At 37.0% G+C, this 71,589-nt stretch overlaps 4 protein-coding genes, 1 long non-coding RNA gene and 1 pseudogene across 10 annotated transcripts in view; 4 read left to right on the top strand and 2 right to left on the bottom strand.

The window, feature by feature from the left end:
• LOC148842812 (myb family transcription factor EFM-like) overlaps positions 1 to 1,090 on the bottom strand; it is a 2,458-nt gene extending 1,368 nt beyond the window's left edge. The window contains exons 1-2 of the mRNA XM_088958852.1: positions 608 to 1,090; positions 1 to 321 (exon numbers count right to left, since the gene is read on the bottom strand). The exon at positions 1 to 321 is cut by the window's left edge and continues 306 nt beyond it. Of these exons, the coding sequence (XP_088814978.1) occupies positions 1 to 321; positions 608 to 788 (502 nt within the window). The 5' untranslated portion in view covers positions 789 to 1,090. The remainder of the gene's footprint in view (positions 322 to 607) is intronic.
• An 8,057-nt stretch (positions 1,091 to 9,147) lies between these two features.
• LOC148842811 (PII, uridylyltransferase (DUF2921)) lies at positions 9,148 to 13,607 on the top strand. Of its 4 annotated transcripts, none has more exons than XM_088960052.1 (2): positions 9,148 to 12,895; positions 13,413 to 13,607. In XM_088960052.1, exon 1 carries the CDS (start codon positions 9,654 to 9,656, stop codon positions 12,882 to 12,884), a length of 3,231 nt encoding a protein of 1,076 aa, XP_088816178.1. In that variant the 5' UTR covers positions 9,148 to 9,653; the 3' UTR covers positions 12,885 to 12,895; positions 13,413 to 13,607. The 4 variants fall into 4 exon arrangements, with proteins under 4 accessions (XP_088816178.1, XP_088816176.1, XP_088816177.1 ...); XM_088960050.1 differs by having other exon boundaries at positions 13,325 to 13,607; XM_088960051.1 differs by having other exon boundaries at positions 13,290 to 13,607.
• A 7,115-nt stretch (positions 13,608 to 20,722) lies between these two features.
• Positions 20,723 to 28,122, top strand: LOC148842810 (pleiotropic drug resistance protein 1-like). The gene is made up of 24 exons (XM_088958774.1): positions 20,723 to 21,330; positions 21,465 to 21,585; positions 21,694 to 21,782; positions 21,892 to 21,976; positions 22,098 to 22,257; positions 22,355 to 22,431; positions 22,715 to 22,768; positions 22,868 to 22,958; positions 23,143 to 23,444; positions 23,537 to 23,818; positions 23,896 to 24,212; positions 24,314 to 24,474; positions 24,603 to 24,706; positions 24,784 to 24,940; positions 25,018 to 25,128; positions 25,211 to 25,362; positions 25,469 to 25,801; positions 25,884 to 26,174; positions 26,262 to 26,345; positions 26,453 to 26,586; positions 26,675 to 26,902; positions 26,999 to 27,170; positions 27,289 to 27,543; positions 27,633 to 28,122. The coding sequence occupies exons 1-24, from the start codon at positions 21,011 to 21,013 to the stop codon at positions 27,888 to 27,890; spliced, it is 4,338 nt and encodes a 1,445-aa protein (XP_088814900.1). The 5' UTR covers positions 20,723 to 21,010; the 3' UTR covers positions 27,891 to 28,122.
• A 727-nt stretch (positions 28,123 to 28,849) lies between these two features.
• Positions 28,850 to 40,522, top strand: LOC148842809 (pleiotropic drug resistance protein 1-like; annotated as a pseudogene). Its single transcript, XR_016103287.1, has 20 exons — positions 28,850 to 28,853; positions 31,599 to 31,660; positions 35,131 to 35,184; positions 35,287 to 35,377; positions 35,562 to 35,863; positions 35,956 to 36,238; positions 36,316 to 36,632; positions 36,734 to 36,894; positions 37,023 to 37,126; positions 37,204 to 37,360; positions 37,438 to 37,545; positions 37,628 to 37,779; positions 37,886 to 38,216; positions 38,298 to 38,588; positions 38,677 to 38,760; positions 38,868 to 39,001; positions 39,091 to 39,305; positions 39,401 to 39,585; positions 39,700 to 39,954; positions 40,042 to 40,522. The product of XR_016103287.1 is annotated as a pleiotropic drug resistance protein 1-like (transcript).
• A 7,357-nt stretch (positions 40,523 to 47,879) lies between these two features.
• On the bottom strand, positions 47,880 to 52,044 carry LOC148842808 (uncharacterized). 2 transcript variants are annotated; one of them, XR_016103794.1, is made up of 4 exons: positions 51,974 to 52,044; positions 48,617 to 50,322; positions 48,452 to 48,562; positions 47,880 to 48,321 (listed from the first exon to the last, which is right to left on the bottom strand). It is a non-coding gene; the product is annotated as an uncharacterized LOC148842808 (long non-coding RNA). The 2 variants fall into 2 exon arrangements; XR_016103795.1 differs by having other exon boundaries at positions 48,452 to 48,543.
• Positions 52,045 to 59,738: 7,694 nt separating this feature from the next.
• Positions 59,739 to 67,075, top strand: LOC148842807 (pleiotropic drug resistance protein 1-like). Its single transcript, XM_088959051.1, has 24 exons — positions 59,739 to 60,274; positions 60,410 to 60,530; positions 60,637 to 60,725; positions 60,835 to 60,919; positions 61,051 to 61,210; positions 61,308 to 61,384; positions 61,668 to 61,721; positions 61,821 to 61,911; positions 62,096 to 62,397; positions 62,490 to 62,771; positions 62,849 to 63,165; positions 63,267 to 63,427; positions 63,556 to 63,659; positions 63,737 to 63,893; positions 63,971 to 64,081; positions 64,164 to 64,315; positions 64,422 to 64,754; positions 64,837 to 65,127; positions 65,215 to 65,298; positions 65,406 to 65,539; positions 65,628 to 65,855; positions 65,952 to 66,123; positions 66,242 to 66,496; positions 66,586 to 67,075. Exons 1-24 carry the CDS (start codon positions 59,955 to 59,957, stop codon positions 66,841 to 66,843), a joined length of 4,338 nt encoding a protein of 1,445 aa, XP_088815177.1. The 5' UTR covers positions 59,739 to 59,954; the 3' UTR covers positions 66,844 to 67,075.
• The last annotated feature ends 4,514 nt before the right edge of the window (positions 67,076 to 71,589 follow it).

Genomic DNA, 71,589 nt, shown 5'->3' with positions numbered 1-71,589 from the left:
CGCATGAGCTCTTTTCTTTTGAGAATGGAAGAAAAGCTCCTCCATTCCTTTGCTTGTTATCCAATGCTAGCTTGGGACTCACACTGAAGCAATGATCGCCTTCTTTTGCCGATGCTACAGTGGCTTGTTCCTTGCTTATTCCATCACTTGATTGACTCCACAATTGCGCTGTTGTCATCCAACTTACCTTCTCTGAGATGCTTGCCGCTTTCTCTGATCCTTCGGAACCGGAATGTTTAAGGGGTATGAACTCCTCAAGGACTGGCCTCGGGCCCTGGTTTGTCCGGTAGGTCTGTAGCTGCTGCCTTAAAGCTTCCATGGCTGAAACGAAAAACTGATTAATTAGTACTTACACGAATATATGCTTGATTTGAACTATTTTTACGCAACCGTCCGTCGTGTATTTATTAAGTTAGTCTCCAGGAATCTTGAACAGTACGTAGTCTTGTTGAGTTTTATTGTAACATCCTTAGCAAAAACAGTTTCGATCCCTTACACCTTTACCTTGAGATGATTTTATATTCTGATTGCTTGGTTTATTGCTTTAACTATGTAATTTCGTAGATCATACTGCATTAGATAGTGATACAAGGCGTGAGATGATTACCGTTTGTGAGAAGTTGCATGCAGAGAGGTAGCTCACGCTTGAGCCCATCGATCTTGATTCGCTCTTCCTCAAGACGAGAAAGGATCTCTTCGAGATTCTGTGTCTGATCTCCAAAGGTCTTTAGTAGCAGAGAATAGCTGTTGGGCTTGTAATCAAGGCTTAGTTCTGCAGGAGAACCCATAATTTACGTCAAAATGCCTTGGTCTTCTCTTCAGAAAGCACACTTGTTAATGTGCATGTTCCAGCGGTGGCGGGATAAAAGATGTTGTGGGCACAAGAAATCAGAGGAGGGGGAGGGTTCCTCTTTTTGAAGGATGAGTTCTAGTGGGAGGAGAGAGAGAGAGAGAGAGAGAGAGAGAGAGAGAGAGAGAGAGAGAGATGGGGCTGGGAAAGAGAGAGGTTGTTGTTTGTGAGCACAAGGTGAATCGAAGGAGGATCGTCTTCTTTTTAGGGGTGAGTTCCAGGAGGAATAAAGCTGGGTCCAGAGAGGGGATAGAAAAGCAGGTGATAAAGTAAGGGTATGGTAACTTCTTTGCAAAGAACAAAGGCAAAAGCTAATGGGTGTTCTGAGAAGGAATCTGGTCTGGAGTATGGACACAGAGAGGAGGTCATGTGCTTAGAGCTTGGTTGTAGAACCTTTGGGGTCTTCTTTGTACTAGTGCATGCAAATCACCATTTAAAAAGATGATTCTTCTTCTACTTCTTGTCGTCCTCTGCTTTCTTCACTTTTTGTTGTAATTTGCAATGACCCATCTCAAATTTTCAAATTTGAACCAATTACTAATATTAGTGGAATATCTTCCTTCTTAACATCTGGAGGAAAGAAAAAAAAAAAAAAGAAACCTCACTTTCAACTTGGCTAGCTGATAGCTATATATTTTGTCTACTTGGGTTTCAGTAATTTCAGTCTTTTGGGACTCTCCACAAATCTACACATGGCAGCTGGTAGATTGGAAGGTTGAGAGAGACAAATTAAGCTTGAAAGGGCACATCCCATGTTAATTATTTACACATATAATAATGAAAAAGATGGAAGAGGTAGAGAAACATATTCAAAATGTGATTTAGTATCCGTCCACAATTCACCTTTCTTTTCAGGGTTTTAAAAGTGGAATGATGTGGTTCAATTAATTAACAGTGTAGAATATCTAATTGCACTGGAAGGAGTGCAAATACAAATTTGTAGAATGCAAAAAGCTTTTATTTTGTATGTATTTATACTGTATATATTTGTATTTGTACTCCTTTCAAACTGAGCCTTTAGGCACAAAAAAGAATATTATATTTGCCTCTAAGTAAGGAATATCTCAGTTGGAATTCTACACCTCTAATCTAAGTAAGAAGACACGCCCACACTGCTTAAAGAAGAAAAACAAGTCCTCGAGAAGAATAAAAAAAGAGCCCAAGCACTGCGAATCTTCTTCTGCTACTAACTTTAGTGAAGTGGGTAGGAAGGTAAGAAGATTCTCTCTGCATTTACAGAACCTTTAAGTGGGAACGTAACTGTAACTTGGTCATGGTGGTGAAAACTGTAATGTTCTAAATTGGCTCTGATTCCGATCTGGGTCGGGTCAGGAAGAAGGCCAAGTGAGCAAACCGGATCCAATATCCAATACAAATAGACAGACACAGATCATCTGGAGTTTCTGTTTATTGGGGATCAAGGGTCAGATAGCAACCATAGCATACCATACCCGGGTTTCATTGGGACCCATTTACAGTCTCCAGCAGTAGAGATTAGATCTCCAAATGTCTTTTATTCTGCTGAAACGAAAAGATGGAACTAATTTGCATCGAATTCCCTATGCAATAATTAGGGTTTTCCTCTTTGTAAAGAAGTCAGTCTTCACATACAAGACTCCAAGCCACGCCTTTTGTGCAGATTCTCTTCTCTCTCTCTCTGTCTAGGTCTCAAAGAGGATCTCCTCGTGACACGTGTTCCGATATTCTCCATATCGTCCATCTGAATATCCCTTTTGTCCGGCGTAACCTACCAAACGGAATATTCCCTTCATAGAATACACTGTCAAAAATCGAAACCGAGGCCACTACCCTTGCTAGCTTTTTAAGCCATTGCTATTTACAGAATATGAAATCAAATCCCTCAAGAGGAAAGCATTTCTACTAACTTGAGCCACCAGGAGCTTGAGAATTAAGCTGTACCCTTAGAGAGAGTCTTCCTCTTCCATTTTGGAGTTGTCTGTTAGGCCCAAACCATTATTTATTATTACTATACTGCCCTTTACTATTTTTAAAATAGTTGTGTGCTTGTGACTCTTGGGGGCCTATAAAGGTGGTTACCAATAGCTATAGTCTCATGTGATTTTGCTGGCTGTAACTGTAAGCGGCCCAACAAAGTCTAAAAGACTCAAAACCAAAATCCAAAAGCCCATTAATTGAAGAAAAAAGAAACCAAAAGCCCAGATGAACCCTTTATTTATTTCTGTAAAGCAGATCCCCCACAAAGTGTCGCACTAAGTTTTGTGAGAGAACCCAAGAACCCAATAATAAGAGAATAAACCAGGTACTCGTTTGGAAATTGGGAATGTGGGGTGACAAAGACATAGATTCTATGAAGCAGGGATTAAACATTAAACTAATATACTGAGATAACAGGTCTTGATTCTCTATATTCTTCCTTATCCATCCAAAGACCTCTATTAAATTCAATATCCTATTGGGGTTTGGGGATCAACATTTAATAGGTTTTGTAATTTCTACACGACCCGTGTAGCAGTGCTTGGGCTTATAATTTCTTGTACTACTACTACTACTAAATCTGTCCACTTCTCGAGAAAGTTAGGGTCGCAATAGCACTACACCAGCTCCCTTAGATCTCCAAGGGTCGCTTATGATTCCACGGAATCAGGATGGAATCAGAATTTAGCTCCAAACACAGTCTGATTGGACATGGAATTCAATTCAGGGGCTGAAAATGAAATACAAAAGGTCAGTCTGCTAGTTTCTTTCTGGACTTTTCTCTTGGGTGATTGTGTTGTATTGGGACTATTGATGAGATCATCATCAATAGCAATATTGGGAGGTAGGGTAATGGTGTTAAAGATTCCAATCCGACGACAGTGGAAAAAGTTTCTCCATTGTGCATGCTGTATAGAGTTAGACGACGCTATTAAGTAAGTATTAACTCGACATTCTTTGATAAATACATAGAAATGTCGGTTCTACCGAAAGGACCCTCCAGTAAATACGTTCAGGATTGGTTTTGTCATAAGGATTCCATACAGGGTATAGTACAGATCATCGCCGTAAAGCATATGGTCTCATGGGCCTCTAAAGTGATTATCCACGTGGCAAAACCAAAGCCAAGCATCAACTAGGTATCAGTATCAGATGGAGGCCAAAAGACACAGTACACTGTAAACCCCAGAAAGAAAAGTGGCCTAGAGGCATAACAGTGCTCTACAGTCTACACGGTCCCTGGAATCTTCCCCAGATGGATGAATGAAGTATTAAACAAAACAAAACAAAAAATAAGTAAATAAACTAATAGCTTGCCTCTATGGTTAAATTATATTTGCTTGATTGAGAGATTCGTTTACCTTTGCTGAAAGTTAATGAAGGAGGATAAACTTATGGGCCGAAAAGATCAATTTGATAGATTGTATAAAAAAATTCCTGATTCAATGAGGATAGATTCATGAATAAACAACGACAGATTCATTCTATATAACTATTTATCTTGCCTTATGATAGAAGAAATATATATTGAATTCTACTTTATAGTTTGAGAAATGGTTAAATCCATGGCCAGACGGCCCAGAACTAGATTTATTTATTTTTGCTCAGGCCCATGGGCCACGACGTTCCACGATCCCCATTCCCCAACCACAGTTGACAATTCCTTTTTAGCTTTCGACCATTGTCCATTGACTGGTATTAGACCATACAGCATCTCAATTCTCAAACATGTGAGTGGAAGAAGGAATGGAATCACTTCGGTCGGCCTCTAAGATAAAGATATTTATTGAGAGTACCATTGAAGCAAGGAATTTTAAAATTGATATATGCAAATTTAGGTATATAATATTGTTGCCATCTATAATCTGTTGTCTACAAAAAAAAGTTACGACAAAAAGGGTATCTAGTTCAAGTCCCAAATGTGTCAATTCACTACATGACTGATCATCCATATCAACTGCACCGGATAATGAATGAAATGTCTTCAATATTAATGTTTCTTCCTTGAATACCAGATACTGTCATGTGTGGATTGGTCTTTTGATTCTTGGGAGATTATTCAGTGGTTGAGTGGCCTAGTGATTATATCTCATCAATTTTGGCTGCTATGAGAATCGGAATCTGCTCCTCACTCATCGCGCCTCACAATGACCTCACAGGCATATTCCACCGTGCATTGAAAACATCTCCTGTGATCCGGTCAGTGTCTGATGCCCCCCTCACCCTCACTAGTACAGTAATACCGGACTGTTCTTCTATAGGGAAGCGGATAAGTGGACGACACACTGACACTATATAATAACAAAATGCCATGCCATCTTGACCCCACCCCCTACGTGTACGGAGCTGACGTGTTGTTTTGTCATTGGCCCAGCCCTCTTTCAATCTCATGGGCCAAATCCTGGTAAAATGAACCATTATCGGCTAATTCCATCTCTGGTCTTCAACTTTGTTGGCCCGTACATTGGACAATTCAGACAATCTCATGGATTCGGTATTTTAGCTTAGAGCATCTTCCAATGGTGAATGGACCTCTCTCTCTCTCTCTCTCTCTCTCTTTGCAGTGCTTACCAAATCCACCCTGGGCCTGACCCAGATACAATCATACAAGACATCCATAGAGATTTCCTCTTTTGCATAAATTGGGCCCGAAGACAAAATGAAATCCAACCCTGAAGATGATGCCCCATCTTCAGTAATCCATACAAACCATGCACCAATTCGCAAAACTTGACCACCAAACGTTTCTTGTCGTCTGGTTCTCAATGCCTTTATTCACAGAGGGCTGGCATGTAGTTGACAAATCTGATTTTCATTTACAGTTGATCATAGTTTCTGTTTTTAGCAGGAGTATACACCTAGTGGCCTTGCTGAGAGGTGAAAAATTGTCTTTGGCAGGGCCCCATTACACTAGTAGGTTTAGGCTAGTAGCTTACAATGAAGCCTACATGGCCTAGTCAGACCAGACCTGCTGGCTGCTAGTCTCAGACTCAGGCCAGCTATTATTCTATGAACAACTGAGTAGGCTAGAAATGATGGGCAGAATCAGATATTGGAAAGCTATGAATATTCAAGCTAGACCAGAGTTTGTGTAGCCCTATAGACTGGCCAAGTTAAGACAGATTTGATCTCAGAGCTACTTTGTTCTAGCACTTGGATAGCCATCAAAATTCTATGCTGGGTTGTTTAACAGTAGCAAGACCTGATCAACTCAACCAATTACCAATTTTCTCAAAGGAGTATTGGTAGTCAGTGGGGCCCCAGGATGATGTGCATCCAAGACTGCACAAATTGTCTCCAGTTGATTGTTCCAAATTCCCAAACACTGATATAGTTGCTACTGCAACCCCCTAATCTGCAAACCATATTGCCTAACTTAACCTCTTAGTGCCAAGACTAATTATTTTCTATGAAGGAGCTAAAATAACTAATTTATCTATCCATCTCTTCTTACTGTCTCACATCTCAAAATCAGAGCTGCAGGATTTTAATGACAGGGCAATGTAGATCATAGAAATATTAAAATCTAATATTCTGACCGGGTCTATCAAGATAAAATTTGCATTCAAAACGTCCTATGAATAATTAGTTAATTTGGTAGAGGAACTTGTTGAAGTCCTCGACTATCCTCAAGTGCTAATCCTTCCGGGTTTTGGGAGGAGTAGACTGGATATAGGCCTGCTTTTTCTTTTGCAACTAATAAGAAGCATTTGGGTATTTAGAGTAATTGATTTTAGTAACTGGGTAATTTAACTTACAACCCAATTAGTTAACATTATCTTTGAATTTCATGGAATGATGCAGGTCTTAGCTCTGGTCAAGAAGTTGGTTTTCTTTCTGGAGGGCAAAAGTTGGTCCAGTTAGCCTCTCTAAAACATGCTCAAAATTAGTAGCTTGATGCGTAATTGCCTATAGGCATACCAGGAATAGCTTCATTATTAAGGGGTTTGTAATAGAACCTCAGGAGAATGGAGGGGAAAGTTTGATGTGTTTGCTGGTGACAACAATATCTCCTTACATGGAAGGTGATGTGGCGTAATCTGGATGCTCCCTGCTGTATACGATCTGGCTGCCAGCAACGATGAGAACTGGGGTTCCTGAAAGAGATGAGTCAAAGATCCCGTGGTGGCTCACCCGACGGGGATACTCCGATGGCTAAGTTAGAACTTAGCGGTAGTAGAGAGCTTGAAGATGATAACATTGAGAGAGCTAGAGAGCAAAGATTACACACCAATGAAAATAGAACATACCCTCGCCCCTGGGGAGGAGTCTTTATATATTGAAGTTCTCATGGGTTAGGTGGAGCAGTTCCTGGATTCTTGTTGTGATGGGACATACTTTTCGTATTAGGTGGGGATAAAGCCACCAACTGGTAAGTTTGCCCATCTCCGTCTGACTCGGGGATTGGGTGAGCTAATATAGCCGTTACAAGTCACAATCTCATAAAATGCAGGTTATGGTGGTGAGCTTCTCGGGGTTGTCAGGTTGGCGCCTGGGCTAGCCCACCAGCTCATGCCAGGGCTAGGTCGCGCCTGTGCCAGGTTATACCTGGTGGGACACCATCAACTTAGCAAAGGCAAGTTGTTGCCAAAGTAGTCCCAACTGTCACCTATTTGTTCTGAGGTGCCAGGCTACTTGAAGGTGAATTGCCTATGGCGAGCTGATTACTTGTCAAGAGGCTGCACTTAATTGGCATGAGGTGCCACGTGTCATAATGTCATTGGAGGGTCAAATCCGCCATATCATAAGGTATTGTCAATCCATGGACATTGATGAAGTATTATGGCTCTAACTGTAATTACTGACCTTCACTATCAGTAATAGAGCTTAACCGTGGTGAAATGAAAATTCTAACTAGAGAATCGGATCTTAATGTTTTGATAAGATCAGCATTTGGGAAGTTTCTTTTCTATTTGGGTCTGAAAGAATTTGTAAGTAGAGCCTACTATTTTAACCCCATTAGCTTTCCGCTGATCACGGATACAGAGAGAGTCTATTCAAGTGATAAGGGATTCAAGAGACATGTCCCAAGTGATAAGCATGTTCTTGTTACCTGGGCTCTTTACAATTAATTTACATGGTTCATTGTTCAACACTTCTTGCTTCCTCAAATTATCGGCAATATTTTGTGGTAGATGCATGGTAATTAACCCTTGAGCAAGGCCTTCAACATTGGATTAATTCACAGTAATAAAGCTGCTTCTCCATGTTTATGATAACGTCAAAGATCCAGCTTCACAACAGTTACAGGAACCCAATAAGTTATGGCCGTGCTTCCTCTTGTAGTCTATACTCAGCAGAAATGGAACTTCAACAAGCTTAATCAGAAGCTAAAATTGACAGTACTGTGTAAGCTTGCAGTCTCCTCTGAAACTAATACGTGCTGTGCCACGCCAGAGGTTGCGCTCGAACTGATTCCAAGCTCGACGCAGGAGGCAAATCGTTTTGTTATTTTGTCGAACAGTGCACGTGCAATCATTCATAACTTCAAAATTATTGCTTGCCTACTTATACACTCGCACTTATAGTTCGTTGACGTGTCAATTATGAAGACGTTGGGAGGGACACATGTCAGCCATCGGATGAATGTGACAAATTGGATGGTTGAGATTAAATGAATTGCCTCCTCGTGGGTTCCACTGACTAAGCGTGGGGTCCCATCCTAGTTCCTAGATGTGGATGGTAGTTGCAACTTACAAATCATACTTCCTGTTGTGTCCCAAACCGTTGGATGAAAATGATAATGCTGTGCATTTGCATAGAATATAAAGGTGGGAGTTCTCCATGATTCGAATCGAACGGTTGATCACTACAGCCTGTTGGCAAAGTGATTTATCGGGGTATCAAATGTGCCATGTGCAAATCCTAGGGGAGAGAGAAACCAGACGGTCCCGACTCAGGCCATTCGACCTCCCTCGCTCCAACACTCCAAGACAGCAGCTGACCTAATCCGATTGAGACCCATCACCGTCGCCGGGGCAATCGGCGGATCGACCACCGTCACTTTTTTTTAATGAACCGAGATTTTTCGTAAATAGTAAATGACCAACACAACCTTCATGAAATATCCAAACTGCCCTTCATATCTTGTAGTGCAACTTACATGGTGCATTTTAGGGCATACCAAGATTTGTGTGTGAGGGGAATCACCACCACACATCTTTGACTGATGTCTGTATTTCATTGGATCAAATCTACAGGCCACCAGATGACTTCTAAATTTGCTGTAGAGATCTCAAGGTATACGTGTTTTCCGCAAATTCAGATATGCAGAATACTAACTTATCTTTAAATCTAAACTGATTAAGAAGCTATTTGTCATTAAAAACCTTTTTTTTACGAAAATAGATACTTGACCTTGACCAGCTGCACGACTCCACTCTCACCTAGTTGCCTTTGCATGAAAGTCAAGGGTGCAATCCTTCCGTGAACTTCAACTTCACTGTGCTCTAACTTCTGTCTGTCTGTCTCTCCAATCTCAAGATCTGAGTATCAGATGAGCTTCAGCGTCACACGGAAAAAAGGAAAGTGAAAACAAAGCCAATTCATGTTCCAGGTGAGCCCTTTCATATCTAAGTCTTCATAGATTTCCCACCTTAGACCACTTTTGGCTATAGAATCTGTGTCTTGTAATTCATTTTTTGTTCTTCCGGGTTTTGTTTCATCGATTATTTGGAGGCGGTTAACATGAATTAGATGTTGTTCTGCGGGTAATTATGTTCAAAATGCTGCTTTTCTTCTCTGGATTTTGAAGAATTTGAGCCAGTGAAATTGGGTCTTCAGAGTTCTGGTTATAGTTTTTGGGTGGTCGACGATTTGGGGGAAGACCCAGTTGGGATTTCCAGCCATGAGGATCCCATCTTCGGATCTATATATCTGGATTTTGTTGGGGTTGCTGGTATTCTTTTCCTTTAGTTTCACCGATTCATATGTGACGCCGTTTGATGGCGCCGTGTCCGGAGGCGAACCTTCTGTAACCTATAAGTACGATCGGCTCGACGAAGTCAAGAGGGAATGCAAGTCTATTATATCTTCGGCTTCTGAACTGAAACCAGATGACAATAGAGTGTATACTATTAGAAATGAGCTCTCCTTTTTAAATGGGGATTGGGCGCAGCAGGAGGACGGCTCACCGATAATTCCATTTGATGACCGTGACATGCCCAGAAGCTCTGCAGATCTCATCTCTCCTTTAAAGTTAATTTCTTTCTGTGTCATGGACGTTAATCCAGTCCGAACATCGAAGTACACGATCGCTGTCAGTGGGTTGCTGTTTTTCGGCATTACCAGAAATGGGTCGTTTGCCTATAAGCCATATCTTCAGGGATCCCCTGACTTTCAGATGTGGCCTGGACATTCTCAGCTTGCTGTCTCGTTTCAAGGGGTTTATACTGAATCCGAGGGGAAAGGAGGGGAGAAAGGAGGGGAACGTGTGATGTGCTTGTTGGGGACTTCGATGTTGCCTTCTCGTCAGCCTGATTCTACTGATCCATGGGAGTGGGCGAAGGCATCTGACCCTTACGCTTACCAGCCAAGTTTTTTGCAGGATGATCAAATTTTGCTAGTCCTTCATTACCCAAAGACCCTTACCTTGAGTAGCCGGGCAATTTATGGAGAAATGAAAAGCCTAAACAAGAAATCAAGTATTAAGTACTTTGATACCATTCACATTTCTTCTCAGTTGGGCCCTTATGCGAATTATGAGTTTGGGTCAGAAGAACTCATCTCCAAGACGTGTAATCCATACCCATATCCTGATAACTTGATGGATGATGGGACTGATGTTTATAAAGGGTCTGATTTTTGTGGGATTCTTCAGAGATTTACATCTAGAGAGGCCTTCTTTGTTGTGCCAAATTGGAAGTGTAATAACGCTGATGAGTATTGCCGCAGGTTGGGCCCCTTCATGTCAGTAAAGGAGATTAATGCCACTGATGGTGGCTTTAAAAATGTTAGGCTTCTCATGCAGGATGTGAGGTGTGAAGCACAGGGCAATGGTCGCTCTGCAAGGGTGTCTGCTGTGTTCAGAGCTGTTCCTCCATTTGAGAATCAGTTTACTGCTGTGGAGAGGACAGGTCTTAGCAACATGACTCTTTCTGCTGAGGGAATCTGGAGTTCTTCCAGCGGGCAGCTATGCATGATTGGTTGCATTGGAGTTGTAGGAAAATCAGTGGATAAATGTGATTCTCGAATTTGTGCATATGCTCCTCTAGTGTTTTCTGTCAAACAGCGAAATGCCATTCTTGGGAGTATATCAAGCATTAATAACAGAACTGGTTCATACTTCCCATTATCCTTTGAAAAGATAATGCAGCCTTCCGATCTGTGGGACCAGTTTAGCACCTCTCATTTGTCATACAAATACTCAAAAATCAAGTTAGCTGGTGCTTTCTTAGAGAGAAGTGAGCCCTTCAATCTCGGTTCTGTCATCAAGAAATCATTCCTCAAATTTCCTTCACTACAAGATTCAGAGTCATTCCTAGTCAGTCTTTCCCTTCTATCTGAGGACCTCACCCTGCATGTCTCTGCTGTCCCAGATCCATTGTCCAACCTCCACCCTCTAAGAACTACTGTTCAAGTGGATATACTATCTCTTGGACCACTGTTTGGGCGTTACTGGCCATCACAAAATTATTCTACTGCAAGAACAGAAGATTTTCCATTCCATGCTAAGGCTGAATCCACTGAAAGACAGATGCTTCTGAATGTCTCAGCTCAGCTCATACTGGATGGTAAACTTTATAGTAATGCATCTTTGCTGTTCCTGGAGGGTCTATATGATCCACATTTTGGAAAGATGTACCTAATTGGTTGCAGAGATGTCCGTGCCTCATGGAAGATCTTATTTGAGAGCCATGACCTTGAAGCTGGGTTGGATTGCTCGATTGAAGTTAAAATAGAATACCCACCCACAACTGCCCTATGGTTAATAAATCCAACTGCAAAGATGTCTATTGCTAGCCAAAGGACTGAAGATGACCCCCTCTATTTTAGCCCAATCAACCTCCAGACTCTTCCAATTCTTTATCGAAAGCAACGGGAAGACATAATTTCTCGCAGAGGAGTTGAGGGGATTCTTCGGATTCTGACACTTTCATTGGCAATTGTTTGCATTCTAAGCCAGTTGATCTACATCAGAGATAAAGTGGATGCAGTTCCTTATATATCTCTTGTCATGCTAGGTGTGCAAGCTCTTGGCTATAGTATCCCACTGATCACAGGTGCTGAGGCTCTTTTCAAACGGATGGCCTCTGAAGAATATGAAAAGCCATCTTATGATCTTGATAAGAATCAATGGTTCCATGTGATTGATTACACGGTAAAGCTTCTTGTACTGGTTGCTTTTCTTCTAACTCTTAGGCTTGGCCAGAAGGTATGGAAATCCCGTATCAGACTACTCACACGCACCCCTCTAGAACCTGGTCGAGTTCCTAGTGATAAACGGGTCGTCTTCACTAGTCTAGTTATACACACAATTGGATTCATAATTGTTCTCATCGTTCATGCTTTCAATGCCAGCCAGAGGCCATTCCGGCAACAAAAATATATAGATCCAAGTGGAAATGCTCATACACTGTGGGAGTGGGAAACCAAACTAGAGGAGTATGTGGGTCTTGTTCAAGATTTTTTCCTGCTTCCTCAAATTATTGGCAACTTCTTGTGGCAGATCCACTGCAAACCTCTCAGGAAAGTTTACTATATCGGGGTCACCATAGTGAGACTTCTCCCTCATGTCTATGACTACATACGAACTCCGGTTTTCAATCCATATTTCTCCGAGGAGTATGAATTTGTGAATCCTAGCTTGGATTTCTACTCCAAGTTTGGGGATATTGCAATACCAGTAACTGCAGTTCTGCTGGCAATAGTAGTCTACATTCAGCAAAGATGGAGTTATGAAAAGCTAAGCCAAACTCTGAACTCAGGGCAGTGTAAGCTTCTTCCCTTGGGATCAAGAGTGTATGAAAGGTTGCCGTCCAAGTCTTTCGAGGCTGAGCTTGCTTTAGGGGTAAATGAATCTGTGGAACCTGAAGGGATCAGAAGAATGAAGAATGATGGGGGATCGTCTGAATATTAAATCCATGCAAAGTAAGTGATGTTATCTTGTAATCATGTTTTTCCTTTTTCTAATTAATAATTTCATACACTTCGTTTTTTCTACTACAGATGCTGACCTAGGAAAGGAGAGATATAAAAACCTTACCAGTTGTCAAGATATTCCTTGTTTTCCTCCTTGATTCTTCTCTTTGTTTGCCGCTCCTTCAGAAAACTGAACCTTGTAGTTTCCACAAGTGGCTTCTTGTTTTTCTGCATCTCTACATTGAACCAGCATGAACTGGTTTGGTCCCGTGACACAAAATATATTGCGATTAGAAAGATTAGCTAACGCTATTTGCATGAAAACCAATATAGAAATTGAACTACTTGATCGTTGACTGATTCGAATTTCCAAGTGATAATTCTACATTACACATCATTACAGGAAATGAGATTTGCTCCTCACACCCCTTTTAACAGGACCAATTTTGTGAGGAGAAAATCCAAACTCATGTTACATAGTTAAGTAGAACTGTGGTGGCGCTGCTGAGTTTTAAAATGGTTGCAGACTTGCAGACTTGCAGTTGTAGCGAGTTTCATTGAGAAGCCCGTAACTGTCCAACGTACAGAAGAACATGGCATAATAGATATTATGAAGTGATAAAATGGTCCGGATGTGCTGTAGATATTATTAAGTGACAAGAGTTTCAATGGTTCCAAACTCTTGATACACAATTTCTGCATATTGAGAGTATTGATACTTTTAACCTTGTTCCCAATCTACTAAACATTCATTACAAGATACATTATGAAGGAACGCAAATACAAGTATGTAGAGTGCAAATACATATTAAATAATAAAAAATACAAGGTTTTGCACTCTACAAATTTGCATTTGTATTTTGTACTCTTCCAAACTGAGCCTAAAGGTCCGTTTGGTTTGCAGTTCAATCTGGATTCAAATTAAAATCAAAATTCCTTGAAATCGGAATTGGGATGGACCATCTTATAGTCTATTTGGTTCAGACAGGAATTGGAATTGGAATTGGAATAAGTTAGAATGGGATTTCATTCCCAAGGGAGGGGGAGAGAATGACCATTCCCTCAAATGTGGGAATGCCATTCGAAAAGGAATAGGAATGGGATTTCAATTTCACCCAATACAAACAGTTGGGCATTTTGATTCCAATTCCTGACCCCTATTTATATGAACCAAATAGGTCCTAGATTATTACAAAAAATAAAAAAAAGTCCTTGTTAGATCAATGAGTTTGATAGATTATTAATTAGAGTTGTAAATTGTAATGTGGGTGGTGTCGTGCTAGCACAACACAGATTGTAGGCAGCCCAAACGCAATTTATGTCCTGCAATGCCGAGCCTTGGGTCCCATTCCCAAGTCAGGCCTGGCATGAGTTTTTTTTTTTTTTTTTTATCATTTTCCTATACTAAAAAATTAGAAGAAAAGAAAAACATATAAAAATAGAAAATTCGCATGAATAATAGATAATAAGTTGGAAATAATTGTGAAAATTTTATTTCATTTCAAATTTAATGTGTACAAAATGATAAAATTGAAAAAAAAAATTACAATGAGATTGGATTATTGGAAAATATTAGAAATAATTTTCAAATAAAATTGAGAATAAAAAATTACAAAAATACAAAAAAAATATTGGATTCACCTTTTTTGCCCCCATGATCCAAAATACATAAATACCCCAAGAAAAAAATAGGCAATTGTTGATAGATTGCCGACATAGGTACATGCTGATGCCTTTATACATAAATACAATACACCTTATATTAGGCACATCAAATCGTTATGTAAGTATTTTAACTCTATGTCCTTTGACATGTTAGTTAGCCAACACAACACATAAGATGGCTCGATTTATGAAAACTTATGAGAAATAGTTGTAATTGGTATTTTATTTTTTATTATGCAAGTCTATGCATAGAAACACATAGGTAGTATAAAGTTTATAATCAATAAATTCTTTTTTTTTTTTTAAGAGAGAAATTGTTAATGATCAAAAAGGAGTTTATAATAAAAAATATGAAAAGTAAAACTAAAGGAAGAAGAATATTGGGTGTGATAACCGTTGTTAATTCTAGATAACCTATATATATAGATATGGCTTTTGTTTGAATTGTCTCTTTAACCTTCTTAGATTACAATTCTTTTTTTCTTCTTAAATTCCTTTGTCACCCATTCTTGGATTAGAATTATTCTTCTCTTTGGAATTATTTCTAACCGGATTCTCAACAACATAATTATCCTTTTTCGTGGGAGTGGCTACCTAATTAGCATCAGGAACACCCTGAGCTCTATATTGACCAACTCTACTAAAAAGGAATGCTATGTTCTCATTGATTCTAATCTCCTGACCATCCTAGCACCATTTATTCGCTACAAGCCATAGAAAATTTGGCCTATCATCATCGCATTCTACTGACGCCTCCTTCGAAAGTGTTTTTGTTTTTTCATTGGAGCCTTTCTCGAGCTCTATAGAAGCATTTGGTTGGGTACTGTTACCTTCTAGTACTTGTACCTATTATTATTCCTGGACTTGTGCAGATGTGATATGATCCATATTGTTAATGTGTAGTCCTACCACCATCTCAATTCTCAAGATTGTCAACAACAACCACTATGGGATCCATAGAATCCCAATGCAAACCCTTCAAAGAAATTCTACCAATATCAATGGCTTGCGGCGATTGAGATGCAATATGAATAACATCAATAATCCCCAAATCTCTACACTCAACACTCGGGTGGTTCTTCTCAACTTGTGAGGACTGAATCCTTTTGTTTTAAACATGGGCACATTGAAGCAAATTGCAAGCTGAAGGTGAAGGAGAACAGAGAACTTGTTCAAGCTAGCTAGAGAAGAAGAATGTGAGTAAGCTTACACCTGTCGAGGATCGCATGCAACTTTCCATTGAGTTGGGATTCAGCCATCACAAAACGGTGTTCACACCGTACTATGTGAGGACTGTATCTGAGTTCCTTTCTACCAAAAACTTCCTTTCCCATATCGATCCACACCCTCGATAGATTTTCCTTCATTAAATTAGTTGAGCTTTACACAAACCCTAGTTGCAGTGGTTCGCATAAGCCTTGAGGTAGTAACGTCAATGTTCAAAACTTTTCCTACTAATAACTGCACTATAGATTTCAGAAATATCTCATTATAACGATTAACAAGCAACTCAGGGAAGGTAATTCATACCGGAGTTACTGAAGGTTCCTAACCAATCTCCCTGCTCTGTTTTAGAAAGTAGAGCATTGGCTTACCAAAAGCTCTCAAGTTGTGCCTAGAACTTCAATTTGGAGGGAGATGCGTTATAAGTGATTAATTCCCTGTTGGAGAAGTTTTCTCCTACTCCTACTCTATCGATGCATTCATTCAGTCATGGCGCGCGGATTGCAGGGTTATACTTCATCAAATCTCCCATGGCTCAGTTGGATTTGTTTGTCGCTCTAAAAATCAAGTAGCTCACACCCTGGTTAGACTTACACATGCTCTCCTTTCAACTTAGTCCTGTAGTCCCCCAGTTTATTATCCCGGCATTGTCAAATCTCAAATGAATTATAATGCATGGGAACCATTGATCAATGAAATTTTGTCTGTGCTAAAAATAGATAATACCAGAAAAAAAAACTTCAAAAGCTTTTTTATTAGGGTATTTATCAAGTTTTCACGGGGTTGTGATTGGTCAAAACTCTTTCGTTACCACGTCCTTCTGGCAGCATAGATTGAAAACAAAATGTTGATTTAACTGAAAAATGATTTGAACACGTGATGAATTATCATGGTAGACTGGAATGATAAATAAAAAAGAACGTGGTCTATATTCTAGAATGATGTTTGAAAACTGGAGCGTGGAATCCTGACCGCATTGCTTGAGTCACTAGAATCTAGAGGCCGGCCATTTGACCGCTTGTTAATACTTGTTGATTCATCACACACCCCGTGTATCGGTGTATGCTGCTGCATTGAATTCAATTTTCTTTTCATTAAAAAGAGGTAATCACTAATCAGAGCTGTCAACGGAAGCTAGCTGGTGTCTGCTTCCAACAACAACAACAAAAAAAAAAAAAAGTTCCAACATGATAGTCTGTCCAGTCTCTATCAACAGACTTTTAATTAAATCTCATTTGGGAGCGGTTAATCCTGAATTTGGATGTTAACTGAGCTTCAGATAAGCGTAATAATGTGCATTTGTGTTGGAATAGGAATGTTAATGGTCCGGATTAGGTGGTAAATCACAAAGTTGGGTCAGTGTTAACTGGGTATTATTTGATGAAAACCCACTTGATTGATTATTATTTTTATGATTCCGATTCTAAATTTTTCTACTAACATGTCTTTTTGGCATTATAGTCGAACCTTAATTTTTATATTGTCAATTGAGTATAAGTATAGTATAATATATGATGTAGGGCGGAGCAGGTTCCATATCCCCTCTCCATTCATTTGTGTTGGCCTGTTGGGTCGATTTGAGTTAGGGTGCAGGAAGCTTCTTTCCAAATAACCAAACTTCTCTCATTATTGTCATCAATGAGGTTGCTATTGGAGTCATGACCCAATTACCAGCGGGTGGGTTGCCATCAAGAACTGTATATAATTACTTGAATTCAAATCAGCTGACCACAAATACATCATTGCTGACTACATTCACCTAGATGCATATCTAGAATATTGGCAATGAAATATAAGAGATGTTCTCAACGTGCAGCTGGATGAACAGAATTTGGATCTCAAGCCAATGAAACACGTTCCAACATCTTACCAACATCATATGACACCACACATATCACTCTCCAACTTGGAGCCACCATAAAAGTGGGACTCGTAATGCATAAGATGCATAGTGTCAAATGATGTTGGGAGGGTTTGGGCTGTTCTTGGGTTGGTTTGGTTTGATTGTACACAATTTTGCCAATCGAATTAAATATCTCGGGCTGACTGTTGTTACATCAACTGAAACCGATTGAAACAAAACAAGAATCAAAGTATCGGTTTAATCGGTTTATACAAGGATTAAAGTATCGATATCGGGTATTGTATCAGACCAACTGGATACGGGTACACTTTGGAAATGCATAGATACGGATGAAAAAATATGGAGATGCTTGGATACATTAGGAAATGCATCTAAATTCCATAAATATATTGATAACATTACATTTAAGGTTAAAATAGTCAAAATTAATGTATAAATGCATAGGAAATGTATATTCTAATAGTATTTGTGAATAAATATATTACAATTAATATAGCGGATGCATATAAATCATACAATTTTATTGATAATGCATCGATCTAGAGTCCTAAAACATATTATATAAATTTTCACAAATTAATACATGCACAAAGCTATTATTTATTCTCAATTGAAGTTCATGTCACAAAACACATGCAATTATTATATGTAATTATTATATCAATTGCTTTTTATTTTTATATTTTTAATTTTAACATTAACTAAATAATCAACTAAAATTTAATTCTCAAATGTTTGGTAAAAAATATTTTTGTTTTTGTAACAATAAAAATGTTATCATAAAATGTAACTAAAATATCAATTAATAATTTATAAAAATATATAATCTTAAATTAAACTCTTTCAAAGATACTAAAATTTCTAAGATACATATCATATGCAAATTCATAATTTTTAATTATTAAACTTATTATATAATTATTTTTATAAATTTATGAAATAAAATGTCATTTTTGTAAATAATAAGTATATTTTTATTTAATGAAAATTAAAATATTAATTAATAATTTATGAAAAATTTAAGATATATTTTACATTCAAATTTATAAATTTTAAGTACTAAAACTATTATTCTATTATTAATATTTTTATTTGTATAATTTTTTTGAGATTAAAAGCCTCTTTTTGATATGAATGCGGATTTGAGAAATTATTTACTCCATTAGTTTATAATATATTAAATTTAAATAATATTATTTAATCTTTACTTGAAATTATTAAATATAAATATAAATTATTTGTTAGGACTACAGTGGGAATTAATTAAAAAAATATTTTATTTCACTTTATAAGCGAGGGTAACGGTTGTCTTAGTGGCATATGGACGTGTTCAACTTTCATGCATGCGCATACGCCCTTGATTCGATTTGGGCCCACAACCAGGGAAATTGATCGGCTCAAACTTCTTCTTTAGAGTAAATAAAAAAATATTTTATTTTATTTTTAATAATTTAGACAATAAAAAGAGAAGCCATCTATACATTCCTAAAAAATCCTAATATTATTATCTTATAATTAATTATTGTTTCATTATAATAATACATTTTCACTAGTCATTAATTAACTTAAAGATTGGGAATTGGAAATTGTGACGTAACAATGGTTAAAATAAGGTCACGTGTATTATTAATAAATACTCGATCGATTCAGTTTTAATTCGAACACCCTTCTTACAATCTTACCTTACCTCATTAAGGCAGAGTCGTGAAGAGTCGTGAACGTGAAGACCTCCGTCTCTCTCACGATTTCACGAGTCACGAGTCGAGTCTGATTCAGAGTCTCTCCCATCTAGAAGCAGCGAAAGTGAAGGTGTAGTTCCCTTAACTGGTCAATATTTTCTCAAATCCCTCTCTGCCACCGAAAAATCCGTAAATATAAAACACAAATCGCAACTTCCACAAAGTTTTTTTCTTCATTTTTCTTTTTCTTTTTCCTTTGTTGGACGAGTAAAACAACATTGTCTCAATGGTTTCAATTAATGACAAATTTGAAAATGCAGCGTTTAAAGCTGAAGCCACTTCTTGGATGGTTCATATATGCTTGTAGATAATGGTAAAAAGGTAAATTACAGGCCGAGAATAGTGATACTTCGCCCCCAGATTCTATTTTGTAACTAAGACCCTTCTCAACTTCTAGACTCGAGGGTTTTGCACTTAATCCGGGGTTAATGATGAAGGTAAAATTATTAAATTGTCTATTTAGGATATCTTTGTTTTGTTTAAGGGGGTAAATATAAGTTTACATTGAGTTTTGAGTCTTGGCTCCATTTGATGAGTCTTTTCGCATTGGCTGTTGGTTGTTTAAAAGCTTAGGGTGGTTGTATTTTTTATCTTTTCCCGTTTGGTTGGAAAAAGGTTTAATCATCAAAAGATGATATCTTAAAAAAGCGTATAAAATCCGTTTAGAGCTATTTTCATAAAATTTCAAATGGAGTTTTTCAACTTTTTTTCATCATGTCTTTGTGTAGAAAGATGTGCCTTAATCAAATAATCTTCAGGCCGTTAGATTTAATGTAATAAAAGGGTGGTCGTAAGATTTAATGTAATAAAAGCAAAAAACCAAAAATAATGAAAATGGACATACTAAACCACAATATCTCATTTGGACTGTTTTTTAATGCATTCAAATCCTAATTATCAAGCTATGTTTTTTTTTTTTTTTTTTGTAAAAGATAATCTATTAAAAGAAACCGATAAAAACACCAAGGATGCATAACGATCCCCTTTTTACAATCAATTAAAAGAAAATCTATTTCCACCACCATGAATCATTTACCACCAGAATATTGGTGATAGGGGCAGAATGCTGGATTACAGAAAATATGGGAGGTTTTTTGTCACAAAATAAAGTTGTGAGGGCTTAGCATCACTAATTCTAAGTACATGGTGGCCAGGTGTAGTTTACCCTAAACAGGAAGATGCCAAAATGGAAACCCAACGAAAGGTGGTGGGAGTAATACAGAAATTTCCCTAAGTCAAGGATGATGGCGTTGGTTTTTTGATTTTATGAAGACCAACTGTATTCTCATCCATGGTTGAAATTTGAAAAATCATATAAAAGACTCTACAAGACTGCAACCAGTTACGTTTGAATTGGGTTTCGTAACTCAACAGTTAAAAAAGCCGTCCAACTCCTTACTAAAGCTATATATTTACGCTTCATTCTGTCATTCCTTAGCTCACCTCGCTCCCAAGACAACTTGTTTACACCTAACAACAGAGAGCGAAGAGAAGAGAAGAGTTTCCGTCTTTGGTTGTTTCATGAAGTTCCACAAATAAAATTTACATGCTTGAATATTGAAAAAAAAAAATTCTGGGTTTCCTGTCGGAACTCACAGGGGATTTGTGCGTGCTGCATTTTCGAGTGATTCGATGGATAGTGTTGATCTCTACAAAGTAAGTAGTTTGCGTAGAAACAATTCCGTTTGGAGGAGCAACGGAGTTGAAGTTTTCTCCAGATCTTCTCGAGAAGATGATGATGAAGAAGCGCTAAAATGGGCTGCTCTTGAGAAACTGCCCACCTATGATCGTATTCGGAAAGGTATCCTTACTGGGGTGGGAAGCCAGCCGACTGAGGTTGACATTGGAAGCCTTGGGTACCAAGAGAAGAAGAACTTAATAGAGAGATTGGTCAGAGTTGCAGAGGAGGATAATGAAAAGTTCTTGCTGAAGCTCAAGAATCGCATTGAAAGGTGGGAACTCCTTTACCTTTCCTGAAAGTAGAAAAAAAAAAAAAACATTTATATTCTTCTAAATTTATATGGTTTACCAGTTTCTTTCCGGACCTTTCCTTCTCTTAACATCTCTGCTTATTGCTTTTACACAGAGTTGGAATTGATCTTCCCACTATTGAAGTCCGCTTTGAGCATCTTAACATTAATGCAGATGCTTATGTAGGAAGCAGAGCTCTGCCTACAATATTCAACTTCACTGCAAATATCGTAGAGGTAATATACCTGCAAATATTTATACATTAGGTGGAACTTCGTGTCTTTAATCCTCTTCTACTTTGCATCTCTCCTCCTCACTTTCTTATTCATCTTTACATTTGGAAGGGATTCTTGAACTTTCTCCACATTCTTCCAAGTAGAAAGAAACCGCTGTGTATCCTTCACGATGTTAGTGGAATTATCAAGCCTTCCAGGTGTGAAGATTATGCTTATATTTTTAATTGGAATCTGGTCGGTTTTGTTGTTTTCCAATTTTAATGCGAAATCCCAATTCATTTCTTATTTTATTTCTATGATATGCAGAATGACTTTGTTATTAGGACCCCCAAGCTCAGGGAAGACAACTCTGTTGTTGGCTTTGGCGGGGAAGCTTGATACAGATCTAAAGGTAAAGGATTTTCGGTTTACTTCTGATTCCTTCAACTTTCTATTAGTTAGCATGAATGCTCTTGGAAAGTTATTTGACTATTCATCTTCATATTTGAATATATTTATTTCCAAATCGCCAGGTTTCCGGGAGAGTAACTTACAATGGTCATGGAATGGATGAATTTGTCCCTCAGAGGACATCAGCCTATATCAGTCAACATGATCTCCATATTGGAGAAATGACGGTTAGAGAAACCTTCGCTTTCTCTGCTAGATGTCAGGGTGTTGGAGAGAGATATGGTAAGTTGTAGATCCTTTCTTATTAATAATATATTTACTCAATTCATTTGGAGTATTGAAGAGTTAATCACTTGATATGCCTTTGCACAATCTGCAGATATGTTGACAGAGTTATCAAGAAGAGAAAAGGCCGCAAATATTAAACCTGATCCTGATATAGATATCTACATGAAGGCAAGAAAATCAAACTCTTATATTGCAACGTGAACCTCTACTTCTATGAGATTTGCATGATTTTACAAATTTCTTTTCCAATATTTTGTCCCAGGAGACAAAATTTTGGTTTTTTGGAGCTGAAAAGAACTTTAGGTCCAGTGGGTTGGCTTCACTTAAAGTTTCTTCAGCTCATTCCATTTCTAATTTTCCTTTTTATTGCCAAATGTTTTTCTTATAAGAAGAGAATCCTATTTCCGAGGTTTGGTTCCCTGGAGTTTGAATTCCTTTTGTATACCTGCAGGCAGCAACACTGGAGGGGCAGGAGGCCAGTGTAGTTACAGATTATATTCTAAAGGTATCACCAAATCTACACAGTCTATAACTATGGATTGCATTTGGGAAGCACTGGAGGATTCCTAACAAGTTTTTCTTGTGCTCCACTAAAAACTAACAGATTCTGGGACTGGATGTATGTGCTGATACCATGGTCGGTGATGAAATGTTGAGGGGTATCTCTGGAGGGCAAAGGAAGCGTGTGACAACTGGTAGATCAACTTATTCTACAACCGCTAAATGGATCTTTTTCCTATTCTATTCTAGCTTTTTTTCTTTGGATTTACCCTTTTCTGTTACATGTTACAATTGGTAGATGAACTTGGGAGCAACTAATGGATTACTTTTCTTTTTCTAACTTCTATTGTCTTGACCATTTTGAAACTATTGTTATAGGGGAGATGCTGGTTGGACCAGCAAGGGCACTTTTCATGGATGAGATATCTACTGGTTTGGACAGTTCAACAACTTATCAGATTGTCAGTTCACTAAGGCAGTCCATACACATCCTGAATGGGACTGCTGTCATCTCCCTCCTCCAGCCAGCACCAGAGACATATAATCTTTTCGATGACATCATTCTCCTTTCAGATGGACAGGTTATTTATCAGGGCCCCCGTGAACATGTGCTTGATTTCTTTGAATCTATGGGCTTCAAATGTCCAGAAAGAAAAGGAGTTGCTGACTTCTTACAAGAAGTAAGTGTGGCCCAAAAGTTTAGACCTTTTTTCCAACTCTTTTGGTATCCACTTCCTCTTTGTGAATATTGACTTCTTTCTGCATATGATAGGTGACATCAAAGAAAGATCAGAAACAGTACTGGGCTCGTAAACTTGAACCATATAGATTTGTCACTGTTAAGGAATTTGCCGAGGCATTCCAGTCATTTCATGTTGGCCAAAAAATTAGTGATGAGCTTTCAACTCCATTTGACAAGACAAAGAATCACGCAGCTGCTTTGACAACTAAAAAGTATGGCGTTAGCAAAAAGGAGTTGTTTAAAGCTTGCATGTCAAGAGAGATCTTGCTGATGAAGAGAAATTCATTTGTTTACTTCTTCAAGATGGCACAAGTAAGTTAGATTTACTGAAGTATTGATCTTGAACCCCAAATAATGATACTAATTCATACTTACCTCCCTTTTTCCAGCTTGCAATTCTGGCTTTCATCACAATGACTCTCTTCCTACGTACCGAGATGCATCAAGATGATTCTACTGATGGTGGAATTTATATGGGTGCTTTGTTTTTTGCTCTTATCACGGTTATGTTCAATGGATTATCAGAGATTTCAATGACAATTGCAAAGCTTCCGGTCTTTTACAAGCAAAGAGATCTCCTCTTCTATCCTGCCTGGGCATATTCACTCCCCACATGGATCCTCAAAATACCAATTACATTTATAGAAGTTGGCATTTGGGTATTCATTACTTATTATGTCATTGGATTTGATCCAAATGTTGAAAGGTAGAGATTAAGTGAACTAGATCATGCTTTGCCCACCACTTGCTTTCCTGTTCAGATTATCATTACATGTTTTGCTAACCCGGGAAATTTTCTTATGGCAGGTTTTTTAGACAGTACTTTCTACTCTTACTTATCAATCAGATGGCTTCTGCACTATTCCGTTTCATTGGGGCAACAGGAAGGAATATGATTGTTGCAAATACATTTGGGGCATTTGCAGTGCTCACATTTGTAGTTTTGGGTGGTTTTATCTTGTCACGAAGTATGTACATAAAAGTTAAATTCAGAGCATGTTTTTTTCTGCATTTGGAAGGTTTCATGTATTCAATTCAACTTTGTAGTATTAATATCCATGTACTTATTGAAAACTCAACTTTTTGAATTTCACAGATGATGTAAAGAAATGGTGGATATGGGGTTACTGGATTTCACCATTGATGTATGGGCAGAATGCGATATCAGTAAATGAGTTCCTAGGGAAGAATTGGAGACAAGTAAGTTTCTTGATTTAGGACAGAAGGGAAATTTTCCACTTGAAATTGGATAAAGTGAATATGTTTTGATGTTGCAGGTTCTTCCAAATTCAACAGAACCACTTGGAGCGACTGTTATTAAATCCCGTGGGTTCTTCCCAGAAGCACATTGGTACTGGATTGGAGTAGGGGCATCAATTGGATATATGTTCCTGTTCAATTTCCTTTACACTGTGGCTCTACACTATCTCGATCGTGAGTACTCTCTTCTCGATTTCCATATTTCCAGAAGTGGAATGTCCAGCTCTAAAACTTGGATGATGTCCTTGCAGCATTTGGGAAGCCTCAAGCAGTTCTACCAGACGAAGGAGAAGCAAGAACTGGAGAAGATAATGAATTATCCTCCCTAGAAATGACCTCCTCTGGTCATACCACATCTGGAGGTGATTAATCTCTTCTCATTTGAAGCATTTAAAGTTTGCTGTCTTCTGGATAATAAATAAATTGCGTTGATTACTATTGCAGAACAACAAGATGGAATTATAAGAGTTGCATCCGAGTCTTCATCTGCAAGAATCGATGAGGTTAATCAGCATAAAAAGCGGGGCATGGTTCTTCCATTTCAACCACTTTCCATCACCTTTGATGAAGTTAGATACTTTGTGGACATGCCACAGGTAAGTTCAAGTTTAACAAAAAGTTGTAAATAAATTTGTGACCTAGAGGTTTTTAATCATCCCACTAACCGCAACTAAGAATCTATTCCTGATTCTAAACCTGTAGGAAATGAAAGATCAAGGTGTTAATGAAGATCGCTTAGAACTTTTGAAGGGTGTGAGTGGCTCTTTCAGGCCAGGAGTCCTAACAGCATTAATGGGGGTTAGTGGTGCTGGTAAGACAACCTTGATGGATGTATTGGCTGGAAGGAAAACTGGTGGGTATATAGAGGGAAACATCACCATATCTGGCTACCCCAAGAAGCAGGAAACATTTGCCAGGATATCAGGATATTGTGAGCAGAATGATATCCACTCTCCCCATGTTACAGTCTATGAGTCCCTTCTATATTCCGCTTGGCTCAGATTACCATCTGATGTTGATTCTTCAACAAGAAAGGTTGGTTTGTTTAAGGTCTTTATCTGTTTTTTGTGTTATTTTAATCAGTTTAAGTTTTAATAGATTGGCATGATGTGAGCAGATGTTCATTGAGGAGGTCATGGAACTGGTGGAATTAAACCCATTGAGGGGGGCATTAGTTGGGTTGCCTGGGGTGAATGGTCTTTCAACTGAGCAGCGTAAGAGAATGACCATTGCAGTCGAGCTTGTTGCAAACCCCTCTATAATCTTCATGGATGAGCCCACATCAGGGCTTGATGCCCGGGCTGCTGCAATTGTAATGAGAACAGTGAGGAACACTGTGGACACAGGAAGAACTGTAGTATGCACCATTCACCAACCAAGCATTGACATTTTCGAAGCTTTTGATGAGGTATGAATGTTACAGATTAAATAACTCGGAACCTATTGCATGTTATTCTTTTATATGAGAGACTGAAGTGTTAATGTGTGGTCACAGTTATTTCTAATGAAGCGAGGAGGAGAAGAAATATATGTTGGTCCATTAGGGCGTCAATCCTGCCATTTGATCAAGTACTTTGAGGTGAGAACTTATAAATAACAATCAACTATAAAATGGGAAAGTTCTGTGTTAGGACTACCGATTCTTATGGCAAAATCATTGATAGTATGTTTCTGTATTTCATCAAGGGAATTGAAGGAGTAAGCAAAATCAAAGATGGTTATAATCCTGCTACATGGATGTTAGAGGTAACTACAATGGCACAAGAAGAAATTTTAGGGGTAAACTTTACCGAGGTGTACAAGAATTCAGAACTTCATAGGTATGTTAACCTAAACATTCTAGTTTCCTCTTGAAACTGTGTCGACTTAATGTTATGGCTATTTATTGATATTTGGTGTCTGTTTCAGGAGGAATAAATCTTTAATTCAAGAATTAAGCACTCCTCCTCCAGGCTCAAAAGACCTTTACTTCCCTACAATGTATTCACAATCTTTCTTCACTCAATGTATGGCTTGCCTATGGAAACAACACTGGTCATACTGGCGCAACCCACCATATATCGCAGTGAGATTTATCTTCACAACATTTATAGCCTTGCTGTTTGGTACAATATTCTGGGATCTCGGCTCCAAGAGGTAATTTATGTTAGAAGCTATAGAGCTCTATAGAGTTTATTTCTCTACTTTGTTTGTCCATCCATTTAAGCTTGATCTGGACATTGGAAATTGTAGGTCAAGGCAACAGGATCTATTTAATGCAATGGGATCTATGTATGCTGCCGTTCTTTTCCTTGGGATACAAAATGCCTCCTCTGTTCAGCCAGTCGTTGCAGTAGAACGAACAGTCTTTTATAGAGAGAGAGCAGCTGGAATGTATTCTGCCTTACCTTATGCCTTTGGACAGGTACTTGATATACCCTTCATTAAGAAGATCAACAAAGCACGTGTCCAAATTTTCTTCTAAGAGAAAATTAATCAAATCATCTTTGCATCCTCACCAGATTTCTTTCCTTTTCTCGTAGGTGATGATTGAGATTCCACATATCTTTGTACAAGCAGTGGTATATGGGGTCATAGTCTATGCCATGATTGGATTTGAATGGACTGCTGCCAAATTCTTTTGGTATCTCTTCTTTATGTACTTTACCTTGCTATACTTCACATTCTATGGGATGATGGCAGTGGCTGTAACTCCAAACCACAATGTTGCTGCCATAGTTTCTTCTGCTTTCTATGGAATATGGAACCTTTTCTCAGGATTTATAGTCCCGCGAACAGTGAGTTTCAGTCATCCTTATTTGTTTTTCCAGTGTGAGATTTTTTGAAAAGTTAGAGTCATTAATGCCTTTTTTTTGGTTGTTTGCAGAGGATGCCTGTGTGGTGGAGATGGTACTATTGGATTTGCCCTGTTGCCTGGACATTGTATGGATTGGTTGCTTCTCAGTTTGGAGATATACAAGACAAGATTGAAACAGATCAAACAGTGGAGGAGTTCCTTAGAAGTTACTTTGGGTTTAGACATGACTTTTTAGGTGTGGTTTCAGCAGTGATAATTGGCTTTACAGTGCTCTTTGCATTCATCTTTGCCTTCTCGATTAGAGCATTCAACTTTCAAAGGAGATGAAGGAGATATTATATGCAGTATTTTTTTTCAGTATAAACTAAGGGTTGAAGTATTTGTGGAGTTTTATTTTTTTAATTCATTAGCTTGTCACATCTTAAGATGCATTAAAGATTATTAATACCTTGTATTTTTTTTGTTTCATGGTCTCCTTGGCACTCAAAAAGCCAGGTTTCCATTTCCATCACACATTCAAATAAAGTATGATTAATAGAAAAGTTTATCATGAGTCCTATTTGATATTGTTTAAGATAATGAACAGAGGAAGGTGGTTCAGTCTATAATATACTTTATTACAACGATCTTCAGGCTTCAATGAAGTTTAGGCTGATAAGGAGGTTCAGTCTATATACTTTCTGTACTGGCAGGGCCTCCACAATGCATGCGGTTTGTTATAAACTGGCACTAATAAAGCAAATTATGTAGAAAAGGATATCTGTGCATCTGATGGAGCCTTGTCCGAAGAATGCTCTCCTGTAGCAACTCAAGTGCATCAGCAAATGTTGAATCACTGCGTCGGTCGACCCACTATAGAATTCTTGAATGACACTGCCTTTTCTTTTTTTTTTTTTTCAATTTTTAATTCATTGGTGAACCTTTGAAATTCAAACAAAAGGTGAACACATATTTACCAATATTCTATATTCTTTCTTGTAAAAGAATCAAAATCACATATTTTAATCAAACAAAGGGTCCAAACAAATTGAAATGAACCTTTTCACCAAATTTATGTCAGAAAAACTAAGATGGGTGTTTGGTATTGATGGCATTTTTCCAAGCAACTACGTCAACTCAATGCCATGTAAGCATTTGGGATCTGCTCCTCATAGAGCCCACCTCCACCACACCGACCTCACAGCCACATCTCACCCTGTGTTGAGAACATCTATCTCACATTGAATAATAAATATAATGCAAGTATGGGAGATGTTCTCGATGTGCGGCTATGAGGTCAGTGTGAGATGCGTATGTGGTGCCTAGCCTAATGGTGCTGAATTGTTGAAAAACGACAATGATACTAAGATCGGACCTGAATAAGAAATGGAACTAGAATCCTAAGCGTGAAGAGGAAACAAAGATGTTAAATCAGAGGATGTTGGAGAGAGAGAGAGAGATAAGACATGGTGTTAAAAGAAGCTCCGTGTCCATTGTATTCAAACTAAACTAAGACAAACAAATAAAAGAAAGTAGTTCATACCTGGAGTTGACAACAGAAACAAAGAGACACCAATTCTGGGTGCTACTGATACAACAAACCTATTTATGGCCATTGTTTTCAAACATGTATAAGGTGTGTTTTTCTCTTGTTTACAAACAAAACTAAGACAGCCTTTACTGCTTTGCATTGATAATTTCTCCATACTTGTATATGGTGTGTTTTTCTCTTGTTTACAAACAAAACTAAGACAGAAAAAAATAAAAAGGGAAATCCATAGAGTTCGGCTTCAGTCAAGGCAAAGCCCAAAGCCCATTCAAGCAGCCTTTACTGCTTTGCATTGATAATTTCTCCATACTTGTATGTTTTATTCCATGAAGAGATATTCTCAATGCAAGGTTGCAAAATGCTGTTAGAACGGTGTGGGCACAGATTTGCCCTGATATGAGGGTGTGAAATTTTTATTGACCAAAATGCCCACATTTGTTATTTAGTCCATATCTAATTATGAAAGTTGAAAATGTAATTTCAATTAATGTTTTTCACCTCATTTAACCCCCTCTTCATTAACTCTTGTATTTAAGGTATTAACTCTCATTCTCTCTTATTAAATCCCATATTTAAATTAATTTTTCACTAATAAATGCTACTAATTAGATATATGTCCAATACTTTTAACAGTATAAAACCATATATTTTTAAACTTACTCTAAAACAAAATCATTCTTAATCCAAGTGATGACTAAACAATTCAACTATCCACATTAAATTGGTCAACCCATGAAGCCATAGTTAGATAATAAAATTTTTAAATAAAAATAAATATAGAAAATTACAAAAATGTAGAAAAAATAGATTTATGATATTTTTTATTAATCAAATTAAAAAAACAAGTGTAATAAACAAGAATTATTTTTATTGATGATAAAAATAAAATACATAATCTAAAACTAACCAAAAATGAAATTATTTTCCTATTTAGGGGAGATCAATAGTTCAACTTAAGGGTCAAATCTGACAACCTTTAATGTCATAATTAAACAATAAAAATTTATAAAATATACAAAAATGCAAAAAATAAAAAATACATAAATTTTACAAAAGGAAACATTTGGACACATGTATAATATCATATATTTAACATATTAAATAAAAAATGTGTAAATAACAATATTATTTTTACACACTTAGAAATAAAAAAAATTATAGAAAATTTGAAAACATCTATAACCCATATTTACACTACTACTAAAAATCTGAATAAAATTGTGGAACTTCCTTTTAACTAAAATACCCATTTTTTGAATTTAATCCCTATTCAATTGTGAGGTTTAAACTGTAGTTTGGACTACAATTTTCTCCTCATTCAATTCCCCTCTTTAAATCTTACATTTTTTTTTATAAGTAAACAAAAGAGTATAGACTAAAAAGATAAAACATTACAAAAATAGAGTCCAACCAAATAGGTAGACATGCCGATGATATCCAAAACTTTGTAGCCCAATATGAGGTACTTATGTAATCATATTCAAATTTTGAAATCTGCATCCGATTAATAGTGAAAAACAAAAAATATAAAACGTACATGAACCTTATAGAAAATTTTGAATGCATCATTTCAATCATTATCATCATCTAGAATTACCTTGTGCAAAGCACTTCGCACTTACTAGTGTTACCTAAACGGTTATGACTTACAAGAATATGTTTGGGAAAATTTCATACTACTAAGTTTAGTACCACAACTTAAAAACATGATGACATATGTGACTTAAAACTTTTAAGAGTAAATCTCTTAAACTACCCCTACTATTTAGTGTAATGACAAGTGGTACCCCTATTGTTTAGTTATTGTTTTGCCATACACTTAAGTTTTCTAACAACTGTCCAAGTCCTCCCCTACTGTTATTCGACCGTCAGGTCCCACTTGCATGTGACACCACATGATTAATAGTTTTGTCCATAATTCCCAAACTACCCTTTTACGATCAAAAACCCTTTTTGGTTTTAGTTCGGGCTCGCTGGCTCTATTGTCACATACAACAACGGCCACACGGCTGTCGGTGCTAGTCGACGATAGTCTCTCTCTATCTCTTTCGATCTGTCATTGCCAATCTTTCTCTTTAGACAAGTCACAAGCTCCTGTCCATGCGTCCCGGTGCTATGTCCCGTTGCAAGTCTCTCTCTCTTTCGATAAATCTCTCTTTTATCTGTCTCTCAGAGCTTGACAAATCTCTGATCATTCAATCTCAGATCAGAGCCATGTTCTACAGCCAACCGTTGTAGAACAAGCAATCTGAAATCTGGGCTACTCTCAGTGACTCAGTAGTGGTGTCGAAATGTCCAGTTTCTCTCTCTCTCTCTCTCTCTCTCTCTCTCTCTCTCTCTCTCTCTCTCTGTTCCCTTAGTTGTCTCTCCCTTTCGCCCCATCCCAAGAGAGTGACAGTGGCAGTGGCGGTCTCCACCTCCAATGAAGAGTTACTGTTCATCGTCTACTAGATTGTTTGAAGCTAATGTTGGGTTTCATTAATTGTTTTGTTGCGCAACAAACAAAGGTTCTAGATCTTCCGTTGTTGGCTTTCTCAATTGTTCTTCCCTGTGTCAGGAAATTTTCAAGGTAACTCTAAATTTCTCAGCGGTTCTTCCCTACTTCATGAAAAACAATAACAGAATAGTAACAAAATAAAATGCAAAAACAAAGAGTAACTCCACTTTTCTTGATGGATCCAGCAACGCCTGAACACAACCTTGGGCTTCACAAAGCTGATAATACAATCCCAATTGGGCAGAACTTCTTGGAGGTTTTGATAGCCTTCCAATAAAGAGGATATTCAGTCGGTGTTCTTGTGACTTCTACACATTCCCTTTTATAGGTAATTGCCACAACGTCTCTCCTATGAAAGAGAAAATAAGAGCCGTTACCAAGGATAAACTTCATCAACATTAATCTTGTTCTATCCCTTCGGATTGAGACAAGTGTCTCATGGTTTTAAACCACATGATCACTCAGCCCATTCTAAGCCAAACATCCTCTTGCTGACTTAGTCAAAGGTTGAAATGGATCCAACTTAGACCCAATAATCACCCTGTGAACAAGTCAAAAACACTTTATAGAAAACAAATTTATTTTTACTAGAAAATAAATAATAACATATAATAAAAACTGTAATTGGTCTGTGTTGTAGTGTGTTCATAGGGATGATATTATTAAGCTATTCCATCAACATGTGGCTTTTCACATGGCCAGTGGATTCTCCTACACGTTGAGGATTCCAAATCGGTGGCCTATGGCCACCCGTTCCAACATCTCCCACTGGGCCAGTTAGGCTCGAGTTGTTTGGTTGCTTCTCAATCCCGTTGACACCACATGCCTTTTAAAATCACTAACCGCAGTGGGCTTTGTCAATGGATCAGCAACCATCTCATTTGTCGGCACGTGCTCTACCAAGATCTCATTCCATTGGTAGATATTATTGGTATTGCAAGTCAATGTGTTTTCCTTTTGGACCAATTTCTCCATTCTTTATCATCTTGATGGCCGCGTCATTATCATTGAACATTCTGATAGCTCCTTCAGGTGCACCTGGTATTTTTAATTATTCCAAGAACCTTTTTATCCAAATTCCTTCTGATGCTGATGTGCTGCAAGCTATGAACTCAGCTTCCATAGTATATTTGGCTACACAGTCTTACTTTTTGCTTGCCCAAGAAATGGCTCCTCCTCCCAGTAACCCATCAATTCTAATTGATCACAAGAGTATGTTAGTCTATAATCCTTGGTTTGTTGTAAATATCTTAGAATTCTTTTAATGGCTGACCAACGTGTTGTTCCTGAATTACTTTGGTATCTACTAGCAAGACTAACAACATAAGACAAATCAGGTCTTGTCCATAACATTGCATACATTAAACTACCAACTACTTGCGCATACGAAACATTCTTCATATAACTTCTCTTTCATTTCTAGGTGACATCTCCTTAGACATTTTAGTTCCTTTGCAAATGGGAGTATCGATTCCATTACAATTTGTCATGTTAAACCTTTCAAGTATCGCTTGTAAATAATTTTCTTGTGAAAGAGATAATGTTTTATATTTTCTGTCTCTTCTATTTTTATTCAAAATATATAGCTAGAATCTCCCATGTCTTTCATTTCAAAATTAGTACTCAACCAATGTTTTGTTTCATTTATCACAGATATATTATTACTAGCTATTAGAATATCATCAACATATAAGGAGAGTATAATAAATGAATTCCCACTATTCATTGAGTAAACACAGTGATCGAATGGATTTGGGATAAACCCTAGTTTTGTGATTGAATTATGAAAAGCCTAATACCACATCCTAGAGGATTGCTTTAGTCCATATAGAGACTTGTTCAATTTATATACTTTGTTTTCTTGCCCTTCTCTTATGTATCCTTCTGATTGTGTCATATAAATTTCTTCATTTAGCTTTCCATTTAAGAAAGTGGTTTTTACATCCATCTAACGTAACTCTAAATCAAAATGTGCAACTAAGGACATTAAAATTCTAATGGAAGTAAATCTTGCTACTGGTGAATAAGTTTCATCATAATCTATACTTTCAACTTGTGTATATTCCTTTGCTACAAGCCTAGCCTTGTATTTTCTATAGAACCATCTACTTTTAATTTCTTTTTGAAGATCCATTTGCTTCCAATTGGTCTTTTATCGAGTTCTTCATTTATGGCTTCTTCCCATTTTTCTTTATTGAGTGCTTCCATAGCCTCCGAATAGCTTGTTGGATCATCTAATGATTCTTCATTTAAGGTATAATAATCTTTCAATTTGGAAAAGGGAAACCTTTCTCATTGAAATTTTCCTAATGTATCATTCTTTGCTGTATATGTTTCTTTTTGTACATCTTCCTTTTCTATTTCAAATAATTGAGTCAAGACACTATCATTTTCATCTTTTATTTGGTCATCTAAGAACACAGCATCCCAACTTTCTATGAATTCAATAGATCCATCAGATTTATGATTTATGAATTTGTAATCTTTGTTGTTTTTTTAATATCCTATAAAGGTGCATCTTATGTTGTTGTTATCTAGTTTGTTTCTTAGTTAACTAGGAACTCTAACATAGGCAATAGAACCCTAAATTTTAATATTATATAGGTTTGGTTTTCTACTAGTCCAGATTTCGTGAAGTGTCAATTTATTCACTTTAGTTGGTATTTTTTTTAGAATATAAATTGTTGTAGTTAATGCTTCACCCAAGAAATGTGTTCCTAGATTGGAGTGTGATAGCATTGACCTTACCATGTCAAGTAGAGTTCTATTCCTACGTTCAGCAACTCCATTCTGTTGTGGAGTATAACTCATGGTTAATTGATGTTTTATCCCATTTTGTATATAAAAATCATTAAATAGATTAGATATATACTCACCACCTCTATCACTTCTTAATATCTTTGTTTTTCTTCCTAATTGGTTTTCTACTTCTAACTTGTATTCTTTAAATTTTTCTAATACCTCAGATTTTCTTTTAATCAAATAAACATATCCAAATCTAGAGCTATCATCAATAAAGGTCACAAAGTAATCCATTCTCTTATGTGTCTTGACATTTAATGGACCACAAACATCTGAGTGCACAATATCTAACAATTCTTCTAATTTTCTCCCTTTATTAAATGGTAATTTAGATAATTTTCATTTTCTTCCTTTATTAAATGGTAATCTAGGTAATTTTCCACTAAGACATGGTTCACAGTATTTAAAGTTAATTTCCATCTTAGGTATTAAGCCACTTGAAGATATCTACATGAAGGCAAGAAAATCAAACTCTTATATTGCAACGTGAACCTCTACTTTGATGAGATATGCATGATTTTACAAATTTCTTTTCCAATATTTTGTCCCAGGAGACAAAATTTTGGTTTTTTGGTGCTGAAAAGTACTTTAGGTCCAGTGGGTTAGCTTCACTTAAAGTTTTTTCAGCTCATTCCATTTCTAATTTTCCTTTTTATTGCCAAATGTTTTTCTTATAAGAAGAGAATCCTATTTCCGAGGTTTGGTTCCCTGGAGTTTGAATTCCTTTTGTATACCTGCAGGCAGCAACACTGGAGGGGCAGGAGGCCAGTGTAGTTACAGATTATATTCTAAAGGTATCACCAAAATCTACACAGAGTCTGTAACTATGGATTACATTTGGGAAGCACAGGAGGATTCCTAACAAGTTTTTCTTGTGCTCCACTAAAAACTAACAGATTCTGGGACTAGATGTATGTGCTGATACCATGGTCGGTGATGAAATGTTGAGGGGTATCTCTGGAGGGCAAAGGAAGCGTGTGACAACTGGTAGATCAACTTATTCTACAACCGCTAAATGGATCTTTTTCCTATTCTATTCTAGCTTTTTTTCTTTGGATTTACCCTTTTATGTTACATGTTACAATTGGTAGATGAACTTGGGAGCAACTAATGGATTACTTTTCTTTTTCCAACTTCTATTGTCTTGACCATTTTGAAACTATTGTTATAGGGGAGATGCTGGTTGGACCAGCAAGGGCACTTTTCATGGATGAGATATCTACTGGTTTGGACAGTTCAACAACTTATCAGATTATCAGTTCACTAAGGCAGTCCATACACATCCTGAATGGGACTGCTGTCATCTCCCTCCTCCAGCCAGCACCAGAGACATATAATCTTTTCGATGACATCATTCTCCTTTCAGATGGACAGGTTGTTTATCAGGGCCCCCGTGAACATGTGCTTGATTTCTTTGAATCTATGGGCTTCAAATGTCCAGAAAGAAAAGGAGTTGCTGACTTCTTACAAGAAGTAAGTGTGGCCCTAAAGTTTAGACCTTTTTTCCATCTGTTTTGGTATCCACTTGCTCTTTGTGAATATTGACTTCTTTCTGCATATGATAGGTGACATCAAAGAAAGATCAGAAACAGTACTGGGCTCGTAAACATGAACCATATAGATTTGTCACTGTTAAGGAATTTGCCGAGGCATTCCAGTCATTTCATGTTGGCCAAAAACTTGGTGATGAGCTTTCAACTCCATTTGACAAGACAAAAGAGTCACCCAGCTGCTTTGACAACTAAAAAGTATGGCGTTAGCAAAAAGGAGTTGTTTAAAGCTTCCATGTCAAGAGAGATCTTGCTGATGAAGAGAAACTCATTTGTTTACATCTTCAAGATGACACAAGTAAGTTAGATTTACTGAAGCATTGATCTTGAACCCCAAACAATGATACTAATTCCTACTTTTCTCCCTGCTTCCAGCTTGCAATTATGGCTTTTATCACAATGACTCTCTTCCTACGTACCAAGATGCCTCGAGATGATTCTACTGATGGTGGGATTTATTTGGGTGCTTTGTTTTATTCTCTTATCACGCTTATGTTCAATGGATTATCAGAGATTTCAATGACAATTGCAAAGCTTCCGGTCTTTTACAAGCAAAGAGACCTTCTTTTCTTTCCTGCCTGGGCATATTCACTCCCCACATGGATCCTCAAAATACCAATTACATTTATAGAAGTTGGCATTTGGGTATTCATTACTTATTATGTCATTGGATTTGATCCAAATGTTGAAAGGTAGAGATTTAGTGACCTAGATCATGCTTTGCCCACCACTTGCTTTCCTGTTCAGATTATCATTACATGTTTTGCTAACTCGGGAAATTTTCTTGTGGCAGGTTCTTTAGACAGTACTTTCTACTCCTACTTATCAATCAGATGGCTTCTGCACTATTCCGTTTCATTGGGGCAACAGGAAGGAATATGATTGTTGCAAATACATTTGGGGCATTTGCAGTGCTCACATTTGTAGTTTTGGGTGGTTTTATCTTGTCACGAAGTATGTACATAAAAATTAAATTCAGAGCATGTTTTTTTCTGCATTTGGAAGGTTTCATGTATTCAATTCAACTTTGTAGTATTAATATTCTTGTAGTTATTGAAAACTCAACTTTGTGAATTTCACAGATGATGTAAAGAAATGGTGGATATGGGGTTACTGGATTTCACCATTGATGTATGGGCAGAATGCGATATCAGTAAATGAGTTCCTAGGGAAGAATTGGAGACATGTAAGTTTTTTGATTTAGGACAGAAGGGAAAATTTCCACTTGAAATTGGATAAAGTGAATATGTTTTGATGTTGCAGGTTCTTCCTAATTCAACAGAACCACTTGGAGTGACTGTTATTAAATCCCGTGGGTTCTTCCCAGAAGCACATTGGTACTGGATTGGAGTTGGGGCAACAATTGGATATATGTTCCTGTTCAATATTCTTTACACTGTGGCTCTACACTATCTCGATCGTGAGTACTATCTTCTCATTTTCCATATTTCAAGAAGTGTAATGTCCATCTCTAAAACTTGGATGATGTCCTTGCAGCATTTGGGAAGCCTCAAGCAATTCTACCAGAAGGAGAAGCAAGAACTGAAGAAGATAATGAATTATCCTCCCTAGAAATGACCTCCTCTGGTCATACCACATCTGGAGGTGATTAATCTCTCCTCATTTGAAGCATTTGAAAATTGATGTCTTCTGGATAATAAATAAATTGCGTTGATTACTATTGCAGAACAAAAAGATGGAATTATAGGAGTTGCATTTGAGTCTTCTTCTGCAAGGATTGATGAAGTTAGTCAGAATAGAAAGCGGGGCATGGTTCTTCCATTTCAACCACTTTCCATCACTTTTGATGAAATTAGATACTTTGTGGACATGCCACAGGTAAGTTCAAGTTTAACAAAAAGTTGTAAATAAATTTGTGACCTAGAGGTTTTTAATCATCCCACTAACCACAACTAAGAATCTATTCCTGATTCTAAACCTGTAGGAAATGAAAGATCAAGGTGTTACTGAAGACCGCTTAGAACTTTTGAAGGGTGTTAGTGGCTCTTTCAGGCCAGGAGTCCTAACAGCATTAATGGGGGTTAGTGGTGCTGGTAAGACAACCTTGATGGATGTATTGGCTGGAAGGAAAACTGGTGGATATATAGAGGGAAACATCACCATATCTGGCTACCCTAAGAAGCAGGAAACATTTGCCAGGATATCAGGATATTGTGAGCAGAATGATATCCACTCTCCCCATGTTACAGTCTGAGTCCATTCTATATTCAGCTTGGCTCAGGTTACCATCTGATGTTGAGCCTTCAACAAGAAAGGTTGGTTTTTTTAACTCTTAATCTGTTGTTTGCTCTATTTTAATCAGTTTTAATTTTAATAGATTGGCATCATGTGAGCAGATGTTCATTGAGGAGGTCATGGAACTTGTGGAATTAAACTCACTGAGGGGAGCATTAGTTGGGTTGCCTGGGGTGAATGGTCTTTCAACTGAGCAGCGTAAGAGATTGACCATTGCAGTCGAGCTTGTTGCAAACCCCTCTATAATCTTCATGGATGAGCCCACATCTGGGCTTGATGCCAGGGCTGCTGCAATTGTAATGAGAACAGTGAGGAACACTGTGGACACAGGAAGAACAGTAGTATGCACCATTCACCAACCAAGTATTGATATATTTGAAGCTTTCGATGAGGTATGAATGCTATAGATTAACGAACTAGCAACCTATTGCATGTTATTCTTTTATTTGAGAAACTAAAATTATTAATGTGGGGTTACAGTTATTTCTAATGAAGCGAGGAGGAGAAGAAATATATGTTGGTCCATTAGGGCATAATTCCTGCCATCTGATCAAGTACTTTGAGGTGAGAACTTATAATTAATAATCAACTATCAAATGGGAATGTTCCGTGTTAGGACTACCGATTCATATGGCAAAATCATTGATAATATGTTTCTGTATTTCATCAAGGAAATTGAAGGAGTAAGCAAGATAAAATATGGTTATAATCCTGCTACATGGATGTTGGAGGTAACTACAGTGGCACAAGAGGAAACTTTAGGGGTTAACTTTGCCGATGTGTACAAGAATTCTGAACTTTATAGGTATGTTAACCTAAACATTCTAGTTTCCTCTTGAAACTATGTTGACTCTAATGTTATGGCTATTTATTGATATTTGGTGTGTGTTTCAGGAGGAATAAATCTTTAATTCAAGAATTGAGCACTACTCCTCCAGGCTCAAAAGACCTTTACTTCCCTACAAAGTATTCACAATCTTTCTTCACTCAATGTATGGCTTGTCTATGGAAACAACACTGGTCATACTGGCGCAACCCACCATATGTCGCAGTGAGATTTATCTTCACAACATTTATAGCCTTGCTGTTTGGTACAATATTCTGGGATCCGGCTCCAAGAGGTAATTTATGTTAGAAGCTATAGAGCTCTATAGAGTTTATTTCTCTACTTTGTTTGTCCATCCATTTAAGCTTGATCTGGACATTGGAAATTGTAGGTCAAGGCAACAGGATCTAATTAATGCAATGGGATCTATGTATGCTGCTGTTCTTTTCCTTGGGATACAAAATGCTTCCTCTGTTCAGCCAGTCGTTGCGGTAGAACGAACAGTCTTTTATAGAGAAAGAGCAGCTGGAATGTATTCTGCCTTACCTTATGCCTTTGGACAGGTACTTGATATACTCTTCATTAAGAAGATCAACAAAGCACGTGTCCAAATTTTCTTCTAAGAGAAAATTAATCAAATCTTTGCACCTCACCAGATTTCTTTCCTTTTCTCATAGGTGATGATTGAGATTCCACATATCTTTGTACAAGCAGTGGTATATGGGGTCATAGTCTATGCCATGATTGGATTTGAATGGACTGCTGCCAAATTCTTTTGGTATCTCTTCTTTATGTACTTTACCTTGCTATACTTCACATTCTATGGGATGATGGCAGTGGCTGTAACTCCAAACCACAATGTTGCTGCCATAGTTTCTTCTGCATTCTATGGAATATGGAACCTTTTCTCAGGATTTATAGTCCCGCGAACAGTGAGTTTCAGTCATCTTTATTTGTTTTTCCGGTGTGAGATTTTTTGAAAAGTTAGAGTCATTAATGCCTTTTTTGGTTGTTTGCAGAGGATGCCTGTGTGGTGGAGATGGTACTATTGGATTTGCCCTGTCGCCTGGACATTGTATGGATTGTTTGCTTCACAGTTTGGAGATATACAAGACAAGCTTGAAGCAGATCAAACAGTGGAGGAGTTCCTTAGAAGTTACTTGGGATTTAGACATGACTTTTTAGGTGTGGTTTCAGCAGTGATAATTGGCTTTACTGTGCTCTTTGCATTCATCTTTGCCTTCTCGATTAGAGCATTCAACTTCCAAAGGAGATGAAAGCGATATTATATGCAGTATTTTTTTCTTCTGGTGTAGACCAAGGGGCTAAAGTATTTGTGTAGTTTTATTTTGTTTATTTTTTTATTTTTTTCAATTCATTTGTTTGTCAAATATTAAGATGCATTAAAGATTATTAATACCTTGTATTTTTTGTTACATGGTCTCCATGGCATTGCAAAGTGCCAGGTTTCCATCAACAATTCGAATAAAGTTTGATTAACAGAAATAATGTATCATGAGTCATATTTGATATTATATTGTTTAAGATAATGAATGGTTAGGAGATTCAAGCAACTTTTATATAATTATGCATTTATTACAATGATCTTAAATAAACCTCAGGCTGATAAGCTCAAGAACCAGGATTTGAGCCTCAGAGCAGCCACTTCATTCAAAAATTTCCAAGATTAGGTCCAGATCCACTCTGCCCTACTTCTTCAGCCTGTGGTGGAAACCATTAACAACGATACCATGTGGAAGCTCACGTCCCTACCCTCCACTGGACTAGGAGAGAGAGAGAGAGAGAGAGAGAGAGAGAGAGAGAGAGAGAGGGAGGGAGAGAATATTTCTTTCTCTTATGAGTGACTCTTGATTAATAAGCATCTTCCTCAACTACTGTTAATTCTACATACATCCTAGTCCTCACCTGGTCATCTTCCTACCTGCCTTTGCCTTAGCCCCCTTTGGTTGCCATAACATGTAGGGGTAAATTTTGCCAAGAAGATCGCAATTGTGTGCATCCTTTTCCCCTTCAAAGCAACTGTCTTGAATAGAGCTGAATTCATAATACTTGGATCAAGTAGACCATAGGTCGTGTAAAATTCATATACTAATTGAGAGGTGTTCTAGGCAGGTGTTCAGAAAATGAAACCCATTTGGGAATTGGGATTTGTTGAAGGCAATATAGAATTGTCCCATTTCCCAGAAAAACGAAAGAACAGAAAACTTGGTATGTTTTTGAACCTCGAAGTCAGAAGTAGTTTTTGGATACATGAAACTGTTTTTAATAGTGCTCATGTGGACTGCAAACCACTTCGGAATGAGACCATAGGGTTTTCACCAACATTTAAAGCATCAAGGATTACTGTTAATTAATTAAACCCATACAATGCATGGGGTTGAATCTTCAAGGTTCTTCTTGATTCAACCCATAAGAGATTTATTGGGGAGGAGATATATTACTAACATTGACACTAGAGATCTTCTTATATTTTTTAATAAATAACCTCGTATAATAAATGAGGGCTCAGGTGCCGTTCCATGTGAGCATTTGGGCATATCGATGTAGGAATAGCCCATTGATCTAGACCATTTGGTTGACTTCGAGGTTTTATTTTAATTAACAATAAATGGTTTACTTTTAATTAAAAATAATATAATTTGTTATTTAATATAATTATATTTACTTTGATTAATAGTAAATAATTTAGGCTTAAAAATTAAATAATATATATTAATTTATTGTTATTGTAAATTGATGTAGGCGCATCTGGCTGGGTAAATGGCGAGCTTACACGCATCAGGCGACGAAACACATAGTAGAACCAATCGGGTCGCGGGTAGAGCCAGTGTCAACACCTCACGCTGAACCAATCAGGGTGCACGCTAGGCTGGGCTTGGTAGGCTTCGCGGAGCCAATCGCGTGCCCTCACCTGGCACTCCTAGATGATCGCACCCTCGGTACAGACTGCATCCAGGCTGTCCGAGGTCACCCGCCCCTTGGCAGCCTCAAGCATAAATAAGAGGTGACCCCCACAAGGTAAATGATCCCAGAACTTAGCTCTCAAGCACTCTTCTTGCTCTCTGAGATCTCTTGCTCTTTAGTGGCCTCGTTTTTGGTGCCCACACCCAAGACCTCATCCACCCTCCACCTCTTGTTACTAACTTGACCATCGGAGTCTCCGCTTCGGGTGCCAACCCGAGGCCTATGATGAGCTCTCTCACCTCACATGATTGATCTACTCGCCCTCGGCCACCTCAAACACCTTGACTTCGGGCACCTCGCACCTCGGCTCAGGAGAGAACTGACAGTGTTGACCTCGGCCAATCCGAGCATCAACATAAATAATTAATTTACTATACATTACTACTAATCAATAGCTTGTAGTTTATTGTTATTTAATTTACTATTAGTTAATTAATTGTAGAAAATTATTAGAATTGTAGGATGACATTTTTCCCTGTAAAACTGGGGCCCTACCTTGCCTTGCCCCGAACGGGGAAAGTTTTCTCAAATCTTAAACTGGGACGAGGCAGAGATGGGGTGGGGACATGGAAAATATTTTTGTCCTACATTAAGGATGGGGTTTGCATATAATTCCCCAAACCCGATGGTGAATTAGTAAAATATCCGTAGTTTGATATTGATTTTTAAAATATCTCTAAGTTTTCCTCATATTCTTATAACCCTAGGATCTCATAATTTCATTTATAAAATACACCCAAATTATCATAATCCAATTTCTAAAATACCCCAAATTCCCATAATCCTATTTGTAAAATATCCATAAATTAGATTTTTTTAGGTGGTTGCCTCATGATGAAAAATTTTGGGGATTCCCCATTTCCGATGAGGAATGGGTGCCTCCCCCCAACCCACCCCACCACTGGGGTTGGGGTGGGGATGGAGTAGATTGTCTAGACTTACAAGGTCAAGGGAAAAGGAGGGGTGCCCCATCTCGTGCATCACACGGGACCTGCTAGTACTATATATTTTATTATATGGTGGACATATCAAATGCATTTCTTTGAATTTGTTTCTCTCATCAAGTCCCATATGCTTCTGAGCCCGAAGGCAATTCTATTCAAACAAAATCATAACAAGCATGCAAAGTCTTTATTATCGAAATTTAAGACATTAGAGATGAACATAGGAGGATTATACATCCACATTCCATGGAGTAGGGATGCAAATGGATTGGATCGGATTCAAATAAGAGTATATTCGATCTGAAGATCCGGTTGGATCTCATAAATACTGATTTAAATTCAAATTCGTTTAGGACGTTGGATATCTGAAACTTATCCGATCCGATTTATTTTTTAAAAAGATAACAAATTGTTAAGAGGAAATAAAATATAACAATTTAAATAAAGAAAAACAAAAAGTACAAGTATTTTTTCAACTATTTCCATCATATATATACATTTTTTTATTAAAATAATAAATAATATAAAAATTTATAAAGATGCAATACAAATAACATATTTATAAATAAAAAAATATGGGGTGATCCAAATCTGATCCGATTAATCCAATTATCCGATATGAAAATCCAAAATGGGGTTATCCAAATCCGACAAAATAGGATCAGACTTCAGGTCGAATTGGATCATGATCCAATCCATTTGCACCCCTACCATAGAGACTTGCCATGCAGAGTGACAACATGATATGCAATCTTGTAAACAACAAAGTTGTTATCCCTATAAATGGGGTGAGCATGGGTTAGTTTGGTTTGGTTCAGTTATATGGCATAACCTGGAACCTATCCTATAAGGGTTGGTTCTAAGCTTTTGGAACCAAAACCTACCCTATGAATTTCAATTCCAAAGTCAGGTCTAGCCTCGGTTGTTTTGGGATTGGTTCCAAGGTCTACCCATGAAACCTATTCTTTCTTTACTCTCCTCCTTAAAAAAGAAAAGAAAAGAAATATGTCCTTTAAAAACTTGCTTTTCAATAATGATAATATATAATTTAAAACTTATATTATCTTTGTTGATTAAATTGAGTAATTTAATATGTAGATTATCATAATATATTAATATATGATTCCAAATTTGTCATTATAATTTAATTTTATAAATATTACCTTTTATAGTATTTGTTATATGCATTGAAATGTTAAAATAAAAACAAATGATCAAATCACTTAAGTAACTCAATGGTAAAGTGAGACTCAGGCTTTTGTAACCATGAGTGTTGGGTTCAAATCTTCACATCTTTAAAAATATTTTGGGGTTTATTTCTAGGCAAGTTCAGTTCCAAGGCCTGATTCATTGGGTTGGTTTGGGTAGGGTAAACTCCTAAACCCTAGAATTGACCTAGATGGGGGTCGGTTCCAAGAATTTAGAACGAGACCCTATAAAAAATTGGGTAGGGTCAGTTCAAGTTCAGTTCCCTTTGATTCCAAATAAAACCTACTCATTTGCTCACCCGTACCTATAAAATGTGAGAGACTTAGTAGTAAGAGAAAGATGAAAGGAGTGTTCTACAATCACTAATGACAGCTTGGGTAGGCCAATGGACTCAGGGAGATGTGTCCTATGAAGCCTAGGTAATCACTCTAGAGTCACCTTCCACAATAAACATGTGCACTTCCAAATGAAAACTGAGCTTAATGCCTTCAAATAAAAGGTTGCAGCTTTTACTTTGGTTTCTAAACAACAATGAATAGGATTCGAGAATATATATATATATATCCTCTTACCACAGAACTGACATGTGCCTCCTCCTACTCTCCTTTCTCACACGTGCATATTTATTTTTGAATGAAATCATTAAAAATATAATAAAGAAAAATTAAAACCCTCATTGGTCTTCATTGTCTCTCATAAATTCCATATTTCACTCTGTCCAATAAGATAATTCTTAAATCTCTCTCTCTCTCTCTCTCTCTCTCTCTCTCTCTTCCCATGCACACACACACACCCATAATAGTCAATGTTTGTACTTTAAAACATAATATTTCCACTCCTCCATTCAATCTTTTTGTTTAAATCTCTCTTAACCCCTTTTGGTTCTCTCTAATAAAGTAGGGTGTAAGTTAGATGGATTGGGTTAGGTTAAGGGCCAACTCTAAATATGAACCCTAGCTTGGACCTAAACTAAATTTCTATTTAGCCCAAATTTGCTCACCCAAACCAACCAAATTTCTATTTAACCCCATGCATTCCAAGGGTTCACTTGTTATTAACCCCATGCATTCCAAGGGTTAACTTCTATATTTAAATCATTTAAAATAAAAATTGTTTTGACTAATTTCTATATTTATTGAAAGGCAACAAACCCAATAATACACCATTCTTCAAGTACTTGTACTAATCACATGGATTCTAAAATTTAACTTTGAGAAAATTTCTCTTCTTGTGTATGTGTATGTAGAAAATTAAGAAAAAATTTGATTATTAAAACTAATATATTTAAGTATTGGAAAAATCTATGATACTAAAAGGACATGATATGGGAAAGGCTTTGACCAATCAAACCCTCTGATGAATTTTGATGAAAACCCATCTAATTGGTTACCACTTTTATGATGTCAGTTGATTGGTTATAAGGTTTTCCGGTATTATGTCTTTTTGGCATCATAGTCAAACCCTTAAATAAGAATCTTGTTGTTTTTCTAAGATATGCATGCATATTTTTACTATTATTCTAGGTGCATGCTATACCAATAGTTTACACTTTATATAAATTATTAAAGTATGTATTTATTGTAGGTGCATACTATATTTATAATCATCCAAAACTTAGATTTAGTATTATTGTTGTATGTTTTGGATTTATTTGATTATTCCCTAACATTTTCATGATTATCTAGTTATCTTAATTTTTCAACCATACACATGTATATTTTAAGTGTATCCCAGAATGTCTCCTAAAATTGTTTTTCTGATACTAATTGCATTCCAATACTTAAAACCTATGACCCAATTAGGTTGATAGTGGAATCTGAAAGTCTAATACCTGATCCAACATCTAAGTATTTTTGGATTCAACTGATCCATTTACCTAATCAAATGCATCTGTATAGTTTGGGTAGATGATGTTGCAAGCCTAAGTGTCCAAAAAGCCGATGGAGCCACAAAAGTTCACCGATAGCTGCTACCACTGAGCAACATTCGGCTTCTACTGAGGAATGGAATACTGTAGATTGCTTCTTTGATTTCTATGACAAGGGAGAATGGCCAAGAGTGATGAAGTATCCTGTTGTGGATCATCGGGTGAAGGGACACCTTGCCCAATCGGAATCGCAGTAGGCCCGCGAAACTAGATCATTGTTGCTAGATAGGTGAACTCCTTGATTTGGGCATGCCTTCAAATATTGAAGGACCCTAAGTGTTGCATCCATATGTTGCTGACATGGTCTACTCATGAATTAACTTAAAATGTGTATGACGTATGTTATTTTTGGTCGAGTAGTGGTCAAATAGATGAGCCTTCCCACCAATCATCTGTAGCATTCTGTATTGTCAATGGGTGGGCCTGCATCTGACTCAAGACGATGTTGTAGCTCCATCGGAAAGGGACACGACTTACAGGCCAACATTTCAACATCTTGGAGTATGTTGAGTGTGTATTTTCTCTAACATAGGAAGAAGCCATCATCCGTTCTTGAGACTTCGATGTCCAAAAAAATATTTTAGTGGGCTAAGGTCCTTAATTGGGAAATGTTTCTGGAGATATTGCTTTAGTGCTGCAATTTGAATGGAATCATTGCCTACTATGAGTAAGTCATCAACATAAGCCAAAATGGCAAGAGCTGAGTTGTGACTAAAAGATGTAAAGAGAGTGGTGTCAGTTGTAGATTGAGTGAATCCCCACTCTTTGAGGGCCCATGCTAAGGTAACACATGTGCGGGTCGGGTTAGTAGAGTTGAGTAGGCCCGGGGGTGTCATGTAATTCTCTTCATGAAATTCACCATGCAAGAAGGCATTATTCACATCCATTTTATGTGTTTCCCATTTTTGGGCAGCTGCCAATGCAAATAACGAATTGTCACTAGTTTTGCAACAGGAGCATAAGTTTTACCATAGTATACCCTTTGGCCACTAAATGAGCTTTGAATTGTTCAATTGAACCACTTGGTTTCATTTGGGTTTTACTCATTTGCACCCAATAGCTTTCTTGTCAAGGGGGGGGGGGTAATGTTGTGAGGGTCCAGGTGTTGGTATCTTGAAGGGCATTCAGTTCAACTTGCATCGCCTCTCTCCAACAAGAGTATTTTTGGGCTTAAGTGTAACTGGTGGGTTCAAGTGGGATGTTTGGGCTATTGGAGGAATAATTGGATATGGGATATCAAATGGTAGGACAGACAAAATCAGATAGATGAGATGGGGTGCATCTTGTCCTTAGTGGTCGTGTGTTAATGGTGGTAGTATGAGAAACATTGTGATTTGATTCAGATTCAACAAGAATTGTAGCTGAGGTGGACTGCAAAGTATTCTCAGTTTTGGATATGGTTGGAGTGGATGGTATGACTGCGTTCCAATGGTTCTGGGTCTATATTTGTGATCGGAAAAGGTATGACTGGCTTGGAATCTGATCCATTCGCATCTTGCATTGATGATGCATTATAAGGGAACTAATTTTCAAAAATACAACATCTCATGACACAAAGAATTGGTGTGTCTCAAGATTGTAGAGTCTGTAACCCTTATGGCCATGTGGGTATCCAACGAACATACATTTAATGGATCTTGAGTCAAATTTGTCACATCCTCGGCAAAGAGTCCAAACATAAAATAGGCACCCAAAAACCCTCAAATGGTCATAGTTGGGTGGCCTTTAGAAGAGTACTTCATAGGGAATCTTTCCCAAGAGTATAGGTGTAGGCAAATAATCAATAATGTGTGCTGCAATGAGTATACATTTCCCCCGGAATGTAATTGGTAGATTGGCTTGAAATCTGAGGGCCCTTGTTGTCTCCAACAAATGCTTATGTTTTCTTTCAACAACCCCATTCTGCTATAGGGTTTCAACAATGATCTCTGATGCTCTATCCCATGATTATGTAGATAAGAAAGCATTGGTCCAAATAAAAATTCGGAACCATTACTCGAATGTACACTCTTAATGGTAGTGTGAAACTGATTTTGCATGAGACTACTGCTAATAGGGAAACTAAGCCTTGTTTGTTTGACTCTGAAACAAGTATCACAACACTTATTAGATGGTGGTACAATCTTCCAATCGGGTATTTTTAACAGTCGTGAATAGGGAGGTGATGTTGCGCGATCTGACTGCTCCCTGCTAGAGGTGATCTGGCTTCCAGTAAACGGCGAACTAGGTCGATTCTAAGAACAATCAGAGAACCCAGAGTTATTTTCCTGGCAAGATCGCTCCGATGCTTAAGTCAGTATATTTGGTTGCGAGCTGAAAAGCTTTAGAATGTAGAGAGCTAGAGAGCAGAGAAATCACGCGTACCGTGGGCCTCCGAGGGTAGATCCTTTATATAGTGGAGTCCTCGCGGGTTTCACGGAGCGGTTCCAGGATCCTCGTCACGATGAGATCTGTTCCTGCATTAATGGGGGATAACTGATAGGGCTTATCAATTCCGCCTGAACCGGGCGGGGATGAGATGAGGCTTACCATTACGAGGTGTGATCCCGCGAGGCTCGGAATCTGGCGACGAGGTCTTCGGGGTTGCCATGTAGTGGTCTGTCAGTATTACCCTATCTTCGGGGTTGCCATGAAAATATATTCGAACTCGATCTGTTGCGGACTTGGCATGTTAGGCTGAGCTGTCATCTTACTAGTTAGGTTATGTCCACGTGTCCCCCTATTACTAGGTCGGTCCAAATCACCCTTCATCAGGAGGCATGTCCCAATCTTGAGTGCCATATCCAAGAATTCATAGTGGTGGAAGAATGTAAGGCCACGGTTGTTGTAGGTACAACATAGAAGTGGTAGAGGCCATCATGCATGATACCCACCCCAATCAGTTTCCTAGTGGCTCAGTCCTACAAAATGCAAAAGGTGGAGAAAAACACTATGACACAGTTTAGTTCTAATGTAATCTTTCTCACCGAGATCAAGTTATACTTGAAACCTGGTACGTGTAACACATCTTTTAAGGTTATATCAGAATTCAAGGGCACCTGCAATTTAGAATCAATAGGCAAAAGAGTACTACTGGGTAATAAAACTGGATTGTGGTGACTACTTAGTCCAGTGGCGTCTTCAGCATGGCAAGTCATGTGATCCGAGGCTCCACTGTCAATGAGCCAGGATATTGAACTAACAAGATTAACTGAGCTAGAAATATTACCTGCAAAATTTGCAGAGTCATAGTGGTGGGCTGATTCTCGCCATCAAGAAAGTTTGCAGATGTTGCAGTGCTTTTGTTGATGGTTTTATTCCTGGTCTCTCAGTCTGATGGATAGCCAACAAGTTCATAGCATTTAGCGTTGACATGTCTGATCTTTTTGCAATGCTCGCAATGAAGGTGAGGTCGATCTTTCTATTGTTGTGGATTCCTGGATCCAGATCCACTTGCAGAGAAAGCTGTCCTCTCCACAGTTGGTGGTCTGTTACCACTTAAAGAAATATGTTTTTCTTCTTGTGATACAAGAGCATATACCTTGCTGACATTCGGCAGTGGTTCCATGGTGAGGATACTGGATTTGATGGTGTTGAATCTTTCACCGAGTCCTAAGAGAAATTGGTAGACCTGCTCCTCTCTTTTGGCCAAGATGTCTTTGATGGCACCACCGCATGAGCACTTTAGAGTGGGCGAGTATACAGAGATGGCATCCTAAAGACTTTTGAGTTTTGTGTAATACACAACAACTAAGAGATTTTCTTGACGAAGCAAAGAAAAGTCTTACTTCAATTCAAAGACTTGTGGAGCATTTCCCTGTGAATACCGATCCTCCAAATCCTTCCAAATATCTTTGGTCGTTTTTGCATAGGCAATGCTTTCATGCAGATCTCTGGCTACCGCATTGAAGAGACAAGATATTACCATGGAGTTGGATTTGGACCATGCAAGAAACTCACTGTGGTTCACTGGTTCTGGTTTTGAGATTGATCCATCCATGAAGCCAACCTAGTGCTTGGCGTTGAGGGCATTCAACACTGCTCTTCTCCACATTGCATGGTTGTCTCCGGTCAGTGGACAGGAGACCAGAACGACTCCTGGATCGTCCGGAGGGTGAAGATAATATGCAGATGCTGGATCTCCGATCATTTCTCTGGTGGTGGTGTTAGATGCCATTGAAGATATGACTGGACCTCTCGAGCTCAGACAAATCTTGAACAGAAATCATTTAAGCGGACAGGTGCGATGAGAAAGGCTGTTGCAATGAGGTTTGTGATGAGAAAAGACTACGATGAGGTTTGCGATGGAAGAAGATGAGTTTTTTTATGAAAACACTCTAATACCATGTAAAAAGGGAATGAAGGGAAAAAAAAAGTGATTGAGTAATTCATTACTTTGGTCTAAATAGATACAAGTGAAGACTCTAGAAAATCAAGAAATGTAGGGAAGTGACACGTGGTGGTTATTGGTACAATTTGGGACAACCGAACAACGGTTTTGGATATGTACAAATTGGTACAGACTATATATATATATAATTATATATATTTTATAATCACTAAATTTAATGTTTTATATTTATATAAATTTATTATATATTTTTATTAAAATTTATTAAACTTTTTAATTAATCTTTATTTTAAAAATAAATAAAACAGACTCTATTGAATTTAAATGCCAATCCAGGATCTCCTAGATCCAATCAATAATCAGATTTAAATTTTAAAATATAAATAATGAGATGAATTTACAGCTCTAGGGCCAACAAAGTCCAAAAGCTGCACATAATCGCTATTGCCTATTCACTAAAAGAATTCCTGTTATTGATTAGAAAATGCATGAATATCAAGTTATTCACCCTAGCGTGCAATAAGTTCGGATAGATTTCTGAATTTCACTACAGATTTATAAACATTTAAAATGTCAAATACCCATATTTTATGCATCAACGCCCGCCCATGAATTAGAATCAATTCTAAATTGGCATCTACCCCATACTCTATGCATCAACCCCTGTGCTGAACCATCATATTTTATAGGGGCTCACAATTGATGCCTGAATCCTGCAGATTGACCGGTTACTCATGCTTGGTTCATGAGAAACGGATAGGTGTTATGAGGACATGGTCCCTCCTCATCCATTAGGCTGCTATTTGAGCAACGAGGCCCATGCCCATATTTGAATTCATCTAGGTGTAGAGTGATCCAAATTCAATCCCTTTAGCCCCTATTGATGTGATATAATTCGGTTCCGTTCTAGTTAAATGTATTTTTTATATATTTAAAATTTATACTAGCGAGGGCCCGTGAGATGCATGAAAATCTTAATCTAATATAATGTTCAAAAAGAATAATTTACATAATTTTCCATTGCAACACAAACTATTATATGCACAAAAAGCAGATAAAATGTTCTCCATTGCAGCATCTATCAATAAAGGATACAAAAGTTAAATATCCATTTCCAACCTACACGGCAAGAGGATGCAAGTAACAAATGGCCATTGATAAAACCAATTCAAATATGAATGAAAAAAAATCTCAAAGGGCACGTTCCAACTCTTCCAAGGCGTATGCCATTCAAATTTATATATAGAACAAAACATCTAGAGGAGTTTATTGAACTTACTGACAGATTATTGAGCTCAATCACATTCCTGCCCTATAAACATAGATGTGATGAAGTCATGAAATAGAAGGTTTTATCCCTCAAAAATTGGGAAGTAAATACCCATTTCATTTTGCGCAAAGAATTTAAGGAAACATCAACAGTAATGGTTACAAAGAAAATCATTATTAAGAATTAATGAATCTACATTAAAGACTTATCATTAAGAAACAACATTACTTAAAGAATCAATGATCAATTGAATCAACAACAAACATAAAATACAAAAAACACTTACAAAGGACCATAGGAATTCTTCTTGATATCTAGAAAAACCTAGTCACAACCTGCAAGAATAGCCTACATTAGTAAGATATTAATAAGAGATATAAGGCTCAGTTTGGAAACAGTACAAATGCAAATATGTACAATATAAATACATACAAAATATAAGGTTTTGCACTCTACATATTTACATTTGTATTCCTTCCAAACTCAACCTAAGCATTATTAGAGAGAGAGAGAGAGAGAGAGAGAGAAAATTTGAAACGTCCACTTGCAGTTAAGTCGAGGAGAAAAAAAGAGATATCCCATTACATACCATGCATCTTCTCACTACTATTTAGATTTGTACAACCCTCAAAACATAACAATAAATTGTAAAAACATGCAGTAATAATTTCAATAATTTCATTCTTTTCAGTAATTTCAATAATTTTAATCACTTCAACAATTTCAATAATTTCAGAAACTTCAATAATTTTAGTAAATAATTTAAAAATAATAATTACCACTAGTTCTAGTAACTAATTTTAGTAAATGGATGATTATGAGTAATTAATATTTAGTAAATAAGAATTTCATTAATTAATTATTGATAATTATTTTAGTTATTAATGTTAATTATCAATAAATTTCACTAATTATAGATTAGGCAAAAAAGGTTTAGGCCTGACCCACGCTACAAATTAGGCAAAGAAGTTCAAAGTTCACAAAAGAGTACGATTTCAAACACAAAAGTAGGAAAAAATGACCACAACAGTAACAACCTCGCAATAACTAACACCACATGAATAAGTAAGTTCATTAAATATCAACGAAGAAAACTAAAAGAAAAAACTCAACATAGAAAAAATAAAAGCTACAGAAAATGAGTTCAGACGGAAAAATATTCAATAGTATATATCAATAAAATAAAATAAAAAACTTATTAATCATAGGATTTTACAAATTCAAAACATGAAATAAGTTAAGTTTAGAACAAAAGAAAATTATATTTTCCAAGGAAATGCAAATGCCGATTTAGGCTATTTAAACTTTTTTTTTGGTAAAGGGCTATTTAAGCTAATTAACTAAATAAATTAATCTAACCAAACTAATTTTATTCTGTGGATCGGTCTGCCCAGACCGGATTGGATTGAACCAATTTCACTTAAAACAAAGTGGGTCAGATTTAGTTCCATTGCAAGGAAAGTCCAACCCATTAATGCTTTCTTCCTAACCCGAATTCAAGCTATAGTGTTTGGTGATATGACACACATCAAAGGCATTGGGCCAAAAAGACACCACTTTGAGGCATAAGGACTGTTAATTTTTTCTGATTTAGAATGAGATCATCTATTTGAGTCCGACGGACCTTCCGCGCATAACAACCCAAACGTGAAGGAGTATGATTCTTGACCGTGGCCAAGGACCGATCAAATGCAGGAATTTGATTTATTAAAGACCAATAAATGTGGATTAAAAAATTAAAAATTCAAAAAATTCTAAACTTCCTGGTATACATTTTGTGGGATAAGCTTTTGCATTTGAGATTGGGCTATTGAAAACCAAAATGAGCTAAAAGTACTTTCAGCATTTGGTAAGAATTGCTTTTTTAAAACATAAAAAAAAAAACACTTTTAAACTATACAACCCCAAGGCGTAGGATTTTGAAAACACAAATCCTCTAAATTATCCAAACTCAAATTAAGTCATTTTATTAATGACATACAAAATTTTGATATTTTTTAATTTAATTTAGAAGAAAACCAAAGAAAATGTTTTATCTTTGGTGGGCGGTTTAGCAGAGATTACATCAGCGTCCCACAAGTACCCCACATACACATCTCAGCGTGCATTGAAACATCTTTTGCACTTGTCATTGGGGTTCCCGATACATGGTAGGAATGTCTTGTGGGAAATGTAAATTCGGTTTAGCATCCAAATTTTCTATATTTTAATCATGTCTTCTTCACCACCTCCGATTAGGGTATTTAAATCTTTTAGGACAGTATTGAGTCCCCTTTTTCTTCATTTGGAGTTGCAATTGTTTTGATTTTCCTCTATTTGTTATTGTCCCCACCTTTCAAATCCCCTTGACTGTGTACATGGTCCATCAGACCCATCTCCTATCCCACTGGTTTTGAGCTAACAACCTGAATGGATCAACTTGTGACCCTTTAAAAATTATAAAACAAAAAAAAAAATTAAATTAAAATAAAAATTGACTCAAACCTTTTACTTGACAAATGAGTTAATGGTTCAACTGCTCAACTCAGCAGGTCTATAACCAATTCAACAATTTTTGAAGAAAACAATAGTTCGAATTGAAATAGAACCTGTATGTTGGCTGGTTTCCAGGCTGAATTAATGTTCAGGTCAACAACAGTTTTAAAACCTTGATTTCTATAAAATTCCCATTTTGAGAGAGTTCCCATGATGTCCCTCCAAATCTTGGGTCAACAATTTCTATAAAATCTTGGGTCAACAATTCCCATTCAACAATTTTTTTTTTTTCTTTTGACAGCTTAGACCCTAATCTTGGGTCAAAATCTTCCGTCCCAATTTAGCCAACACAATCTGAATTCATCCATTTGCTTTTCTAGACCCCAACCACCTAAATACGTAGGCTTATACAAACAATTCCATTTCATGAGATGCAGGGGTTGTGTTTCCCTTATTTTTAGAAGAACTTATTTTTGAGATTTATTTATTCTCTTCAGTGATACTGTCTAAAACTTAAAATGTTTTTTTTTTTCTTTTTACATTTTTTTTAAACTCACCATGAATTTTCAAAACCTCTAGAGAGCCTCCTGTCAGTAATTTTTATTGTTTAAAACTCACATTCCATTAGATCATCGTTAGTGATTATCAATAGAAGTTGTCTACAAAAACACTTAATTATTTTACATGACGGAACTATTTCTAAATAGGATTGCCAACCATCCAGGTCTGGTTTGGAACAGGGTAAAACCGTCCCATACCAATATGAAAATTAATGCACTATCTCGGTCCAAACCAGACCCTATAGGGTCTATGGTTTCAAACCCAGAACCGAACTGATTTGTAATCGACACAGTCAAGTCTGAACCAAGCTGATTAGCAATCGCTGACGTTCAAAGTAACACTGAATAGAATACAAACAGGGTTCCTTGGTTCAAGAAGAAAAAAACAGAACCGGGGTTCCACATGGTCGTATCAAGTTCTTGTCATTCAAACACAAAATACAAACAATGGGGTTCAAGAAGAAAAAAAAGAAAAAAAAAAAGAAAATAGGGTTCCCACTGGTATGGCAGTATCAAAGGCTACTTGTGCTACCATTCAAATACAAAATACAAAGAATAAGGGTTTAGAGAGAAAATAGAGTAGGCGTTTTTGCCTTCTTAGACGATAGGACCCTTTCCCCTTAGGCTAAGTTTGGAAAGAATATAAATATAAATTTGTAGAGTATAAAACCTTACATTTAATATTATTTTATATATATTTATACTTTACATATTTGTATTTTTACTCCTTCCAAACCGAGCCTTGGTGTTTTGGTCATATCTGTTCTCATATGTCATTGTTATTATCTGTCTCCGTTGTTGCAGTGAATTTTGAATACATCTCAGAGTTAGTAAGTGGAGACTGAAGAAAATTAAAGAAACTACCAAATAATAGTTGCAAGGAGAAGATGGGAGAATGGGATTAGGCACTAAGGCAACAATAACAATGACCATTATAATTGGTTCGGTCGGTTTAGGTTTGTCAGATAGGTTTGACCCATTGACAGCCCTATTCTTAAATGATCAATCAAACTTATTATTGAAATATATATTTTAAGTATATGTGGGTTGGGCCTTGTGGGCTCAAGCCTTGGTTAGGGGTAATTTTGCTATAAGGGTCATTCAAAGGTAGTGTGGTAATATAAAATACTTAAGTGCTTACAGAACAACTTTTATTAATGATCACTAACAGTGATCTAATGGAAGTAGGTGAATTTGGATAATAAAACTTAATGATAAGGGGTTCTTTAGAAGTTTTGAAAAATCATGGTAAATTTTAGATAATATATTTTTTGGTAATTTAAACAGAAAAGTACAGACAGGCTTAATGCAGATTTCTGAATTCAGTCGTAAATCTATAAATATTCAAAATGTCAAAAACCCACACTCTATGCCCTCATACCCATCCTTTAATTGACATAAATTCCAAACTAGCACCTATCCCAACTGTACTTTGGGCCTATGAATTCTGACCCTGGGCTGAACAGTCATTCTCCCTAATTTAAATGGTCTCATGAGGAATTGGGGAATCATGCTAATTGTATATTTAAGTAAGGTTACCCACCTAGCTAATGAAAGTCTTCTGTTTCCATCTAACAAGATTGCTATGTACTCTGCTAACATCTTCTGCATTTGTCCTTATTCACTTTTTCATCAATGATGGGAACCCCAAGAATTAAGATAAATTTCTCTCATTTAATGTAAAGGAATTTTAAGGATTCTAGACACAATTTTTTATAGTTTTCAAGTAAAATTTTTTAAAGCATGATGCTCAATTTTGCAAAGTTTGGGTCTCGGCCCATTGTCTTAGCAAATTTATTCAAAATATCCCTAATTTTGAGTGCATTGTTAACTAATGGTTTAGAGAATATAAGACAATCATTAGCAAATTGCAATAAAATATGTTTAGTTCACCTTTTGATGCTTTAAAGTTTAAATCCCAAACTTACATATTTCTTTGCAAATCTAGGAGAAATAGAGCCTCCCTACCTTATTCCTCTTTATGGTTTAAAAATTCTTGTTAGTGATCTATATATGAGGACTTAAAATGAAACCATAATTATGCCATAACCCATCTATTCCACTTTTCATCAAACCCAAATTTTCTTAATAAATTCTCATTTTAATATATCAAACACCTTTTTCTATGTCAATTTTGTAAGCTATGACATGTTTTTCCTTTTCTTTTTCATTTTATTAAACATTTTGTGGGATATTAAAATGTTATTTGATATTTGTTTATTTGGAACAGAAGTGCTTTAAAAGAGAGATGATATATCTCTCAAGATAGGTTTGATTCTACTAACCAAGCTTTTTGCAATAATTTTATAAGTTACATTACATAAACTTATTGGTTTAAAATTATCCATTGTTTTTAGGTTTTCTTTTTCTTGGATGATAGCAATAAATGTTCTATTTAGTTATCTATTTGATCTTCATGTAAATCTACTGTCTCTATTTTGCACAAGATTTTAAAAGCCAACCTGAAAACGAAACTGCTTTAGCCACCGGTTTCTGGGTCAATGATTCGATCATCCAAGTTGAACGGTTCAAACGCTTTAATGGATTGGAGTATAGGGTAAGATGGTAGATGAATATAAATGATGTTATGAGAAAGGGGATGAGAATGAGAGTGAGGAGAGAGCTCTATTGGCTCAGAGAAGGAAAAAAAAAATGATGGTTGAGAGAAAGAAGAAGAAGAAAAAGAAAGGAGGAAAAGGCAGAGGTTTGAGTGCCCTGTACCAGTGGTGGCAGTGGCAACCTGTAGTGGCGACGACATGAACCTGCAGCAGCTGCAGCAACGGTGACCTACAGCAGCGACAGATCTCTCTCTCACAAATATGTCATTTTGTCTCTGAGATCTCTTCTCTCTCTCTCTCTCTCTCTCTCTCTTATATCTCAGATCTGAGATCGATCTGTTTCCCTCTATTTTTTGTTTTTTGTTTTTTTAATTTTAAACAAGATATATAGGCCACAAACCATTGTACGGGTTGAACGGTTTAGCAGTCAGATCATCTGGATCAATGATTTATTGACCAATTCAATAACAATTCTGCACTAAAATGAAACCAATACCTTGATCGATTTCCAAGCTAAACAGTTCGACCATCCAAATCAATGGCGGTTTTAAAATCATAGTTTTGCATGTCAATCATATTGCATTAGTTTATCATTTCATTAAATTTCCATATTTGGTCAGTTGTCCACTTTACTTATACTTGCTTGACATGAACATGACAGCATTAAGGTCACCATACATCGCTCGTATTGGCAGCAAAGCTTTTAAGCCATAGCCAAATTATGATTTATTTAGTGTGGTCTGGAGGAGAGTAAACAAAGGAACACAGTATCCATGCGTACCCATTGGAAATATCTCCTCATGAAATGACAATTGAGATATCTCTAATGTGCAGCTCTCGCAGCTGTACATTGGATTGGAGCAGGTCCAATGAATATTTTGGATTCAGTTCAATGTGAATCAATTATAAATGGATCAGGTCCAATTCAATCCAATGAATATTTTGGACCAGTCCAATTCAATGTTTGGACCGTTCAATCTATTCAAATTTGATTTAATTTAGATTGGTTTTAACCCAAAATTAGTCCATTGATACCTAAATTCTTATCTTCTATTAAGACTAGATATTGTCTCAATCCAATATAAATTCAGATGGAGCAGGTCCAATCAAATCCAATAATTACTTTGTACATTAAGTCTAACTTGTCCCAATTCAGTATGTTTTGTTGGTCTTCTAAATTGATTTTAGTTTGGACGGGGTCCAATCCAAAATCGGTCCATTGATACCTCAAGGTAGTAGATCCAGACACTATTCCCCCCTCCCCCTGCCAATATTGTATTGTGACAAAGACCCCTCGTAAGAGTAAAATTATTAAATTGCCCACTCAAGATTTGAACCAGGAACAAAAGTAATATCAAAATGATAAAAAAAGGGTATGCTAAAGCATAGTATCTGGATTGAGTAACTGTGCTTCTAATTAAGTATATATTTGGTTTTGTGGCCGTTTATTGCAGAGTGTTATTCAGATAAATGTTTTTTTGAAAAACACTATTTTAAACTTTTGTTGATTTTGTTATTTGATTGGGCGTTTTATGAGCATTTCAAGTAACACCGCATAAAGAATAAAACAAAAAAAAAGAAAAAAAACACCGCATAAAGTTATTTTCCACTTCAGCTTGAAGTTTACTACATAAGCATTTTATTTCAATAAAGGTCTAAGGATTGAAAGAAACAAGAATTTGAATTTTCCCCAACACCTCATGCACATAAATCAAATCATTTTCTGTTTTTTACCAAACCTTGGTTTCATGTTCAATAAAACCCAATGGCCAATGCTTAAGCAGAATAAACCCCACAAAACCAAACATAACTTAAACCTTCACAGAAGAAGAAATAGATTTCATCGTTCTCAATATGAAAATAGTCTCATGGGGTTTTAGATATATTAAACATGCACATGACAGTATAATGGAATTTTTTTAAGTAAAACCTACAACAGGGACAAAGTACTATAAAAACTAACAAGTGTGTCTCTAACTCTGTGGGGTATTTTGGGATCACGTTTTAGCCGCATCCGAATTCGATTATGTAAACGGGTCATCCGTACCCGAGACAATGGGATTGGATTTCACACTTGGGGGAGTAAAATAAGTATCAAAAATTAACATGCCTAACGACAGGGTGTTTTACCAACAAAAAAAACAAAAGAGTTGAAGGTGGGTCGGAAAATTTTCGGTGGGTTCCAGGGCGGGAATGGGTTCTGACTTCTGAATGTTCATTTGTGGATTCTTATCCTAACTGGACGTCAAGGGTCAGGACAAAGGTGGCGGGACTCCTACCCAAATGCCAAAAGTCAAGGAGTCAAGGACGATGGCGTTTGTTTCTTTTTGAACATCAACTGTATTCCCAGCCATTATTGAACAAAGAACATTATTAAATGAAAGAAGGAATCTACAACCTCAAAAGCCGCCTCACTCCATGTTAAAGCTATATATACGTTTCATTCTTATCATTCCTTGGCTCACCTCCCTCTCAGGCAACCATACCAACCTATTAGCGCTTCCCAACACAGAGAGAGAGAAAGAGAAGGGAAGAGTTTCCATCTCTGGTTGTTTCGCCTCTGCAGTTCCACAATTCTAGTTTACATGCTTGAGTGTGGAAAAAAAGAAAAGAATTCTGGGTTGTCTGTTGGATTTACAGGGGATTTGTGCGTGCTGCATTTTTGGGTGGTACAATGGATGGTGTTGATCTCTACAAAGTAAGTAGTTTGCGTAGAAACAATTCTGTTTGGAGGAGCGATGCAGTCGAAGTATTCTCCAGATCTTCTCGAGAAGAAGATGACGAAGAAGCTCTTAAATGGGCTGCTCTTGAGAAACTGCCCACTTATGATCGTATCAGGAAAGGTATCCTCACTGGGGTGGGAAGCCAACCCACTGAGGTTGACATTGGAAACCTTGGATTCCAAGAGAAGAAGAACTTAATAGAGAGATTGGTCAGAGTTGCAGAGGAGGATAATGAAAAGTTCTTGCTGAAACTCAAGAATCGCATTGAAAGGTGGGAACTCCTTTACCTTTTCTAAAAGTAGAAAACAGAAAAGAACATTTATATTCTTCTAAATTTATATGGTTTACCAAGTTCCTTTCCGGACCTTTCCTTCGCCTAACATCTATGTTTATTGCTTTTACACAGAGTTGGAATTGATCTTCCCACTATTGAAGTCCGCTTTGAGCATCTTAACATTAATGCAGATGCTTACGTAGGAAGCAGAGCTCTGCCTACAATATTCAACTTCACTGCAAATATTGTTGAGGTAATATACCTGCAAATATTTATACATTTGGTGGAACTTTGTGCCTTTAATCCTCTTATACTTTGCACCTCCTCCTCACTTTCTTATTTATCTATACATTTCGAAGGGAATCTTGAACTTTCTACACATTCTTCCAAGTAGAAAGAAACCGCTATGTATCCTACAGGACGTTAGTGGAATTATAAAGCCTTCCAGGTGTGAAGATTATGCTTATATTTTGAATTGGAATATGGTTGGCTTTGTTGCTTTTCAATTTTAATGCGAAATCCTAATTCATTTCTTATTTTATTTCTATGATATGCAGAATGACTTTGTTATTAGGACCCCCAAGCTCAGGGAAGACAACTCTGTTGTTGGCTTTGGCGGGGAAGCTTGATCCAGATCTAAAGGTAAAGGATTTTCGGTTTACTTCTGATTCCTTCAGCTTTCTACAGCTTTCTATTAGTTAGCATGAATGCTCTTGGAAAGTTATTTGACTATTCATCTTCTTATTTGAATATATTTATTTCCAAATCGCCAGGTTGCCGGGAGAGTAACTTACAATGGTCATGGAATGGATGAATTTGTCCCTCAGAGGACATCAGCCTATATCAGTCAACATGATCTCCATATTGGAGAAATGACGGTTAGAGAAACCTTCGCTTTCTCTGCTAGATGTCAGGGTGTTGGAGAGAGATATGGTAAGTTGTAGATCCTTTCTTATTAATAATATATTTACTCAATTCATTTGGAGTATTGAAGAGTTAATCACTTGATATGCCTTTGCACAATCTGCAGATATGTTGACAGAGTTATCAAGAAGAGAAAAGGCCGCAAATATTAAACCTGATCCTGATATAGATATCTACATGAAGGCAAGAAAATCAAACTCTTATATTGCAACGTGAACCTCTACTTCTATGAGATTTGCATGATTTTACAAATTTCTTTTCCAATATTTTGTCCCAGGAGACAAAATTTTGGTTTTTTGGAGCTGAAAAGAACTTTAGGTCCAGTGGGTTGGCTTCACTTAAAGTTTCTTCAGCTCATTCCATTTCTAATTTTCCTTTTTATTGCCAAATGTTTTTCTTATAAGAAGAGAATCCTATTTCCGAGGTTTGGTTCCCTGGAGTTTGAATTCCTTTTGTATACCTGCAGGCAGCAACACTGGAGGGGCAGGAGACCAGTGTAGTTACAGATTATATTCTAAAGGTATCACCAAATCTACACAGTCTATAACTATGGATTACATTTGGGAAGCACTGGAGGATTCCTAACAAGTTTTTCTTGTGCTCCACTAAAAACTAACAGATTCTGGGACTGGATGTATGTGCTGATACCATGGTCGGTGATGAAATGTTGAGGGGTATCTCTGGAGGGCAAAGGAAGCGTGTGACAACTGGTAGATCAACTTATTCTACAACCGCTAAATGGATCTTTTTCCTATTCTATTCTAGCTTTTTTTCTTTGGATTTACCCTTTTCTGTTACATGTTACAATTGGTAGATGAACTTGGGAGCAACTAATGGATTACTTTTCTTTTTCTAACTTCTATTGTCTTGACCATTTTGAAACTATTGTTATAGGGGAGATGCTGGTTGGACCAGCAAGGGCACTTTTCATGGATGAGATATCTACTGGTTTGGACAGTTCAACAACTTATCAGATTGTCAGTTCACTAAGGCAGTCCATACACATCCTGAATGGGACTGCTGTCATCTCCCTCCTCCAGCCAGCACCAGAGACATATAATCTTTTCGATGACATCATTCTCCTTTCAGATGGACAGGTTATTTATCAGGGCCCCCGTGAACATGTGCTTGATTTCTTTGAATCTATGGGCTTCAAATGTCCAGAAAGAAAAGGAGTTGCTGACTTCTTACAAGAAGTAAGTGTGGCCCAAAAGTTTAGACCTTTTTTCCAACTCTTTTGGTATCCACTTCCTCTTTGTGAATATTGACTTCTTTCTGCATATGATAGGTGACATCAAAGAAAGATCAGAAACAGTACTGGGCTCGTAAACTTGAACCATATAGATTTGTCACTGTTAAGGAATTTGCCGAGGCATTCCAGTCATTTCATGTTGGCCAAAAAATTAGTGATGAGCTTTCAACTCCATTTGACAAGACAAAGAATCACGCAGCTGCTTTGACAACTAAAAAGTATGGCGTTAGCAAAAAGGAGTTGTTTAAAGCTTGCATGTCAAGAGAGATCTTGCTGATGAAGAGAAATTCATTTGTTTACTTCTTCAAGATGGCACAAGTAAGTTAGATTTACTGAAGTATTGATCTTGAACCCCAAATAATGATACTAATTCATACTTACCTCCCTTTTTCCAGCTTGCAATTCTGGCTTTCATCACAATGACTCTCTTCCTACGTACCGAGATGCATCAAGATGATTCTACTGATGGTGGAATTTATATGGGTGCTTTGTTTTTTGCTCTTATCACGGTTATGTTCAATGGATTATCAGAGATTTCAATGACAATTGCAAAGCTTCCGGTCTTTTACAAGCAAAGAGATCTCCTCTTCTATCCTGCCTGGGCATATTCACTCCCCACATGGATCCTCAAAATACCAATTACATTTATAGAAGTTGGCATTTGGGTATTCATTACTTATTATGTCATTGGATTTGATCCAAATGTTGAAAGGTAGAGATTAAGTGAACTAGATCATGCTTTGCCCACCACTTGCTTTCCTGTTCAGATTATCATTACATGTTTTGCTAACCCGGGAAATTTTCTTATGGCAGGTTTTTTAGACAGTACTTTCTACTCTTACTTATCAATCAGATGGCTTCTGCACTATTCCGTTTCATTGGGGCAACAGGAAGGAATATGATTGTTGCAAATACATTTGGGGCATTTGCAGTGCTCACATTTGTAGTTTTGGGTGGTTTTATCTTGTCACGAAGTATGTACATAAAAGTTAAATTCAGAGCATGTTTTTTTCTGCATTTGGAAGGTTTCATGTATTCAATTCAACTTTGTAGTATTAATATCCATGTACTTATTGAAAACTCAACTTTTTGAATTTCACAGATGATGTAAAGAAATGGTGGATATGGGGTTACTGGATTTCACCATTGATGTATGGGCAGAATGCGATATCAGTAAATGAGTTCCTAGGGAAGAATTGGAGACAAGTAAGTTTCTTGATTTAGGACAGAAGGGAAATTTTCCACTTGAAATTGGATAAAGTGAATATGTTTTGATGTTGCAGGTTCTTCCAAATTCAACAGAACCACTTGGAGCGACTGTTATTAAATCCCGTGGGTTCTTCCCAGAAGCACATTGGTACTGGATTGGAGTAGGGGCATCAATTGGATATATGTTCCTGTTCAATTTCCTTTACACTGTGGCTCTACACTATCTCGATCGTGAGTACTCTCTTCTCGATTTCCATATTTCCAGAAGTGGAATGTCCAGCTCTAAAACTTGGATGATGTCCTTGCAGCATTTGGGAAGCCTCAAGCAGTTCTACCAGACGAAGGAGAAGCAAGAACTGGAGAAGATAATGAATTATCCTCCCTAGAAATGACCTCCTCTGGTCATACCACATCTGGAGGTGATTAATCTCTTCTCATTTGAAGCATTTAAAGTTTGCTGTCTTCTGGATAATAAATAAATTGCGTTGATTACTATTGCAGAACAACAAGATGGAATTATAAGAGTTGCATCCGAGTCTTCATCTGCAAGAATCGATGAGGTTAATCAGCATAAAAAGCGGGGCATGGTTCTTCCATTTCAACCACTTTCCATCACCTTTGATGAAGTTAGATACTTTGTGGACATGCCACAGGTAAGTTCAAGTTTAACAAAAAGTTGTAAATAAATTTGTGACCTAGAGGTTTTTAATCATCCCACTAACCGCAACTAAGAATCTATTCCTGATTCTAAACCTGTAGGAAATGAAAGATCAAGGTGTTAATGAAGATCGCTTAGAACTTTTGAAGGGTGTGAGTGGCTCTTTCAGGCCAGGAGTCCTAACAGCATTAATGGGGGTTAGTGGTGCTGGTAAGACAACCTTGATGGATGTATTGGCTGGAAGGAAAACTGGTGGGTATATAGAGGGAAACATCACCATATCTGGCTACCCCAAGAAGCAGGAAACATTTGCCAGGATATCAGGATATTGTGAGCAGAATGATATCCACTCTCCCCATGTTACAGTCTATGAGTCCCTTCTATATTCCGCTTGGCTCAGATTACCATCTGATGTTGATTCTTCAACAAGAAAGGTTGGTTTGTTTAAGGTCTTTATCTGTTTTTTGTGTTATTTTAATCAGTTTAAGTTTTAATAGATTGGCATGATGTGAGCAGATGTTCATTGAGGAGGTCATGGAACTGGTGGAATTAAACCCATTGAGGGGGGCATTAGTTGGGTTGCCTGGGGTGAATGGTCTTTCAACTGAGCAGCGTAAGAGAATGACCATTGCAGTCGAGCTTGTTGCAAACCCCTCTATAATCTTCATGGATGAGCCCACATCAGGGCTTGATGCCCGGGCTGCTGCAATTGTAATGAGAACAGTGAGGAACACTGTGGACACAGGAAGAACTGTAGTATGCACCATTCACCAACCAAGCATTGACATTTTCGAAGCTTTTGATGAGGTATGAATGTTACAGATTAAATAACTCGGAACCTATTGCATGTTATTCTTTTATATGAGAGACTGAAGTGTTAATGTGTGGTCACAGTTATTTCTAATGAAGCGAGGAGGAGAAGAAATATATGTTGGTCCATTAGGGCGTCAATCCTGCCATTTGATCAAGTACTTTGAGGTGAGAACTTATAAATAACAATCAACTATAAAATGGGAAAGTTCTGTGTTAGGACTACCGATTCTTATGGCAAAATCATTGATAGTATGTTTCTGTATTTCATCAAGGGAATTGAAGGAGTAAGCAAAATCAAAGATGGTTATAATCCTGCTACATGGATGTTAGAGGTAACTACAATGGCACAAGAAGAAATTTTAGGGGTAAACTTTACCGAGGTGTACAAGAATTCAGAACTTCATAGGTATGTTAACCTAAACATTCTAGTTTCCTCTTGAAACTGTGTCGACTTAATGTTATGGCTATTTATTGATATTTGGTGTCTGTTTCAGGAGGAATAAATCTTTAATTCAAGAATTAAGCACTCCTCCTCCAGGCTCAAAAGACCTTTACTTCCCTACAATGTATTCACAATCTTTCTTCACTCAATGTATGGCTTGCCTATGGAAACAACACTGGTCATACTGGCGCAACCCACCATATATCGCAGTGAGATTTATCTTCACAACATTTATAGCCTTGCTGTTTGGTACAATATTCTGGGATCTCGGCTCCAAGAGGTAATTTATGTTAGAAGCTATAGAGCTCTATAGAGTTTATTTCTCTACTTTGTTTGTCCATCCATTTAAGCTTGATCTGGACATTGGAAATTGTAGGTCAAGGCAACAGGATCTATTTAATGCAATGGGATCTATGTATGCTGCCGTTCTTTTCCTTGGGATACAAAATGCCTCCTCTGTTCAGCCAGTCGTTGCAGTAGAACGAACAGTCTTTTATAGAGAGAGAGCAGCTGGAATGTATTCTGCCTTACCTTATGCCTTTGGACAGGTACTTGATATACCCTTCATTAAGAAGATCAACAAAGCACGTGTCCAAATTTTCTTCTAAGAGAAAATTAATCAAATCATCTTTGCATCCTCACCAGATTTCTTTCCTTTTCTCGTAGGTGATGATTGAGATTCCACATATCTTTGTACAAGCAGTGGTATATGGGGTCATAGTCTATGCCATGATTGGATTTGAATGGACTGCTGCCAAATTCTTTTGGTATCTCTTCTTTATGTACTTTACCTTGCTATACTTCACATTCTATGGGATGATGGCAGTGGCTGTAACTCCAAACCACAATGTTGCTGCCATAGTTTCTTCTGCTTTCTATGGAATATGGAACCTTTTCTCAGGATTTATAGTCCCGCGAACAGTGAGTTTCAGTCATCCTTATTTGTTTTTCCAGTGTGAGATTTTTTGAAAAGTTAGAGTCATTAATGCCTTTTTTTTGGTTGTTTGCAGAGGATGCCTGTGTGGTGGAGATGGTACTATTGGATTTGCCCTGTTGCCTGGACATTGTATGGATTGGTTGCTTCTCAGTTTGGAGATATACAAGACAAGATTGAAACAGATCAAACAGTGGAGGAGTTCCTTAGAAGTTACTTTGGGTTTAGACATGACTTTTTAGGTGTGGTTTCAGCAGTGATAATTGGCTTTACAGTGCTCTTTGCATTCATCTTTGCCTTCTCGATTAGAGCATTCAACTTTCAAAGGAGATGAAGGAGATATTATATGCAGTATTTTTTTTCAGTATAAACTAAGGGTTGAAGTATTTGTGGAGTTTTATTTTTTTAATTCATTAGCTTGTCACATCTTAAGATGCATTAAAGATTATTAATACCTTGTATTTTTTTTGTTTCATGGTCTCCTTGGCACTCAAAAAGCCAGGTTTCCATTTCCATCACACATTCAAATAAAGTATGATTAATAGAAAAGTTTATCATGAGTCCTATTTGATATTGTTTAAGATAATGAACAGAGGAAGGTGGTTCAGTCTATAATATACTTTATTACAACGATCTTCAGGCTTCAATGAAGTTTAGGCTGATAAGGAGGTTCAGTCTATATACTTTCTGTACTGGCAGGGCCTCCACAATGCATGCGGTTTGTTATAAACTGGCACTAATAAAGCAAATTATGTAGAAAAGGATATCTGTGCATCTGATGGAGCCTTGTCCGAAGAATGCTCTCCTGTAGCAACTCAAGTGCATCAGCAAATGTTGAATCACTGCGTCGGTCGACCCACTATAGAATTCTTGAATGACACTGCCTTTTCTTTTTTTTTTTTTTCAATTTTTAATTCATTGGTGAACCTTTGAAATTCAAACAAAAGGTGAACACATATTTACCAATATTCTATATTCTTTCTTGTAAAAGAATCAAAATCACATATTTTAATCAAACAAAGGGTCCAAACAAATTGAAATGAACCTTTTCACCAAATTTATGTCAGAAAAACTAAGATGGGTGTTTGGTATTGATGGCATTTTTCCAAGCAACTACGTCAACTCAATGCCATGTAAGCATTTGGGATCTGCTCCTCATAGAGCCCACCTCCACCACACCGACCTCACAGCCACATCTCACCCTGTGTTGAGAACATCTATCTCACATTGAATAATAAATATAATGCAAGTATGGGAGATGTTCTCGATGTGCGGCTATGAGGTCAGTGTGAGATGCGTATGTGGTGCCTAGCCTAATGGTGCTGAATTGTTGAAAAACGACAATGATACTAAGATCGGACCTGAATAAGAAATGGAACTAGAATCCTAAGCGTGAAGAGGAAACAAAGATGTTAAATCAGAGGATGTTGGAGAGAGAGAGAGAGATAAGACATGGTGTTAAAAGAAGCTCCGTGTCCATTGTATTCAAACTAAACTAAGACAAACAAATAAAAGAAAGTAGTTCATACCTGGAGTTGACAACAGAAACAAAGAGACACCAATTCTGGGTGCTACTGATACAACAAACCTATTTATGGCCATTGTTTTCAAACATGTATAAGGTGTGTTTTTCTCTTGTTTACAAACAAAACTAAGACAGCCTTTACTGCTTTGCATTGATAATTTCTCCATACTTGTATATGGTGTGTTTTTCTCTTGTTTACAAACAAAACTAAGACAGAAAAAAATAAAAAGGGAAATCCATAGAGTTCGGCTTCAGTCAAGGCAAAGCCCAAAGCCCATTCAAGCAGCCTTTACTGCTTTGCATTGATAATTTCTCCATACTTGTATGTTTTATTCCATGAAGAGATATTCTCAATGCAAGGTTGCAAAATGCTGTTAGAACGGTGTGGGCACAGATTTGCCCTGATATGAGGGTGTGAAATTTTTATTGACCAAAATGCCCACATTTGTTATTTAGTCCATATCTAATTATGAAAGTTGAAAATGTAATTTCAATTAATGTTTTTCACCTCATTTAACCCCCTCTTCATTAACTCTTGTATTTAAGGTATTAACTCTCATTCTCTCTTATTAAATCCCATATTTAAATTAATTTTTCACTAATAAATGCTACTAATTAGATATATGTCCAATACTTTTAACAGTATAAAACCATATATTTTTAAACTTACTCTAAAACAAAATCATTCTTAATCCAAGTGATGACTAAACAATTCAACTATCCACATTAAATTGGTCAACCCATGAAGCCATAGTTAGATAATAAAATTTTTAAATAAAAATAAATATAGAAAATTACAAAAATGTAGAAAAAATAGATTTATGATATTTTTTATTAATCAAATTAAAAAAACAAGTGTAATAAACAAGAATTATTTTTATTGATGATAAAAATAAAATACATAATCTAAAACTAACCAAAAATGAAATTATTTTCCTATTTAGGGGAGATCAATAGTTCAACTTAAGGGTCAAATCTGACAACCTTTAATGTCATAATTAAACAATAAAAATTTATAAAATATACAAAAATGCAAAAAATAAAAAATACATAAATTTTACAAAAGGAAACATTTGGACACATGTATAATATCATATATTTAACATATTAAATAAAAAATGTGTAAATAACAATATTATTTTTACACACTTAGAAATAAAAAAAATTATAGAAAATTTGAAAACATCTATAACCCATATTTACACTACTACTAAAAATCTGAATAAAATTGTGGAACTTCCTTTTAACTAAAATACCCATTTTTTGAATTTAATCCCTATTCAATTGTGAGGTTTAAACTGTAGTTTGGACTACAATTTTCTCCTCATTCAATTCCCCTCTTTAAATCTTACATTTTTTTTTATAAGTAAACAAAAGAGTATAGACTAAAAAGATAAAACATTACAAAAATAGAGTCCAACCAAATAGGTAGACATGCCGATGATATCCAAAACTTTGTAGCCCAATATGAGGTACTTATGTAATCATATTCAAATTTTGAAATCTGCATCCGATTAATAGTGAAAAACAAAAAATATAAAACGTACATGAACCTTATAGAAAATTTTGAATGCATCATTTCAATCATTATCATCATCTAGAATTACCTTGTGCAAAGCACTTCGCACTTACTAGTGTTACCTAAACGGTTATGACTTACAAGAATATGTTTGGGAAAATTTCATACTACTAAGTTTAGTACCACAACTTAAAAACATGATGACATATGTGACTTAAAACTTTTAAGAGTAAATCTCTTAAACTACCCCTACTATTTAGTGTAATGACAAGTGGTACCCCTATTGTTTAGTTATTGTTTTGCCATACACTTAAGTTTTCTAACAACTGTCCAAGTCCTCCCCTACTGTTATTCGACCGTCAGGTCCCACTTGCATGTGACACCACATGATTAATAGTTTTGTCCATAATTCCCAAACTACCCTTTTACGATCAAAAACCCTTTTTGGTTTTAGTTCGGGCTCGCTGGCTCTATTGTCACATACAACAACGGCCACACGGCTGTCGGTGCTAGTCGACGATAGTCTCTCTCTATCTCTTTCGATCTGTCATTGCCAATCTTTCTCTTTAGACAAGTCACAAGCTCCTGTCCATGCGTCCCGGTGCTATGTCCCGTTGCAAGTCTCTCTCTCTTTCGATAAATCTCTCTTTTATCTGTCTCTCAGAGCTTGACAAATCTCTGATCATTCAATCTCAGATCAGAGCCATGTTCTACAGCCAACCGTTGTAGAACAAGCAATCTGAAATCTGGGCTACTCTCAGTGACTCAGTAGTGGTGTCGAAATGTCCAGTTTCTCTCTCTCTCTCTCTCTCTCTCTCTCTCTCTCTCTCTCTCTCTCTCTGTTCCCTTAGTTGTCTCTCCCTTTCGCCCCATCCCAAGAGAGTGACAGTGGCAGTGGCGGTCTCCACCTCCAATGAAGAGTTACTGTTCATCGTCTACTAGATTGTTTGAAGCTAATGTTGGGTTTCATTAATTGTTTTGTTGCGCAACAAACAAAGGTTCTAGATCTTCCGTTGTTGGCTTTCTCAATTGTTCTTCCCTGTGTCAGGAAATTTTCAAGGTAACTCTAAATTTCTCAGCGGTTCTTCCCTACTTCATGAAAAACAATAACAGAATAGTAACAAAATAAAATGCAAAAACAAAGAGTAACTCCACTTTTCTTGATGGATCCAGCAACGCCTGAACACAACCTTGGGCTTCACAAAGCTGATAATACAATCCCAATTGGGCAGAACTTCTTGGAGGTTTTGATAGCCTTCCAATAAAGAGGATATTCAGTCGGTGTTCTTGTGACTTCTACACATTCCCTTTTATAGGTAATTGCCACAACGTCTCTCCTATGAAAGAGAAAATAAGAGCCGTTACCAAGGATAAACTTCATCAACATTAATCTTGTTCTATCCCTTCGGATTGAGACAAGTGTCTCATGGTTTTAAACCACATGATCACTCAGCCCATTCTAAGCCAAACATCCTCTTGCTGACTTAGTCAAAGGTTGAAATGGATCCAACTTAGACCCAATAATCACCCTGTGAACAAGTCAAAAACACTTTATAGAAAACAAATTTATTTTTACTAGAAAATAAATAATAACATATAATAAAAACTGTAATTGGTCTGTGTTGTAGTGTGTTCATAGGGATGATATTATTAAGCTATTCCATCAACATGTGGCTTTTCACATGGCCAGTGGATTCTCCTACACGTTGAGGATTCCAAATCGGTGGCCTATGGCCACCCGTTCCAACATCTCCCACTGGGCCAGTTAGGCTCGAGTTGTTTGGTTGCTTCTCAATCCCGTTGACACCACATGCCTTTTAAAATCACTAACCGCAGTGGGCTTTGTCAATGGATCAGCAACCATCTCATTTGTCGGCACGTGCTCTACCAAGATCTCATTCCATTGGTAGATATTATTGGTATTGCAAGTCAATGTGTTTTCCTTTTGGACCAATTTCTCCATTCTTTATCATCTTGATGGCCGCGTCATTATCATTGAACATTCTGATAGCTCCTTCAGGTGCACCTGGTATTTT

Source organism: Nelumbo lutea, chromosome 8 (genome assembly GCF_056320005.1).
Source record: "Nelumbo lutea isolate HS-2025 chromosome 8, American lotus-T2T, whole genome shotgun sequence".
Lineage (NCBI taxonomy): Eukaryota > Viridiplantae > Streptophyta > Magnoliopsida > Proteales > Nelumbonaceae > Nelumbo > Nelumbo lutea.
This window is presented reverse-complemented; position numbering and strand designations above follow the sequence as displayed.

Bases quoted from the DNA above. Each gene is read 5' to 3' on its own strand.
- LOC148842810 (XM_088958774.1), top strand. From the start codon at position 21,011: ATGGATAGTGTTGATCTCTACAAAGTAAGTAGTTTGCGTAGAAACAAT. The intron at 21,331-21,464 runs GTGGGAACTCCT...GCTTTTACACAG, and splicing joins CTCAAGAATCGCATTGAAAG to AGTTGGAATTGATCTTCCCA. The intron at 22,432-22,714 runs GCAAGAAAATCA...GTATACCTGCAG, and splicing joins ATATAGATATCTACATGAAG to GCAGCAACACTGGAGGGGCA.
- LOC148842811 (XM_088960052.1), top strand. From the start codon at position 9,654: ATGAGGATCCCATCTTCGGATCTATATATCTGGATTTTGTTGGGGTTG.
- LOC148842807 (XM_088959051.1), top strand. From the start codon at position 59,955: ATGGATGGTGTTGATCTCTACAAAGTAAGTAGTTTGCGTAGAAACAAT. The intron at 61,722-61,820 runs GTATCACCAAAT...AAAAACTAACAG, and splicing joins TTACAGATTATATTCTAAAG to ATTCTGGGACTGGATGTATG. The intron at 62,398-62,489 runs GTAAGTGTGGCC...TGCATATGATAG, and splicing joins TTGCTGACTTCTTACAAGAA to GTGACATCAAAGAAAGATCA.